General features: G+C 40.3%; 2 non-coding genes and 4 pseudogenes across 2 annotated transcripts; 1 reads left to right on the top strand and 5 right to left on the bottom strand.

The window, feature by feature from the left end:
• Positions 1-29209: 29209 nt before the first annotated feature.
• On the bottom strand, positions 29210-29384 carry LOC122148458 (annotated as a pseudogene).
• An 8174-nt stretch (positions 29385-37558) lies between these two features.
• Positions 37559-37747, bottom strand: LOC122148460. The gene has a single exon (XR_006162389.1). It is a non-coding gene; the product is annotated as a U2 spliceosomal RNA (small nuclear RNA).
• Positions 37748-49644: 11897 nt separating this feature from the next.
• Positions 49645-49794, bottom strand: LOC122148454 (annotated as a pseudogene).
• Positions 49795-50713: 919 nt separating this feature from the next.
• LOC122148455 lies at positions 50714-50850 on the bottom strand (annotated as a pseudogene).
• A 387-nt stretch (positions 50851-51237) lies between these two features.
• On the bottom strand, positions 51238-51416 carry LOC122148459 (annotated as a pseudogene).
• A 19180-nt stretch (positions 51417-70596) lies between these two features.
• On the top strand, positions 70597-70760 carry LOC122148453. The gene has a single exon (XR_006162387.1). It is a non-coding gene; the product is annotated as a U1 spliceosomal RNA (small nuclear RNA).
• Positions 70761-72089: the final 1329 nt, after the last annotated feature.

Raw genomic sequence — 72089 nt, 5'->3', positions numbered from 1 at the left:
GAGCGTCACAAACAGTTGTTAATCTTGTCGTGGTAATATGATGTTTTAGCAGTGAAGACGTTTGCAGAGAAGGAAGAGAGGAGAGAACTGATACACACTGAGGTCGTGTAGAGTAGATTTCTTGATTTAAGCCATTTCCTCTCTGCAGCCCCTGAGTTTAGAGCGATGTTCACGGAGTACATCGGACAGCCAGGGGGCAGATGGGGTTGGTGCGTGAGTGGGTCTTAGACGACCAGTGGGCAAAAGTTGTCCAAGCAAGAGGTCAGAGTGGAACAAAATTGTGTCAGTAGCACTGTCTCGTGTCCAGAGCTGAAAAATTGCGAGACTGAAGGAAGTGAGGATGCAACCACAGAGGATAGGCGAGATGGAGGAGTGAGCGTAGGTTCCGTCGAAAGGTGCCCCGCGTTGGAGCGTGTGCCGCTTCAGGAGTAAGTGCTAGATAGCAGTAATGAGGATACGTGGTCTGAGGTGTTCAGTGGAGTAACTAAAGTGTTGTCCACTGAGCAACAGCGTGCTGTGTAGATTATGCGGTCCAGTTGGTTGCCCGATTTGTGAGTCGCTGTTAGTAGAGACTCCGCTTGAGATCAAATGAGGAGCAGCAGAGTGTTGAAGTCAGTCAGCAGTCCTGGGGTTATCAAGGTGGATTGTGGAAGTCACCAAGCAGTACCAGAGGAGTCCATCTTCAGGATAGTAGTGATAGGCAGCACGTGCCAACTCCTCCAGGAAGTTTCCAATTGACCTGGGGGATACGATAAATGACTACAAAGTGGATTGTAAACAGGGTGGGTTACAGTAACACAGCCTGTGATTTCAAATGAAAACGTTTACCTGTAGGTGGTGGTGAAGATCAAAATTTCCAATCTTTCGATATAAGGAGACCAGTACCTCCACCCCTCCCCGGCGTACGAGGGTGTGTGGGAACAAGGTGAAATGAGTGGGGAGGGGGCTGCGGGAGTGGCAGTGTCCTCAGGTTTGATCCTAGGTCTCAGTCAGTGCCATGAGTGCTGAGACCAGAATGATAGCAATAGAAGAAATGAAGTCTGCTTTGTAACAGCGGAATGGCAGTTCCAGAGACCAACTGGAATAGAGAGCGATGTAGTAGAGGTCAGAGGGACAGGCTTTAGATTTGTCGAGTCAGAGCCTTCCTTTGACGTACATAGCGTGAGTGTTGGTAGTGATAGTAAGATCTGAAAGCACATAGTGACTACAAGTGACCAAAATAAGTATTTGCGGATGAGCTGTACAAAAATTGAAGGGGAGAAAAGCAAATACTCAAGTGCCCTGCCGTGTGTCCTTGCTCCGGTGGAGTCGCGCAGGTAGAGTCGATGGTCTTACACTCGTTGGTCATCACACGAGGGAGGCTCAACACGAGGGCTGCCACGAGGCTGCCGACCGCTGCTGCCCCGGGTGACAACTACCACTTATATATTTGCCTGATTTACCTGTGATTTAAGTCAGCTAGTCACGCCTCCCTATTTAGCAGACCGAAACTGTCCTCTACTAGACTTCACAACACGCAAAACCAAACGCCACTTCACACGTATTTACCCAGGGTAAGACACCCAGTAAAATTAAAGCAAAGTTTCCTAGCAACGATGATCACACAGTAGTCTAATGAGAGAAAAACGAAGGTCAAAAAACACAAGAACTTGCTGTCCTTATCTGTCGCTCGACTGTTTTCTTCCGCTGCTTTAAAGATATTCTCCTTAAAGCAGGGAGGGACTACATTACCTCCTGCCTCTGGTATTGCACACAGCAACATCATATAAACATACATAACCATTTTTGACACCTGTCCTGTATGACCTGAAAAATACTGAACAGTCGGAGTCAAAAGAATTAAAACACTGCAGACAGCTAAAAGATCCAAACAAAGAGGAGAAGAGCATCTTAGAACTCGATGCCTAGCAAGAGAACAGAGCACATATGTAATTATATGATGTTGTGACTTTTTCATGGAAAACCATTCATATTTTATCAAAAACTCTTTGTTTGGTGGAGGGTGATGTGCCATCTTTCATCACCAAACCTGAGCAAGTATTCCCTGCCTCTCACAATGAGCTCTACTCTCTCTGTTCCCCTAATTCGAAGCACCCAGAGGAGCTTTGGATCCCTTGGCACGTGGGATTGCGAGCTGTTCAGGATGTCAAACAACCTGTCAATCATCTAAAAAAAAGCATAAGGCTCTGTTAACTGATAGTCCCCCCAAAGACATGTGGTGATCGTATCATGGGAGATCAAATTATAATCTAATTTCAATATATAAAACAAGTAAGTATTTTAGTACACAGCTCTGCTTGGATTTCCCTCTGCAGGTAAGTATAAACAGAGTTAGATTTCATGCACAGAATATGCAGTTTTATATACAATGTTTGCCATGTTATATTACCTCAATGAATTCTGCTGTTGCTCACAGTTGTTTTTAAACTTGTGAATAACCAAGGTCCTCAGTGTGGCACAGTGCTACCCACTACAGAGTGACTCAGGGTTTGTGCAGCCAGGGACACAACCTTCATCTTCTGTGCCACGTGACATGCCAATTCCTCCAGAGCAATGGACAACCAGGAACCTTCTGTGTTTCTGGTGAAGCACAGGACTTTGTGAACGGTAGTAGGCAACTGGAGCTTTCCAATGACCCTGTATGCCTACCACCACAAAAAAACAAGCACCTCCGTGGCTACATCAGTTCATCCATGCCATTCCCCCATATCCACATATCCAGACATCTGTCTGGGTATAGGCGCGTTGTACTGGACAGTTTTTTTGATGGCCATGTCATCCAACCATGAAGGGCACAGAGCCTTATTTAGCAGGGTATTCTTCACGCCTTCTCTGCAACAAGAGTCCAACATCAGTGTGTTGAGTGTACCCGCCAGGCTTGGCATCCACTGAATTGCATCCCCCTTTACCAAAAAAGAAAATAAATAGCTCTATTGAGTGATTCAACCTTGGATCCCTACATTTTGGAGTCACTTTTTTATTTTTTTCTAAGATTGTTCTTTTTTCCAAGACTTTCAAAAAAATTGTGAAAATAGCACTAGATACACACTCAAAATACTTCTACATCAGTTCCCTGTTTGGTTGTACATTGTGTAGGGCTGAAGTGTTTTTTAAGTATTTTAACCAGTATGTTTAAAAAGAGTGTAATTAACAAAAACATGTACTACACCATTGCAATGTTATGTGGATGTGGCAGGGGAAGATGCAGAGAATCCCTTCAGGTAACTGTATGCTTTCGGACCATGGGAGGTGCAGTGTGAGGGCAAACTCTCCTCTGGTCCTTGGTGTATTCACTGGGACGGAATAGCTTGCAATATGAAAAGAGGTCTATGTACATGAATGATCTGAAATTCAGTTCTCATACAAATTAGTAAATTCGTAAGTTCCCTATGAAATAATATACCTTTATAAAAGTCTGACAAAAGAGTTTAAACAACATAAAATTCTAGGTTTGGTATTATCAACGTTCGTTTATTTTTAACCAGAGTGGTGGAGCCAAAGCCTTTCCATTCAACTCCTCATTTATCAAGGTTTTTTTTTCCTCAGACTCTTCAAGAAGACTCTTTATGGTTTTCTTTGCTCTCCGTTCTCGGGTCCCTTTCTAGCATTTTGCATTCTCCCCCGCTCTAGAGGAAGCTTCGTGACACCACTCTAGCCAAAGCTCACTGAGTCCAGGTCCTTTAGCCTGAGTAGGAGAAGATGGGCAATGCATAGGAGTGGGTCTAATACCACTCACAGTTGTTTGGTGCATAGCACTGCTTATATCATACCACTCACAGTTGTTTGGTGCATAGCACTGCATATGTGCAGCCAACATTCTTAATTTCTTACCCGTAATATCACTGCCAGCACCATGAGTATGGGAAAGAGAGAAAAGGGTAATGGAGAGATTTTGATATACCACAGCCATATGCTCACAGCTGTATGGTGTCATATTCACATAGCCTACAAATAACTCACAATCAGTTGGGCTGAGGTTTCAGCTTTCAGCGGAAATGCTGAGAAAGTCCACTGGTAGGCTCTCTGCAGCTTTCCCTTGAAGTTTTTGTGTTTTCCTTGTCCACTACAGGCTAAAATATAAGAAACATAATATTTAAAAAACAACTTCATTAAAAACCACTTGAAAAAGGTTTAAGTAATCCCCACACTGTATTTTAATACACAATACATCACTGATTCCTAAACATGCAAGAAAGAAACTAAACGGTAAAAAAAAAATGTTTAGCAAAGTGTGATATTAACTTTTGTTTTACATATGAATCGATAGACAATCTCTGTTAGCCATGTAGAAGTAAAATACACCTACTCTTTGGAGCATGTACATGGGAAGTTGAAGACAGAATGGGGTCGCACCAATCTACTAAGCCTGGACAATTGAACGTCCTGGTCAAAATCATCAGGCTGGAAGTTCTCACTACAGGGCTTTGTCAACTCAGTCACAACAAACCTTCCCGTCTTATGAGCAAACTTCCCATTGACTCCTCAAGCCCCCCCCCCCCCCCCTTTGTTTATCACTTGGAAACCTTCAAAATGTGAAGAAGAAAAAAAACAGCAAGAGACAATGAAGAGAGAGTACCAGGTTCCTGCTGAACGTTACACGTAAGTAACGTTAGTTTACAATGACATAATATTATCAATGGTAAAATAACCTAAAATTGTTCAATCTTACTTGTGAACAGGTAATCCCATGCGATCTGGTTTATAATAGTGCGCCGTTATTGGCAACCGTAAGCTGCCACAAACATACGGACATAGTTGCTCGCTTCTCCGTTGACTCTCCGATGATTGACTCTGGTGGCTAAGCGTAGAGTGAGGAGGACCTAACCAATATGGCGGCGACACTGGGTTAAAGCTCCAGCACGGCATGAGGCGTCTATTATATTAATGTCTTTTTCAAACGAGTTTATGAATCTAAACTGTCCGAAAGAACCGGTTTGCGGGAAAAGAGACTGAACTTCCCCTCACTTATTAGACTGAGCTCATGCGTCATCTTCATGCCAGGTATTCAGCCAATAATGTGAGGCCCTATAGGTGCGTTCCATTCGACAGGGTCCCGTACACAGTGTTTCACTGCTCCCTACTCCCTGAGCAGCGGTATATCAGTTAAGTGTGACTTCACTGACAATCACCGCAATCATAGCTTGGAACGCCCTGCAAACGTCTTTCAAAGAAAGTCAACGATGGGGTCGTCGCACGATTATGATATAACATAAATATATAGGACCTACATTTCATATGTTAATTTTTATTTACAATCAACATTAAAAATCATGTTTTACACTATACAATAAAAAAACATTGAGTACTATATTATGCAAAAAACGTATGTTGTATTTATACACTTTTATTGGACTATTGCTGACTATTAAACAGAATTTGAAGCCCTGCTGAACCTGTCAGCACAGATTGAAAATAAATTTTATTTGGTTAAACGTGTATATATGTTGTTTTTTAATAAATAGGTCATATAATTGCATAGCGGTCTTGTGCGCCTTCTTCCCGCGCACAGCCGTTCCGTATATAAACACTGAGGTAAATAAAAGTAAAAATAAAGAAAAATGGCAGAGCTTCATCTGCGTTTCTAGTCCACTTTTACATCATCACACTTTTTTCACAATCCGTACTGAATATGAACGAAGACAGCGAAGACGGCGACTTCTAAAGAGACTGCTTGCTAGGCCATTATCTTTTGATGAGTCAATGGAGTTTAAGCCGGGCTGAGCATCCACCACCTGGGGTGCGTTTCCTAAAATCATAGTTGCTAACCTGTTAGCAACTTAGATTTGGTGCGTTGGTCAATGGGAAATTGCATTGCAACCACAAAGTTGCTAACTTAGTTAGCAACTATGGTTTTGGGAAACGCACCCCTGGACAGATTTGTAACTTGCTAGTTTAGCACAGTGAAAAACTAATTGTTTAAATTGCCAGAAACCATAATAAGAACGTGGGGTTTATGTTAACTTAATTATTATTTAATTATTATAATGATAAATAATTTAACAAATTCCCACTTTAATTTATAATATTCACACAAAATCCAACTTTTAATTATGGTTTCTTGCACTATTATCTTACTTGGTTTTTTTTACCACAATATAGCCACACACTAACAAACTAATTGTTCTTCAGCGGTCTCATCACATCAGCGATTCTTTGCGTGGATATGGTGCTATATGGCACGACTGCCATGCAAATAATCTGTTAAGAGCCCCTACTTCTTAGTGATATTAGTTCTCTAATATCCTAACTGTTTTATCTTATTGGAGATTAGGATTAGAACAAATGACATTAATACTGTTATTTTTCCTGAACACAACGGCGCATATCCAAGCCTGTCCTGTTTCTACTTACAAAATGTGAATATGGTCAAGAATTTTTAAGTTCCATAAAAGAAATATAAAAAAATTATATATATATATATATATATATATATTATATATATATATATATTATATATATATAATATTATACCATAGACTATATATATATATATATATATATATAAAACCACAGTTCAGGTGCACGTGAGCGAGGGCGAGCGCCGCATTCCTCAAAGAACACTCTAGAAAAACTGGACCGTTGAACTTGGACTCGACGTCAATCAAAACCAGGACGACGACGAACGTGACGAACACATTTCTAAAAAGAGACAGAAGATATCTTTTGAGGTGAGTGTCATAGCGCACACTGCGACTGAAATATACAATTAATGTTAAGTTACTTGTCAGGGAAACTTTTCATTGTATTTTGCAAAAGTTTTACCGTGTTTTGTGACATTAATGCTAAGTTTAGTATCAATCTAATGTTAGCTGACTGAGGAGCCTGACCAACCGTGTTGGCTAATAAATATATTGTTGCACAAACACTGAACTGTATGTTAAGTTAAGTAACTTAAGTGTAAGTTAACTGGGGTCATTCTTTTTTTTTAGTTTCTCCAGATATAATGTTATAACAGTACCGTTTAATATCTTTTCAAATCACTAATAGCGATGGTCTAATTCCCCCAGTGGCGGGCTTTATAGCTAGCTGCAACGTTACCATGGATACTGTGTAGTCTTACCCTATTCACATGTAACGTTAGTGTCAAGAAATTGAAAGGAGAAGGGAGAGAAAAAAAACAGGCACGCACATCTACCGGGACGTCACACTGGTAACAGTGCAACAGTTTAATGAACATCTACAACAGTTCCCCTTTGGACAAAACAATATAACTCACAGGCCTGTTTTGCTGAAGCCATCTGCTCTGCAGCAAGGTGCCATCCCAGGAAAAGCCTGTTGAAAAACTGACCCTTTTCCGACTCTTACCTTTTTTAATTGGGAGCTCCATCCCTCATGCAACACTTACTGGACCTTTTTATTTATGCTATTTAGATATATGTGACATATTTCTGGTACCTGTGAGTCAAAACAATAAGTTGGTTGATCCATTGTCTGCTCTCATCACAGAATTTCTGAAGAGTTTTCCAGAAGGCTTTTTCCCTGACAAATTCCTCCAAAGATCCACTTTCTGGTTCACTATCCTCGATTCCAATCAAACAGCCACGGTCCACTGAGAGGCACATTGGTGTCTCAGGTGTGAAGTCCAAACACCTGTACTTTGAAACACCTTTCATCAATATGTAAACAATTACGCAGAATATTGCAAGAAGACTCTGGCAAAAGGCGCTATCAAATGCGCCAGTGTTGGGAAGCACAATCAACTGGGGCGCATGTCTCGGAAGATGTCCCGTTACTCTTTAATAGATATACGTTTGAATGCAACTACAACCGCTCAGCTTAGAGAGATTCATTGCAGAGACTCTGCTGAACTGAATGAGGACACTCTGGAAAACTTAAACAAGTGATATATTGACAGGAGTCCCAAATACACCACTGGAGACTTCTTGAACCTTGACCACTAATGCATGGCTGAGTAAATCCCATTTTTTTTTTTTGAAAGTTATACATATTGTTAGAGTACCACAGTCCTTGGAAAATTGTGCGGAAGACTCTACCAAACTTTGTGCTTCTCTGAGGCATCTGCATGCTTATGGTGTCCCGACTAACAGACTCAGTGTGGCCCATTACCCGGGAGGAAACTGACTTCCATGCCCTTGACGCATACACCGATAAGAGGACACCTGTTCATCACAGCCTGCTTCACGCCCTGTGAATATACTAATGTATTTGGTAATTTCAATTGATTAAATTTTAAGCTAAATGATTTTGTTGGATTTCAGTGATGAACATGAACTCTTTGGAATCTTATTGTTAGCGATAGCAAGTTGCCAGTCAAAGCTTTAATTTTAGATTACCAATACCACGCAACCTTACATGATAAGTTTGTCAATGCTCTCCTAAAAGGAAGTTGCAAGGTTATAAATTTGAAAAGCTACAACATGTTTAAGTTTTAGGTCTGATTGCAGCAATTGATCAACAAATACAAAATTTTCACAAGATTTTGTCACTTCCTTGAATTTAGGCAAGTGCCAGGGTCTAATTGTTAAATGCATAACAATGCTTGCTATTTATTGAAACTCTCCTTCTTAAATTAAATGACTTTTCTTTTTTGATTCTAGACAGAGGATCAGATTGTGGCCGAAACGTGCTTCGCTTGTACTCCTCAGCGGGGATGGCGTGCTGGAGAGGCATGTCATTTCTGGTCATATTGGTAGCAAACAGAGTCGTTATCCTGCAGTCACAGTTTCCTGGAGAAACTTATAAAGCCACTACAATTAGCAGGTAATCCAGAACGGGTATCCCCATACTCCAGGTAAACACAATCACTGTGCCCACTTCTTTTACATTGAGTGTGTCACCAGTGTTTTCTCTATCTGCTAATTTTATGTTTTAGGAAAAAAGTCTTATTTGATTGGGTGGTGAGAGATAGCATGACTGACTTCTGTTGCTGAAAGAAAGTCGGCTTGTACGGTTTATGAGAGAGAGAGACGATTACGCGCGCAAATCTTCTCTGAAAAGCGTTCCGCACATTCAGCTGACATAAAACCACACTTTCAATAAACAAAACAAACGATCCAGTGATATGAAATGTTTTCTGTGTTGACACAAATGTTATCGCGATGTCCCTAAACTGCTGGGATATAAAGCTTACATCGTCCGCTAATGACACGTCCAATTTGCAGAACTAATGACTCATTTGAACCGATTCACTTTAATGAATGATTAAAATGATCTGTCCAACATTGGACTCACGAGTTGTCTGAAACAAATCGGTAACACTTTACAGTAAAGTTAATTTATTAAACTCTAGTTAACTACATTATTTACACTAACCTTTGATAACTGCATCATCTACAGCAATTATTAATAAATCTTTTGTTACTGTGTAATTTCACTATTTACATAGCCTTATTATCAAAGTTTGTATTTGTTAATATTAGTTTAGCCTAATTTTAAATATCATTTACAAAAAATGAACAGTGTTCTTTAATTAACTAAGATTAATAAATACAGTACAAAATGTATGCTCATGTTCATGTTATTTAGCCTAAGACATTTAACAATGTTAACAATGGAAACACATTTACTCGACCACCTTTGGGGGGGGGGGGGGTCATTGGTGGTGCGCCGTATATTGTCCTGCTTTTTGTCCTTTAACCATCACACCTATTCAATTTTGATGGCTAAGGCTTTATTGAATTTCCCCTTTCTTGCTCAAAATTTATTTTCTCTATAGAGAGAACCCTCCAAAGAAACGATGATAACTCCAGCCCAATGCACAGTCCGGTCCCGATACCTCTTAGAGTTTTTCCAACAGTGCTGAGGATGGGCCATAAACAGAAGAGAATTCTTGATCTGAAGAGTGCAAGTAAAACAAACACTGACGGAGTCCCGACTGATCCAGTCTCTTTTTGAACCACCTCAGTAAGACAACAATGTAAATTTGCTACTACTTGTGCCTTTCTAGCTTTGATAAATGCTTGATTAATTGCACTTTTGCCCCAACAAATACAACAATATTAATACATGATTCTTGCCAGACGTACATAAGGGTCATATGTCCCACATAGTAGAAATCTCCTGTTGTTTTTGTTGTTGTTGTTTGTCCGTGGTGGTTGGCCTGTTGGCTGGTCTACACAAACTATGCTATCAAAAGTTAAGAGAGAAATTACATGAATTTTCAGTTAATGTCCAAAAGTATTTGAGCAGGTTGTAGACAGAGGAGTTAAAATTAATTAATAAAACTGATAGTTCCGGTCCTTGATTCTGATTGGTTAAGCCATTGTAAATTAACTCACCACAACATATACCTGGCTATGAACCACCTTCACCCAATTAGTTCTCTTTGATCACTACAACACGCCCTAGCAACCACTCTTAGCAACCTAAACACATAGTTTGATCTCACTGAAGCTATAGTTGCAGTTAAAAAAAAATTGTGAGAGATCGAGAAAGCGAGTGTAACTTGCATTTACCAGTAAAAAAAAAGCAATAAGTTCCTTGAAGCCATGTTTTACCAGTGGATTTATGAAACAAGCAAGGGGGGTTGTAGGCACTCCGCTCCCTTAGCATTCACTGTAACAACAGCTTCATATGGGCTTATTGTTGTTATTCAACTATTTAAGGTTTGCCTTACTCAAATAAATGGAGAAAGATGGTTAAATGCTATTATCCCTTCTCCCCCAGGGCCATGCTCAGAGACCTGCCCTCCTGACACAGGCCAACAACCTAAAATGGTGCTCAAAGGCTGCAGGGAAAGGGTCATTCCCCATGCAATAACGACCACATTGTCCGTCATGTTTGAGGTGCCAGTCCATTATGATGAGAGTGATGACATTTCAATGGCACTGGTGTCCTCATCCTTTGTATATATTTTCTGTTTGGGATCCAATTATCCTATCCTAAGGACTGAAAAAGACACTTTGACCTTCCTGGAGTGCGTTGTCTTAAAAATGAAGGATGCAGCCAGGACTTCCTGTCACAATTAAAAGAGTGTACAACTCAATCTGTGGCATAGAGTCTCTCTCTCTCTCTCTTCTCCTCTCTCCCCTCTCGCTCCTCACCTCTGCTCTCTCGTCATCTCGGCCTATTCCAATTTCTGTTGTGTGTTTTTTTTTCCTTTAGTTAGCCGGTGTTGTTAATGTTAAAAAGCACTGATTATATTTGCAGACTAAAAGAAAGGAATTTAAACTATTTTAAGTGTAATGTAATTTTTGTTTATCAGTAACCTTTTAGTACAGGATTTGGAATCTTTTCAATCCATTGTTTTGTAGAAAAAAAACAAAAATAAAAGCGTCATTAGAAAGCATATTGACGCAAACATTTGTAGTATAATGGCATGATAATGGCCTACTACCCTACAAAAAAAAAAGGTTCTATAAAGCCACCCGATTTGACAAATTGGGCTATAAAAGCTAAAGTGGGCCATTAATGCCAAAATAGGTTCCCCTATATACGAGCTAAAGAACCACTTTTCGTTGAGCACACATCTTTTGTTTGAAGAAATTGTTAAACAATCAGGTGCTTTAATGTCCAGCACCTCCGGCTATAACAGAAAGTGGCTGTCATATGATTACGAGCCAAAGAACCACCTTTAGTGCTATTTAGCAATTTTTTTTTTAGAGTGCAGTTAATAAACATATGCATATACCATGTTACATTAATATCAGTAACTGCTGAATAGAATGGAATGACGTCACAAGTTTTATTAAAGTTTGATTAATGTGTGGCCCTGCATCTAATTTTTGTAGGATGTAAATCCCACATCCTAACATTCAAATGAACCCTACTGGTGCAGTGCGGTTTGTCTGTTTTTTTCGATGAATAACAATGACACCAGACCTGATTATTCGCCTTAGTCGTGAATCCCTGAATGCACTCTCCTGAAGCATTGCTTCATGAGGATCGACACCATGGTGGGGGCAAACCCATCAAGGTGCTGGTATTCATATTCTGGTGTTGGCTTGCGGTAACCATCCTACAGAGTTGTCCTGCTGTGGTCATTCTCTATTAACTACCGAAGGACCCACAGTCTTCCGCTCAGTAAGATAGGTTACTTGGGTCCCCCTGCACCACAGAGGCAATATCTCAAAACTCCCATCCCAGAAGATGCAAGGAAGGCAATAAGTGAAGGGTTTTGCCAGGTTGGCAAATCACAATGCTTTCCTGGGGGCTTTTGGGTGCTATAGATGGTTGCCACATACAAATAAAAGCCCCAGTGAGAGATGCCCAACTGTTACTTTCAATGAAAAACTTTTTCATTCTGTGTGTATTGCAAGCAATCTGTTTGACCACACTGGCAGGTTTTTATTGATTCGTGTTTCTGTGGATACCCTGGATCAACACATGATGCCCGAGTCCTGTGTGTGCATGCCCATTTTTTACCAGCTTGTTGCTGCATACGCCACCCCCGTGGACACTTTTTGTTTAGGTGATGTTTGTGAGTATATCCCTGCATTGCCAACAATCCCATCAGAATTTAACACCTTACAGGAAACCACTCCAGGGACCGAGTGCAAGGCCCAGTTCAAAGACAACCATTCCAGGGCAAGGTGCATTATTGAGACCAATCTTTTGTGCAGGATGAAGTGTCGGTGGAGAGCCATCTTTCTTTAGGCTCTCTTCCTCTGGATCAGTTGGTTGTCCCGCACAAGTGTAGAGTTGCCTGTACAATTCTTTCTGCATAACATTCTGCCTTGGAAATTTGAGATATTTGGATGAGCTGAGGAGCCTACCCGACCATCACAGGCATTTGGCTGAAAGTAGAGGATCAGCCACAAAGATGAAGCTTGCAAGCCTTGGTTTCAGCTCCTGTGCAAAGAACACATTGTCATTGCAAACACCATTAAACTTATGACTAAAGGGATGAGAATTAGATTTATCATAAATTTATTTAATAGACTAAAAAATGTGGGTTAATTTCTAATTCTGGATAAATTCTGATATTTAGTTCTCATAAACACCTTTTTAGATAATATTGAGATTTTTGTTATATTTTAATATAGAAGATTGGATAAATGGAATCTCAAGTTTCAAGTTTTCAAGTTGAACCTCCAATAAATATTACTCTTACAACGTCAAACAAAATGTAAAAACAGATATAGGAAAGAAGAATGCCTTAGAAGACAGGATCTTATTTTTTTCAAAAAAGACTCAAATGGCCCCATTTTACAACTGCATGGTCTCAAGTGAACCCAATTCCCGATTTTTTTCCTCTCATGTGGCACAGATCGGATAGGACCGGCTGAACTGTGTAAGCAGGGAAAAAAACCGCATAGGATTCCGATTTGTCTCAGATCGGATTCAGGCCTCATTCCTGTGTGGTAATAACTATCGGATATGAATTCGGATACGTGCATTTTGCGTGTGCCATGTAAGCAGACAAATCGGATATTCCCCAGTAAATGGCGAAGTCGTACGTCTTAAAAAAGAGTGACGTCCAACTCAGGTGGACACCACACCACCGTAGATCACACATTACTTATTAGTAGGCGCGATGGAAGGACGAAGGATACACACAGTGGAGCAATGCGGAGGTTTCATTGTCTTTTAAGTCGTTTTTGGGGCGAAGAGGACAGTACAGGCAAAAATGCAGGGTTGTTACAGAAATAAATCCGTGTTTTGAAGACATTTCACGAGATATGGGAGGCACGGTTTAAGCTCTTTTTTCTCCGCCGCACGAGACCAATGTTTTGCTGGTTTTTTTTTTTTTGACTTTTCAATATATTATGGGAAAGCAAAAACACTGTTACTTTTATTTGCATGCTGCATCCATTGTAATTTCCGTGCCTGTTTTACTTCCTTTTTCCGAGTCAGAACGTCTAACGTTTGGTAGTTTCAGCAGTGTATAGTGTAAATGCAGCAAAAATCGGATACTGGTCACGTTTTAAAAGATGATGTACGCGGTGTCCCGTCCAAAAAATCGGATATAGTCAGAAAATTGTATTTGGGCATCAAGCCCTGCAGTGTAAATGCAGCCAAAGAGATTTAAAACCTCTCGTTCAAGTCAGTAAATCGTTTCTCTCTCTCGGTTCCTCCTCCTTGGCAATTCCCTCCCGGAGGAAATCTACAATTTTCAGTTTGCCACCACGTTTTTTTTCGCCTGGTAAGGAGGAATGCTAGATCTGATGGAAGGGCCAGTGGACTGAGGGCCATAGGAGAAGTGGCCAGTGACTGAGGGCATAGGAGAAGGGCTGTTGAAGAAGTGGTTGAAATGATGGACAGGTGCTCATTTGAAAGTAGTGACGACATTATTATGGTGGTGTTTATTGATGCCTTCTGACCAATCGCCTCATCCATTGGCATTATACCATGGCCACGAGGTTGCCGTTTCCCCCTCTTCCGTTCTCCTAATTCCTGGACCCAGTTGGTGTGTACTGTCAATTCGCTTAGAATGAATGCATGAATGTGTGGTATAGGTTATTTTTAATTACTGTATATTATATATTAAAACACAGATTACAAGGACTATTATACCTTGTACTCCCACATAGTGGGGACGCACAAGCTGATATTACTAATGTCTGACCTTGTACTTTTTTTCATATTCTCCCACTTCCTAGATTGCCTGCTGGACAGATACCTTGCCCTCTACCCCCATCTTTTTGAATCACTGTTCTGTAACCATAGGTAATGGTAAATCAGTTACTACTACATTTATATGGGTAAACAAGTCATAGTAGAAATGAAAGAAATGCACAAATAAGTAGTTTATATTCTATAATTACTCAATAACACTTATTATTAACCTACTCACTATCCACATTTTGCCTGACATTCCTCTTCCCTGTAAAGAGACGCTCGTGTTTGGCTCCCTAGCTGGTATAAACTCTACAGTTTGTTCTTTTGACCCTAATCACACAAACACACAACACACACACACACAAACACACAATGACACATGTATCTAAGCACTATTTTTACAACTACCTAAAATAAATCACTTTACTTCAAAACTAGCTAAGTCTGGCTGCATTCACTGAAGGTAAATTAAATCATCAAAAATACTATATGCAAATATTCACAACAATAACCGTTAAAAATACTGTCATTGTCTAACTGAGGACGAATGTTATGAATAACTTACACACATACGTAAACTCCCTCTCCATCGTTAGTTGAACCCGTTTCTGACATGGTGATGACCGTTCTTGGCGCGCACTGCCAGTTGGGGGATAATCGCTCTCCACTTCCCTGTGAAGTGATTGGATCGATGTTTCCCTTATAGGGGATGGGGGCGTGACCGTCACTGAGCCTAGCGCCAGCGGTTGCTGATGGGACAACAATCCGCCATTTTTTGTGAGGCCACTTGTTGTTATGCGCCATGAAGGGTCTTAGCTATGGGAAAGTTGTGTCGTTGGATGTACGGTCCGTTCACACCATGAAGGGGCACAAAATTATACAAACGGAACTTTCTTTTAATTGTTTTTTCGCGCCTTGAAACAGCATGAAGGGATCGTGTGTCCAATGTAACCAGCGGAGACGGAGTGGCTGATATCCGCCATAAAGCACGGACATACACTTCGCAGACATCCCACGATCATTGAATGTGTGTTCCAGGCATTTTCATTCAGGTAAGTGTATAAACTTCACTAAGCAAATTATTATCGTTCGATTATTTTGTTTCGGTTCCCGAGTGGAGTAGTCCTAGGTTCCTTTGCATTTTGTAACATAGCACTATTCCCTGTCGACATTGTGGCACAGTGACAAGCTAAGTTAGGCGAGTTCAAATAAAGTGAGCTAAATGACATGTGATCAAAAAAATAGCACCCAGACGTGGTCTAAGGGGTATCCAGCCAAATCTATAGAGGGCTATTTCCGATCACTATGACTTCCAGCACTATACATTCTCTTCAACATTTGTTATGTGTACCAAGGCCTGTTAGTAACTGTTTGCCACATGAGTTTAAGTGTGAACTGAAGTATATAGTATTCCCAGACTGTTGATAACTGCACTTATTTTGGTTTCAATTCGGATAATTTTGTCCTCTGGCCCAAGGTAAACCAGAGCATATGAGATGGATGAGTCTCTCATCCAGACTGGGCTCCAAGCCCTGCACCTGGGTCACTCTGAAGTCACAGCCACAAGTGTCAGATCGGCAATGCCCGCAGACAACATTGACATCATTTGAGAGAATCTGAGGGAGAGGCCACAATGAACAAAACATCAGTGACGAGAAGAAGAGAGAGATAGATTCCAAGAAGCATGCAGAAGAATAGGTGATATAGGGATCAAGCAAGAGCCGCAGTGGAAGACTGCAAAAGATAGGAGAAGGGACATCAAGCAGAAGGCAGCTGTGGCAGAGGGAGGAATGAAAGGGAAAAGACAAGAAAAGCAAGACGAAGTAACCCTCCTTTTGCAGGAAAAAATAGGGATCTTATGTCCTGGATTACAAACAAAATTGAAGATGAATGAAGAGTTTTTTCAAAATAATACAGAGAAATGTACGATATTATACGGGACTTCCATGTTTTTTGCAATTTTGTTTTCAATATTTACATAACTGTTAAGAGGTTTCCCTTCTCCTGCCAGTTGCAAAGAAGCTGTCACAATTTCAAATGGTTTTACTGACACTCATTCGTCTAAGGCTTGATTTTTCAATCCAGCATCTGGATTGGGGCAAGCATCTGACAAGCACATAACCGAGAATTGTGGGCTTCTTAACAAACTGTTGCCTGGCGATGTAGTGTTAGTAGAACAGAGCTCCCTTGATATTAAAGACAGTGTGGAAGCCATGTGCGCAGGAAGTTAAAATTCCTGCATCCACTAAACGGGAGATTTCATCTCGATGCTAAGGAAGTTGAAGACACACGTGCTATAGCACACCTTATGAATACATATAAGAAAAGCCGTAAAAGTATTAATGGCGTACTGCAAGAACATTTAGCTCTTCCTACTAACCCATAACGTGCACACACCGGCATGAGAATGACTCGGGCAATACAGCCCCTGAGGCTAATGGTCATCTATAGTCCCACACACCGCAGGGGCTAGCATCTGACAGCACAGCCCCGAGCAGATTGGGCCCTTCTATCACTGGTATTGCAGGTGAACTGAGGGTTTAGGATGCCTTGCTCTCAATCCCTCCTTCCAAGCATGTGGTCTATGATGTGTGGAAGAAGTTAAAATTTCTGCATCTCCTGCTCCCTTTATGTCCACCGCGATGTGAAGGATACTTCGAAGACACTCGTGCTCCTGCGCCCCTTTTTACATGTGAATCAGGGTACAATACGCAGAGCGCGCATTTAACTGCACAGCTGCGCATAACATGATGCCAAATATGAACGTTTGTTTATTGCGCATCTTGTCAGTGAACAACGATACTGTGTATTAATGCTGATCCATGTTCCAGAGCTCGCAGTTGATGGAAAATTTACCAGCTGATTACCGAACTGTTGTTTACTGACCAGATATACGCATATAAAGTATTGCATGCGATTTGGTATCGACCCCCTGGAGAAATTTGGTGCCTAATGTGTGGTACCACTCCTGATATTGTGAAATATTCGTTTTGTAGTTTGGTCATGTATGTGTACCTTCTTTAGAATGAACATGTTTATGCGATTTGTACATTAATATCCCGTCAGATGAAAATGGATGACAAGTTTGAACATTACAAATTTTTTAAATACAAAACTAATCCTCCTTTCAAAGTGCAAATGTTTAGTTTCTTGTGCTTCTTGAGTTGAACTACTTTTGAAACACTGAAATATCAAGTACAAGTTTTCAAGTAACAGGCTAATACTCTGAAATCAGTAAAACACATGGAAAAAACCCAACCCCGTTAACTGATGTAGGGCCTAAGTGGTCAATTCTTAATGCATGCACACAGACAACTCTTCCTGTTACTACTGCTCTCTTTCACTTGGAACATGAGGCCCTGCAAGTGTCCTTTGAGTGATATTTGCAACAATTCTGTGGAGGCACACTTTCTTTGAAGAAATCGTTTGTGCTTTCTGTAGACGGTGTAGAAGTGACATGCACCACGGTGAAATCGTTTTCAGTCCAAACAAGAGGATCACAGTGATTTGATAGGGTGACAAAAATGTGTCTAGATCTGTGTGTAGAAGTGCTACGATCTGGTGTTGGGGGTTTGGGGGGGGGGGGTGTAGAAGTTGATGTGTCTTTTCAAACTGAAGGTTGTCTGATGACAACTGGAGACAAAAGTCCGTCTTACATGTCCATGCCAATGCTGGATGTTGCAGGACCTGATACTTGAAACGGACATTTCAGCTCTCCACCAGCCCTAGAATCGACAGAAAAGCATTCATACACGATAGTCCAGGCCATCCGTGCCACTGGACGCCAACGATCCCGATTCGGGAAGCTACTGTTAATTAATGAAGCCACCACGGTTCTGATTTTGAAGTTTGTGTGAGATGCACTTCTGGATTCAGTTGTAGGCCTTTCTAGCTCCCATCCCCCCTCATGACTGGATAAACCTCCATCTGGTTTGGACAGTTTGGTACTGTGGTGCTGTGTGTGGGTGGGTAACACACCTGCATTAAAAACTGGTGTGTGGATGGCCTCGTCCAGGGAGGTGGCATATACAGCACATGCATTTTTTGACAAGCTTGTAAATCTTCTGTTGGCCGCTTCTGTAATCATACCATGCAGACAGACAGAATGTTTTTGCCTCTGGTGTTCTCTTCTACAGCTGGTTAGCTTGCTGCCTGCTTTTCAGTCACACTTACAAAATTCCATGTGCTCTCTCACCGGTCAGACAGGACAAGCAGAGAGGTCACTGGAAAACACAAAAAAACTGGCGATCAACTATGCTTTCATCATACAGGGATTTTTGCCAGATAGGGAGTTAAAGCGAAGATGGGTTGCAGCAGCTGGTGTGTTGTGTATATTGTTGCATAGTAATTTCTCCCTCCCTGACAAACCAACAGTGCCTTGCCATTGTCATATGACCAAGTAGCATGATAAATCTCAAGATTACCTGACGGAGTTTTTTCAGTTTCTGTGCCCGACTCCTTATGGCTACGGTGCTGTGGACTGCATATTTGATACGGCTGGTCCTAATGTCTTCCTTTGTGCAACTCATGGCGGAGGTATAGTTGATCCTATATCAACCTTTTTGGTGAATCTTGCCTTAGAAGTTACTGGGCAAAGCCAAGTATGCTTTTGAAAGCACGTCAGTGACGAGTCTTTGTGCCTGGTTGAGACTGTTGCCTCCAACTTAAACAAGAGAGCACCCTACATGAGTACAGGTCTCAGCTATAACTGCCAAAGCAGGTACAATGAGCACCTCTCCACCTTCCAAGCGCTGCTCACAATGACCCAGGAGACTTTGGGGGAGGCTCGATTTCGAAATCTCTGTGAGTGCATAAGTCTATTTTTGCACCTCTGATTGTTAGATATCTCCTTGATTTAGAAGTTTTATTTATTGTCATCACCAAATCATATCAAGTGGCTGTTTTTTTCTTGACTTTTCGTTTAAAAAAATTGTGTTTGCTTTTTAGGGTCCGTCCTGTCTACCGGGCTTCCAGTTGAATGACTGCATCAAGATCTTGCCAGTCTTGCATTCTATTAAGGCACTGCATATAATGTTTTTAACAAACTGATGAGGATTAACAAACTTTAGTCTCCAACCTTGTGTACAGGTTTACCAGCATTTGTTTGATGCTTATTTTGTGCCATGCAGGTAAAAGAACTGTGGGAGGTGCTTGGTTTGGATTTGGATTGGACCACTGCCAGAAACAGCGCGTAACAACAAGTATGTCCGGTTACCATTGACTGGACCTTTACACCAAGTGGGTGTATTGCGGAACCTATGCAATCTAAGACGGCAGCTGAAGTGTTGTTAATAATAACCGCAAAGCTGTACTTGTTTGGCATGGTTAGGAAAATCATTACAGACCAAGGGAAGGAGTTTGTCTGCAAGGTGAAGTGTTTTTTCTGTATTTTTCTCTTTTCTCCCTCTACTCTTGTTCCAACATGTCCACCTTATTTTTCCTGTAAGAGCTGGCACCAGCCAGATGATTTTGAAGTTGCTGACTCAGAAAATGACATCGATGCCAGAGTCAATAAGATAAAACTTCTCAATGAAACGTTATGTATTTGAATAATAAAGGTAAATGGAGTAGTGAATTACTATCAGAATTAGACCTAGGCATAGGCTGATCTATGGAATTTTTTTTTTTTTTTTCTGTGATTCTGCTTTATCTCTAGTTCTAGTTATAAAAGCAATTGAATCTTCATGTGAAGCCGCCACTCTCCCTCACTCCGTTACATTGTAATGATTAAACCTTGTTTCTTATTCTATTTTGGCCTTACTGAGTCTCCATTGATCAAGAAACCAGAGAATTCTAGATTTTTCAATGAGTTTTAATTTTGGTTACTGTTCTTTTTTTGTAGGTTCTTCACAACATAGAGAGAGCACAGAGCATGCAACAGAAGTCATTCCATAATCGCAAGCGCAAGTTTGTGCGAGTATGTTCAGTTCAGGCCAGTGATGATGTTCTGCTCTCACGGGACCCCAAGAAATGACGGACGGGAGACACATTTACAAGTCAGCACCAAGGACCATATACTGTGTCCAGCATCTCTTCCAAAGGGGTGGCCACTATCCACAAAGGGTCAGCTTGTCAGAGGGTCAGTGTGTCAAGACTGAGGACATACTACAGATTGAAAAGTAAGACTGTTTGATAAACTCTATATAAAACAGTTTGAAATCAAATGCTAGACTGAGAAATATTGGATATTTGTTTGTAATTCCTGTTGTTACTAATGGACTATATGTACGGTTACTTCCTGGTTTTACATAAGCCAGCGAAGTCATTTCCAGTGAACTGTCAAACTCATCTTTTCTATAAGGGGAGTGCCATTTGCCTGGTTTCTCTACATAATTAATTAACAATCTGAAGAACATTTTTGTTTGTATAGGACCTAACGCTCACATATACAGGCACTGGTCATATAATTAGAATATCATCAAAAAGTTGATTTATTTCACTAATTCCATTCAAAAAGTGAAACTTGTATATTATATTCATTCATTACACACAGACTGATATATTTCAAATGTTTATTTCTTTAGTTTTGATGATTATGACTGACAACTAAGGAAAATCCCAAATTCAGTATCTCAGATAATTAGAATATTACTTAAGACCAATACAAAGAAAGGATTTGTAGAAATCTTGGCCAACTGAAAAGTATGAACATGAAAAGTATGAGCATGTACAGCACTCAATACTTAGTTGGGGCTCCTTTTGCCTGAATTACTGCAGCAATGCGGCGTGGCATGGAGTCGATCAGTCTGTGGCACTGCTCAGGTGTTATGAGAGCCCAGGTTGCTCTGATAGTGGCGTTCAGCTCTTCTGCATTCTTGGGTCTGGCATATCGCATCTTCCTCTTCACAATACCCCATAGATTTTCTATGGGGTTAAGGTCAGGCGAGTTTGCTGGCCAATTAAGAACAGGGATACCATGGTCCTTAAACCAGGTACTGGAAGCTTTGGCACAGTGTGCAGGTGCCAAGTCCTGTTGAAAAAATTAAATCTGCATCTCCATAAAGTTGGTCAGCAGCAGGAAGCATGAAGTGCTCTAAAACTTCCTGGTATATGGCTGCGTTGACCTTGGACCTCAGAAAACACAGTGGACCAACACCAGCAGATGACATGGCACCCCAAACCATCACTGACTGTGGAAACTTTACACTGGACCTCAAGCAACGTGGATTGTGTGCCTCTCCTCTCTTCCTCCAGACTCTGGGACCCTGATTTCCAAAGGAAATGCAAAATTTACTTCCATCAGAGCACATAACTTTGGACCACTCAGCAGCAGTCCAGTCCTTTTTGTCTTTAGCCCAGGCGAGACGCTTCTGACACGGTCTGTTGTTCAAGAGTGGCTTGTGACAAGGAATGCGACAGCTGAAACCCATGTCTTGTATACGTCTGTGTGTAGTGGTTCTTGAAGCACTGACTCCAGCTGCAGTCCACTCTTTGTGAATCTCCCCCACATTTTTGAATAGGTTTTGTTTCACAAACCTCTCCAGGGTGCGGTTATCCCTATTGCTTGTACACTTTTTTCTACGTCATCTTTTCCTTCCCTTCGCCTCTCTATTAATGTGCTTGGACACAGAGCTTTGTGAACAGCCAGCCTCTTTTGCAATGACCTTTTGTGTCTTGCCCTCCTTGTGCAATGTGTCAATGGTCGTCTTTTGGACAACTGTCAAGTCAGCAGTCTTCCCCATGATTGTGTAGCCTACAGAACTAGACTGAGAGACCATTAAAAGGCCTTGGCAGGCGTTTTGAGTTAATTAGCTGATTAGAGTGTGGCACCAGGTGTCTTCAATATTGAACCTTTTCACAATATTCTAATTTTCTGAGATATTGAATTTGGGATTTTCCTTAGTTGTCAGTTAAAATCACCAAAATTAAAAGAAATAAACATTTGAAATATATCAGTCTGTGAGTGATGAATGAATATAATATACAAGTTTCACTTTTTGAATGGAATTAGTGAAATAAATCAACTTTTTGATGATATTCTAATTATATGACCAGCGCCTGTACTGTTTCAAGAATGACAAAAGCAAGTGTATATAATAACACAAGGTAGTCCGCTAGATTGTTCCGCGAGTTATTCATTACTATGATTGACAGTGATAACTGTAGTGATGGATGGAACAAAACATCTGCGAAGCCGATGTCAAAACAGTGATTCAGAGTAAATTCAAAGTAACAAAACTACAGCTTGCAACAAGTCTGTGTTTGCTGAATATATTGAGCAGCTTCTAAAGATAAAACTTTAAAAATGTAGTTTTGTAGTATTATTTGTTATACCATTAATAATGAACTGAATTAATTTGTCCTAAACTAGTTAAGTATTTAAATAAATAATCATTCTAGGTTATTGTTATTTTTAAATAACATGAGACTTTGTGACTTCTTGCACTTGCTATCAGTACAGTAAAAGTACTAAGAAGTGTTTATAATAGTATTTTTTTATTATTATTAATCCAAAAACAAGAAGTGAAAAGAAAAAAAAAAAACTAGGAAGTTGAAATGTCAACTGAGCTAATGGGTGAGCCTCTATTGGATATAATGCTGATTTCATGTAATTTTTAGCACATGTTTTCATGTCATCATCATGATTAAAAAGTGAATCTTTCAAGTGAATTTCTCTGCACAGCTGAAGAGTTGAGAAATAATAAAGGCTTTAAAATATAAGTGTTTAAAACATGTATAAATGCCTATGAAGGTAAGTTATCAAGTATCAAGAATACCATTACAATGTTGTTTATGAGATAACATCACTTGCTAGCCAACGTTAGCCTAAAAAGTTATGATAGTGTGTACTTGTTAGCATTTAAATGTATAATTACATGTCTAGGTACTCTTCTGTGATTACCAGGATCAGCATATAAAATTATATGTTGTTAAGTGTTATTAATTAAAATGAAGCTGTAAGATAATGCTGCTGTCATTATTTACAGTGATTGCAGTTATTTTATTTCTCAGTTTCTGATAAGAATGAGGCAGGAGAGGTTTCTGTGAGGGTCTCAAGAGTGTCTACATATATACCACAACATTTCATTGGAAGTTTTCGAGCTGGCTTATCTATATACAGGAGTTCTAAAGAATGCTTCATGCATATAGTCCATTGTCACATATTTGTATATCTTCAGATGGACCGGCTGAAAGGATGTTTTTCCAGGACCACTGCTACTCAACATTCAAATGGGAGGTAGAGCATCCATATGCTTGTTGCAAGGTGGGAGAAGGACTTGGACCCTAATCAAGATGAACTGGTTAGTATTGTGTTTATTTAGTGAAACTTTGCATATTTAAATGATAACCATTACTTAATCTGTTAAACGGTCTTTATTTTCAGTTAAAGTATGTGTTGGACAAAAGTCAGCCATCAGAAGAACTGATCATAAAGCAATGCCAAATTTGCCTCACATGAGAAGACTTCTGATTTCTACCACAGGGGCACGAGTCAATATGTTGTTCAGGAGGTCCAGAAACCATAGTGGCGCCCCTGGCTGTGATATTAAATATTTTGCAAACTTTTACAAGACAATTACCACATGCTTCTCTCTAAACTACTCCCTTAAAAACACAAGTCCATTTAGCTTCAAATATTTGAACAAGCACAGCTCACAGTCACTTGTAGGGACATTTTATGTATAGTATTCAAAATGACAATCACTTACATCACCAAATTGAATGGAAAACAGACTATTGATATCAGATGATGCGGCAAATCTTGAAGATCAACATCTGAATGTGAAGAAATGTGTTTTGTGTGTGCTTACTTGTTTGTTTAGTAACTTACACTGTAGAAACTCGTCCCTTGTCTTGAGTTCAGGGGTGGGAATGATCTCAATATATTTTGCTATGGAAATCAACAGACATTTTCTGTATTAATACATACATTTTAAAGGGGTCCTATTATGCTTTTTCACTTTTTGAATTTTAGTCAGTGTGTAGTGTGTATGTTTGGGCATAAAAAAGATCTACAAAGTTACAAATCTCACAGATGATTTTTGGCATAAAAGAAAAATCAATGATTTTGACCCATACAATGTATTGCTGAGGATTTGTAACTTTTTTTTTATTTGATTTTCTTTATTGCAACCACAGAAACTCTGCGTATCCACTCAATCCAACTCTGAGCGTGTTTCCAATTCAAGTCTGACAAAAGTCATAAAGTCTCAAACAATAATGATCAATGCTTGGTTTTAAAAAATAAACTAAAATAATTTTTGGGTCAAAATGATCCTAAATGGATTAGGATATGTATGTATACATGTTTAAACAAGCCAGCAGTTGTTTTTAAAACTAACTGTGGATGCACATTTCCTTTTCCAGTGTTTTCCTCAACAGTGTTCAGGGAATTCCTGTGGCATCTACATGCTGATGGTAAGAATGTTTAATTTGTCAAAGATGTTTAATAATAAAATCAAAGTCTTACAATGTTATTTGTATTTCACAGTATGCTCTCAGCACCTGTACATCATGCCCACTAACATTCACAGAGGTAAGCTATATTTCCACAAAAATATACCAAACTACTTGTATGTGGCTTTTTTTGTTTGTTTTTATTTTTGTTTATTTTTGCCAGTGATTCGCCAGTGGTGGTGCATTCAGTTGATGGAGAGCTTTTGCCTTGAAGGGTATGATAGACTCTACAGATAAAATTTCAGTAACTCGGCTGTATTAAGTCACTGTTGGCATAGTGATAGTAGTTATACAAATAGAGTTCATATACATTTACATATTTTACAAAGGCATGGACAGAGGTTTGCACACTGGACTGAAGAAGCATCCCAACTCCTTCAGGGAACCCTTGAGCCTGTCTTTAGGGTGTCAAAATCCACCACCACCAAACAGTCACCCAGCAGAAGAGTTGTGGTTGAAGAGGACACTGATAAGGTAAATGATTTTAGTGGTAATATATCACGGAGTTGCATGCAAGTTGGATAAAATAATTTGTTTGTGCCATTATATATTTGTATATTCAGGTGCAACAGCCTACCATTGTGAGAGACCTTCATACAGCTTGGTACTGGGTACACAATCACACAGACTTATTCCGTGGAGAGCTGACAGAGCCTGCTTTCCTGCAGATGAACAATGAAAGTCAACAAAATGCACTCAGAAAGGCCCTGGGGAGTGAATTCCCTGAAGCAAAGGATGACTTTATTTCTATATCAATATCACAAGAAAACTTTAAATCATACTGTGTTGATAAAGGCCTGAAGGTCAATGCCATGTTCCAATCAGCAATTATTGTAGTAGACGGGGGAGGAAGGGAATGAATTAATGAATTTATTTATTAGATTTTATTAATAACTTCGCACCCTACCATATGCCAGAATCACTTGCGTGCATATGACAAAGGTGTTTATATTCAGAGGCAGGTTTGAGTTCTGTGGAGGACTTCACATTGAAATGTAAGTATTGTGTTTTCATTTACTCAAATACCTAGCGAAAGTGTTGAAAGCCAGGTTTTGTTTTTGTTTTTTAACATAAAGCCCACAAACAATAAGACAACCACTATATAAGGCAATGGTCTTTCCCTTTGTTGTGTTTCTGTAGTGCTGTCATGCAAGAGATGTCTACAAATGTTTTAACTAAACTTAAGCACTTCAGTATTTTGTATGCATGTCCTGCTGAGTCATATTTTCTAATGTTAAGATTGAAAACCTGTCTTTTTTCATAAGTGTTATCATTTTCTTTAATACTATTCTGGAGAAAGTGAGCATGTGTTTTTGTTGTTAACAGGCATGGTTTATTTGTGAAGTGTCCTGAGACAGGTGAGGGAGCGAGTGGACAGGGAGGACAATAAACTCAAACAAATACATTCTTCATTAGCCAAGAGAAAACCGTGGGAAAAAATGAGTACATTACAGTTTTTCCAACATATTTTTTAAATGTCATATTGTCAATGAAACAACATAGTTTCTGTGGTTTATTTTGTGATGCAAGTTAAAAATGAAATGCATAAATTGTATACATTATTCATTTTTTGTGTGTAATTTATTCGTAAATACTTTCTATACTAAATACAAATATTCGAGTACTTTCTGTACATTTTGTATTTTTGTTTTGCATATTCACATGTGTAAATAAAAGAAAAGTGCTTATGTACATTGTTAATTTTTTTAATGTAGCTTATAATTTTTTTCACAAAACATTCTTTTATATGTTTATTTGTTTGTCCTGTAAACACTTTTTTACACATTAAAACAAATTGTTCTATACATAATAGAAAGTACTTTTTACAAGCATTTACAACATAGCTTAGGTTTAACATCAGAAAAACAGCATCAGTTTGAGCGCAGCCCTGCCTCCGTGTGTTCTGGGATCTTCAGGAGGTGAATCTCTTGGTGAATGGACAGCACCTCCTCAGAGACTCGGAGGACAATGTGGTGACAGTGGAACGAGGGACATGTCTAACACTCTGGAGACCATCTGTATGATGTACCGCTGGCAGACAGAAGAGAAACATCAGAGTCTGGATCGTGGCACACCATCACTGTTGGCGTTCACTTCCCAGAAGATCCAGCAGCACAGTCAGGGTCTCCCTGCTCAGAACAAAACCATTAAACACCTGTCCAACGCTGCCACATTCAGCTCTATCCTGCAGTACAGGGGTCTGCTCTGATTTAGAGAAAGAAGGAAAAGAGGAATTGTTTAGAGCTATGAGAACATAATTAGTAGAAGAAATATTGACATACTTTAGTAAACTACTTTTAGTAACTACCATTACCATATTGGGGAAAAAAACTACTACTCATATTTAAAACCTTTTAAACCCAGAAAATATAATTACAAACCTGGAGCAAACTGAAGGGTGAGTAAATGATTACAGGATTTTGATTTTTAGTATTATCTTGAATACTCTAATATACTTTAAGGTATTGAGAGTAAAAGTAAAGTGCAGTATTGTCCTGAAAAAAAGAATTTGTCAGGATGGTTTTTACATTTTATAATACTGCTGTATTCTGTGTATGTTGCAGTTTTACTTCTAAATATGTTCAAGGTCACAATAAACTACAAAAGTTGCTGGACATTAAGCTGTACTATGCTCTATTTTTTTAATACAGTTTTATTTTTATGGTTAACTGTCTAAAAAAATATGGGTTTCAAACCTGTCTACATATGGTCAAGACAATAAACTACAAAAAATTGCACCTTTGTAAGATATCAGTCAGCATTTGAACTGCATTTTGTAGTTTTTCATATGTATCATTACATTATTCAAGTAAGATCAAGCCAGTACCTGCATTTAAAGTTGTAATCCGACAAAGGACGCAGCAAACCAGTGTAGTTTACCTGGCCTCGGTCTTGGCTAAACCTGAGGTTCATCACCATCTCCTCCATTATGAGTAAATCATAAAAACAAAAACGAGCAGTTCTGGCTCCACCTGTCCTGGCAGGACTGTCCTCTCGTCAGCTCTCCTCTCACACCGTTGCTATGCGACAGAACGCTAATCAGAAACACCTGGTGACGGAATTAGGAAATCCTGTGAAGGCGGAGCATCTCACGCACTTCGGAGGACCCTTCGTGCATTTCGGAGGCCTGGTCTTCGAAGTCCGTGGCCTTCGAAGTGTGCACACTCAACTTTGGGACACAGCTATTGAAATACTTTAGTAAACTACTTTTAGTAACTACCAATACCATATTGGGGAAAAACTACTACTCATATTTAAAACTTTAGCTGAAGGGATAGTTCACCCAAAAATATAAATTACAAACCTGGAGCAACTGAAGGGTGAGTAAATGATTACACAATTTTTATTTTTGGCTGAACTATCCTTTAGACAAAAGTATTATCTTGCATACTCTAATATACTTAAGGTATTGAGAGTAAAAAGTGAAGGTATGTGCAGTATTGTCTTGAAAAAAAGAATTTGTCAGGATGGTTTTACATTAATAATACTGCTGCACTTCTGTGTATGTTTTCAGTTTTACTTCTAAATATGTTCAAGGTTATTAAATTTAAAGCTGCTGGACATTAAGCTGTACTATGCTCTATTTTTTTAAATACAGTTTTATTTTTATGGTTAACTGCCTAAAAAGGGTTGCAAACCTGTCTACATATGGTCAAAACAATAAACTACATAAAATTGCACCTTTGTAAGATATCAGTCAGCATTTCATGAACTGCTATGTGTGTATTTTGTAGTTTTTCGTATAGTAAGCTCAAGCCAGTACCTGCATTAAAAGTTGTAATCCGACAAAGATCGCAGCAAACCACTGTAACTTACCTGGCCTCGGTCTTGGCTAAGCCTGAGGTTCATCACCGTCTCCTCCATTATGAGTAAATCATAAAAACAAAAATGAGCAGTTCTGGCTCCACCTGTCCTGGCAGGACTGTCCTCTTGTCAGCGCTCTTCTCGCACCGTTGCTATGCGACAGAGCGCTAATCGGAAAAAAAAAAATCGGGTGGCGGAATTAGGAAATCCTGCGAAGGCGGAGCATCTCACGCACTTCGGAGGACCCTTCATGCACTTCGGAGGTCTGGTCTTCGAAGTCCGTGGCCTTCGAAGTGTGCACACTCAACTTTGGGACACAGCTACAGTGTCTCATCTGTTTTAGATGGCTCCCTTTAACCAAACACACCTGATTCGATGCATCAGCTCATTAGTGAAAGACTCCAAGACATCAGGTGGGTGCATCAGAGGAGAATTCTCAATAAAACAGCAACCATGGCACCTTCAAGGGCAGACTTCAGTGGGAGCCTGGACAAGGCCCTCACTCCTTGCTCTGTTATTTGTCACAATAAGCGGCAATCTCTGAAAAGGGAAGCACACCATTCCTGGAGATACTGCAATACTAGGCCGATGCGTGGAGTGGACAGATCAAGCCCCGGGTCCAGCTCCATGATCCAAAAATCAATTTAATATGTAGTCCCCGGATAGGGGACGTATCAGATTTTAAACTGATAACAGATTTTTTTTTCTTTCGGAAAAATTTTATTGTCACCATTTTAATTTTTTTCATTTGCATTTATACTTTCGCACACACATTTTTCTTTTCAATTACATGTTAAAACAACCGGGAGGATCTCATGAGCCACCATCCACGATCCCGGAACTGGACTCACCGGTTCCCGGTCCTGCACAGGAGAAATTAGAGACTTGTGATTAGTTAAAATGGTGACATCTTGCTGTTCTAAAAGATATTTCTTTAAAAACTTTTTGATAAAACTATACTCTATAGGTAGGTTAAAAGACACTGAGCTTTTCACATCCACGGGTAAAATCTTTAGAGTCCTTAAGGAAGACCCCATCCAAAATCATGTCATGGCTGCGATCTTGATATCTTCAGAAGGGGTCACGGCATAGTATTTTATGTGGAGGGCGGTGAAGCGGCTGTCTAAAAACAGGTGGGGGTCTGGGAGGCCTTTTCCACCATTTTTTGGTCACTTTTTGACCACCTCCCTCTTCAGTCTTTCCCACTTGGACCACCAAAGGAAATAAAATTCCGCCCTCTCTAGGTCCATCAGGAGCTTCCTGGGTGGGGAAAAACAGAACAAACAAGTGACATTAGAGGTAAAATAACAGATTTAAAAATTAAAACCTTGCCCTCAAACGTCATCTGTCTTTGTCTAACTTTCCCTAACATGTCAGTCCAGTTTCCCCGTCCATCTCCCTCTTTGTCAAATTTTACTCCTTAAACTTTAAAATAATTGTCTTTAAAATCCAAGTCAAGTCCACCTGTGTCGACGTCTCCCCACGGCCCAAAGAGCTGGACCTCGGACTTGTTCCTATTGAGCTTGGCGCCAGAGGCCCAACCGTCCCAGTCAGTCAAGTCCATTGCTCTTCGTATAGATAAGACGTCAGTAGCTAAAAGAGTTACATCGTCCATGTATAAAATACAAGTAGCTGTCAGTCCGCCCGTCCCGGGAATGTCTAGTCCTTTGATCCATTTGTCCCTTCTCAAGATCTGTGCCAGTGGCTCGATGCAAGCCACGTACAGCAGAGGAGATAAAGGACCCCCCTGATGAACACCACTGCAGATATTTACTGCCTTGGTCAAATGCCCATTTACTAGAATTTTGCTGACTAGTCCCTTGTACAGCAGTCCCACCCAGGCTATAAACCTCTCTGGAAACCTCATTTTTTGCAGTACCCGAAAGAGATACTGGTGCGAGACTCGATCAAATGCTTTTTCAAAATCTAAATTTAGGACTACTAGCCGAATATTTCTGTCTCTCGCGTAACAGATGGCATCTCTAATCAGCACTAGGCTGTCTGTTATTTTTTTTCTGTGCACAGCACAAGCTTGATCCAGGTAGATCACGTCCTCTAAAACAGTCAACATGCGTGTCGCTAAAATCTTACAAAAAAGTTTACCGTTGAAATTTAAAAGCGTGATTGGTCGCCAGTTCTTCAAGTCAGTCTTGTCTCCTTTTTTGTGTAATAATGAAACTATCCTTACTCTAAAGCTGTCAGGGAGTCTGTCAAGAGTCTCAAATTCTTTAAAAACTGTCAGCAATTTGTGTGCTAAAACGTCCCATAAAGTCAGATAAAATTCAAGGGAAAGTCAGTCCATGCCAGGGGACTTCCCCTTTTAAAAACCTTTTAAAGCTTTTTGAATTTCGAAAACTGTAAAATCATGGGATAAAAGCACATCTGGACTTTTAACCTTTTTATTTTAAAAGGTTAAAACTTCCTCTAAAACCCCATTGTGAACCTCTTTTGAACTATATAAGTTATTATAAAAGTTTTCAGTCTCATTTAAGATATCTTCTGTACTGCTTGCTTCCCTCCCACTAAATGTCTTTAAAGCAGAGATTGACCCACCCTGTGTTATATATAAATATTTTTTTTTTAAGTATCTAGTACATTTCTCCCCTTCTTCTATTTCTTTTTCCTTACATCTTAAAATTTACACCTCTACTCTGAACTTTGGATAAAAAACTGACATTTCTTTCCTTGAAAATCCAATCCACTGTTTAAAAGGTTAAAATATCTCTGCAGTCTTTTCTGCAGCCCCATCATGCGTCTTTTTTCCTTGGTCTTTTTCCTTTTTCCTATTTTTTTTTTTAAAAACCGTCCCATCCTTTGGTTAACCATTTCCCACCATTGTGCTCGTGAGTCATAAAAGTCCTGGAAGGTGTGCCATTGGCTGAACTGTTCCCTATAATCTCTAACCACTTATTCATCCTCTAATAGGGAGCAGTTCAGCTTCCACAGCCCTCCTCCTACAGTCACACCCATGGAAAGTGAAAGGGTGCAAGACAGCATCATGTGATCAGAAAAAAGAGGGGGGTCAATGCTGCATCGGTTGGCGGGCAGTCCCTTGTAAAAACAGTGAATTTGAGAGGCTCTGGCGCCATCACCACTGAACCAGGTGAAGCCCTCCTCTCTTTGATGCAGTTGTTTAAAACTAACCTAAAATCCTTGACTAAATTTTGCAATAAAACCAATGTTTTATCAACATTAAAATCATCTATTGCCCTCTTTCTATCTTTTTTGGTTAAAACACAATTAAAATCCCCTGCTACCACTAGGGGCACCCTACCTAACATGTGGGGCTGCAAATCCTTTAAAAGCTCATGTCTTGTCATTTTTTCTGTAAAACCATATACATTTAGAATATTTAGATCTTTACCTAAAAAAGTCAGATTCACTAAAATTGCACGTCCGCCCCTCACCACAGGGCTACCCTTCACCATGATGTTAGAATTGTTGATTAAAATAGCGACACCATCGTTTTTGTTGAAGTTGGAGCCACTCCATATTAAGGGCCCCACGGTCCACATCTCCTCCCACTTCCTGCAACAACTTAAAAAGGGCAGAGCACACTCTTGCAATAAAAAGATGTCTGACTTAAAAAAGTTTAAATATGATAAAACATTCTGTGCTCTCAGGGTGGACCTCACACTTCTCACATTAATTGTAGAGATAGTGAGGGCCATGAGCACTATCGTTAAAGTGCAAGCATTTAAAAGAGGGGAAAAAAAAAGATAAAAAGACTGCAGAGTTATATTAAAATCACATCACCTCATGTTGCATTTCCCTCTCCCTTTCCCTAGAAATGCTGGGATCAGGGGAGCAAGTGCTCATCGCCTCAGGGTCCACAGAGAAAAACTCTTGCGGTTCCTTCGGCGACGATGTTCTCAGCATAATGTGCAGAAAAGAGACTTCATTTGGAGATTCGCTGGGCCACATACAGTCTAGAGGTTCCAAAGAGGAACTATCTAGCCAATGTGACGCCCTCAGCTTTTTCTCCTTTATGGGAACTAGAGGAGATCTCGCAGACCTTTTTTGCACTTGACCATACAGACTTTATTAAAGAGTTTGCTGATTTTACATCCGAGTTAGTGCTGGCTGCAGATAAAGTTTTAATTGTTGGTGATTTTAATATCCATGTTGATAATATAAAAGATGCATTGGGATCAGCATTTATAGACATTCTGAACTCTATTGGGGTTAGACAACACGTCTCAGGACCTACCCATTGTCGAAATCATACTCTAGACTTAATACTGTCACATGGAATTGATGTTGATGGTGTTGAAATTATGCAGTCAAGCGATGATATCTCAGATCATTATTTAGTTTTGTGCAAACTTCATATAGCTAAAACTGTAAATTCCACTTCTTGTTACAAGTATGGTAGAACCATCACTTCTACCACAAAAGACTGCTTTGTAAGTAATCTTCCTGATGTATCCCAATTCCTTAGCATATCCAAAACCTCAGAACAACTTGATGATGTAACAGGAACTATGGACTCTCTCTTTTCTAGCATTTTAAATACAGTTGCTCCTTTACGCTTAAGGAAGGTTAAGGAAAACAGTCTGACACCGTGGTGTAATGAGCACACTCGCACCCTAAAGAGAGCAGCCCGGAAAATGGAGCGCAGCTTGGAGGAAAACAAAACTAGAAGTATTTCATATTGCCTGGAGGGAAAGTAACCTATCTTACAGAAAAGCATTAAAAACTGCTAAATCTGATTACTTTTCGTCTCTTTTAGAAGAAAAAAACATAACCCCAGGTATTTATTTAATACAGTGGCTAAATTAACAAAAAATAAAGCATCACCAAGTGTTGACATTTCCCAACAGCACAGCAGTAATGACGTTATGAACTACATTAATTCTAAAGTCGATACTATTAGAGATAAAATTGTAACCATGCAGCCGTCAGCTACAGTATCACATCAGACAGTGCACTATGGATCCCCTGAGGAACAGTTCCACTCATTCTCTACTATAGGAGAGGAAGAAATGTATAAACTTGTTAAACTCATCTAAACCAACAACATGTATGTTAGACCCTATTCCATCTAAGCTCTAAAAGAGGTGCTTCCAGAAGTCATAGATCCTCTTCTGACTATTATTAATTCCTCATTGTTATTAGGGTATGTCCCAAAATCCTTCAAACTGGCTGTTATTAAGCCTCTCATCAAAAAACCACAAATTGTACTCAAATCATAAATAAATTATAGTCTCAGAGAGAATCTCCCTTTTCTTTCAAAGATACTAGAAAAGGTAGTATCCTCACAATTATATTCCCTTCTTAGAGAAAAAATGGTATCTGTGAGGATTTCCAGTCAGGATTTAGACCGTATCATAGTACTGAGACTGCTCTCCTTAGAGTTACAAATGACCTGCTCTTATCATCTGATCGTGGTTGTATCTCTCTATTAGTGCTATTAGATCTTAGTGCTGCGTTTGACACTATTGACCACACTATTCTTTTGCATAGACTAGAACACTTTGTTGGCATTAATGGAAAGTGCATTAGCATGGTTTAAATCGTACTTATATGACCGCCATCAATTCGTAGCAGTGAATGAAGAGGTATCATATCGTTCACAAGTGCAGTATGGAGTACCACAAGGCTCAGTACTAGGGCCGTTACTCTTCACGCTTTACATGTTACCCTTGGGAGATATCATCAGGAAACACGGTGTTAGCTGTCACTGTTATGCTGATGATACTCAGCTCTATATTTCATCGCAGCCTGGCGAAACATACCAATTTGAAAAACTAACGGAATGCATAGTCGATATAAAAAAACTGGATGACGAGTAATTTCTTACTGCTAAATTCTGAAAAAACAGAGGTGTTAATTATAGGACCTAAAAGCTCTGCATGAAATGACCTAGAACGCTGTCTAAGCCTTGATGGCTGCTCTGTCAATTCTTCGTCATCAGTTAGGAACCTAGGTGTGCTATTTGATAGCAACCTTTCCTTAGAAAGCCACGTTTCTAGCATTTGTAAAAACTGCCTTTTTCCATCTCAAAAATATATCTAAATTACGGCCGATGCTCTCAATGTCAAATGCAGAAATGTTAATCCATGCGTTTATGACCTCAAGGTTAGACTATTGTAATGCTCTATTGGGTGGTTGTTCTGCACGCTCAGTAAACAACACTCCAGTTAGTCCAAAAATGCAGCAGCTAGAGTTCTTACTAGAACCAGGAAGTATGATCATATTAGCCCGGTCCTGTCAACACTGCACTGGCTCCCTATCAAACATCGTATAGATTTTAAAATGTTGCTTATTACTTATAAAGCCCTGAATGGTTTAGCACCTCAGTATTTGAACGAGCTCTTGTTTACATTATAGTCCTCCACGTCCGCTCCGTTCTCAAAACTCTGGCAATTTGATAATTACCTAGAATATCAAAGTCAACTGCGGGTGACAGATCCTTCTCCTATTTAGCGCCCAAACTCTGGAATAACCCTACCTAACATTGTTCGGGAGGCAGACACACTCTTGCAGTTTAAATCTAGATTAAAGACCCATCTCTTTAACCTGGCTTACACATAACATACTAATACACTTCTAATATCCAAATCCGTTAAAGGATTTTTAGGCTGCATTAATTAGGTAAACCGGAACCGGGAACACTTCCCATAACACCCGATGTACTTGCTATATCGTTAGAAGAATGGCATTTACGCTCATATTAGTCTGTTTCTCTCTTATTCCGAGGTCACCGTGGCCACCAGATCCAGTCTGGTATCCAAGTCAGATGGTCACTGCAGTCACCCGGATCCAGTATGTATCCAGCCCAGATGGTGGATTAGCACCTAGAAAGGACCTCTACAGCCTGAAAGACAGCGGAGACCAGGACTAGAGCCCCAGAGACAGATCCCCTGTAAAGACCTTGTCTCAGACGACCACCGGGACAAGACCACAGGAAACAGATGATTCTTCTGCACAACCTGACTTTGCTGCAGCCTGGAATTGAACTGCTAGTCTTTCGTCTGGTCAGAGGAGAACTGGCCTCCCAACTGAGCCTGGTTTCTCCCAAGGTTTTTTTTCTCATTCTGTCACTGATGGAGTTTTGGTTCCTTGCCGCTGTCGCCTCTGGCTTGCTTAGTTTGGGACACTTCATCTACAGCGATATCGTTGACTTAATTGCAAATTATTGCACAGATACCATTTAAACTGAACTGAGCTGCATGATGACATCACTGAATTCAATGATGAACCTGCCTTTAACTGTCATTTTGTATTATTGACACACTGTTTTCCTAATTAATGTTGTTCAGTTGCTTTGAATCAATCTCTTTAATTTAAAGCGCTATAAAAATTAAAGAAAAAATGACTTGACTTGACCATTGGGGAGGGAACAAAGAGTTTCACTCCCACTGTCCACCACACTAATCTCTGACACAGTTTCTAGGGAGGAAGCCGTCTCATCCTCTTCATCCTCCATTTTGTTTCCATCTTGTTGGGGAGTGGCTTCCTCCCTCTGTGCACACACCAAACTTGACTCCGCCCCTGTGGCCGCCCCACTTTCTCTTCCTTGTCCAATGCTTGAGACACTTTTTTCACTTTTTCACTTTAGAATGGCAGGATATTTGAATTTCCCGCCAAAACCTCAGGCTCCGCCTCCTCCCTTTCTTCCTCAGTTTGCTCCTTTAGTGGGGTGGACATTTTGTTACTTTACAATTTGTTGGCAAAGCTTTTTGGGCAATCTCTGTAGAGATGGTCGGTTTCACCACATAAATTACACCGTCTGCCATTGGTACATTCCTCAAAACTGTGACCACTTTCTTTACACTTGCCACACACGATTTCCTGGCATGCTTCTGCAAGATGCCCTATTCTCCCACACTTCCTGCACAATTTGGGCATTCCTTGATAATGAATGTAGCCGCAGTTCTCTCCCAACACAATCATTGAAGGTATCTGACTTAGGCCCTGGAATCTTCCCATTGTTTGATGGGAACTCTCCAAGCGCAATTCCAGATGCCATCTTCGTCTACTACCTTGACTGGTTGACTACGAACTGTGCAAAATCTCCGCAGCCATACAACAAAATCATCTCCACTCACTGTTTCATTAAACATTCTAACAATCACAGTTTTCAGTGAATTGTCAGAAAGCTTTTCAACAGAAAACATGGAGAAATGGGTCTTACAAGCATCAAACCTTTGCCAGAAATCTTGCAACAAGGAAGCAGATCAAAAACTTAGATCAAAGCCTTTGTTCAGGGGCAGAGTCATTAAGCAGTTCAATTCTGTAGGTTTAAAATTAAGGGTTCCCTGGATTAGCTTCCTGGAGAAGTCAAGATGTGACATCCCCAGGAACTTACCATTCACCTCTTTAAAACGAAAACGCATGCTGTGGTGCCTCCGCATGGGCAGCCAACATGGTGGAGGCACCAACAGCCTAAAAACCTTAAAACAACAATAAATACAACAATAAATAATCAAATAAATAATTAAAAGACCTCACCTTAAAACTTGTTGGAGCCTGAAACAGCAGATTTCAATGTACCTCTTAAAAGTTGTGTGACTCGAGATATAAAAGGATCTTGAGACAGGAAAACTCCAAGAGGCGATCGCAGTCTCAACTGTCCGACCAGACACGTGATCTTAGCCAAAAGGCGAGAAGAAGCGATCTCGAAGACTCAAAGATCTGAATTGGGTGTCTAAGACAAAGGAGACAAAGTGTCTCATCTGTTTTAGATGACTCCCTTCAACCAAACCACCACACCTGATTTGATGCATGAAAGTTAGTGAAAGACTCCAAGACCTCAGGTGGGTGCATCAGAGGAGAATTTTCAATAAAACAGCAACCAGGGCATCTGCAAGGGCAGACCTCAGTGGGAGCCAGGACAAGGCCCTCATTCCTTGCTCTGTTATTCGTCACAATAAGCGGCAATCCCTGAAAAGGGAAGCACACCATTCCTGAAGACATTGCAATACCAGGCCGATTCGTGGAGTGGACCGAGCAAGCCCCGGCTCCAGCTCCAGCTCCAGCTCCGTGATCCAAAAATCAATGTATATGTAGTCCCCCCGGATAGGGGAAGTATCAAATGTTAAACTGATAAGAACACGATATTTATTAACACCAAAACCATTCTTTTACACAACAAATTCACAGTACAAAGATACAAAGAATAAATCCTCTTTCGGCATTCCATCATACTATTCAAAAGTCAAATGTACATCAAGTTTTAAAATCAAACACCTACATTATACAGAAGCAAAGTCCAAAAAAACAGTCATTCCCTCTACCCCACCCGAACCTTCTGCAGCCCTCTCCATACCCTTCTAGTCACCTCATCCCCAAAACACGTTCTGAACGCTTTAACCTCTGCCGACATTTTCCCAGCAGTTTGGAATCTTTCAGGTTCCAAACGAGGAATCTGTTTTCTCAAACACATTGTTCTCCATTCCCCACAGAACAGCTTCCCCTCTGAGATCGTACACCATATGACTCTCCTTCATTGTGCTTCGACAAACATCCAAACCCAGCCCGTACAACACTAAGTCCCTTGTAATAATTGTGCCCCCTCCACCTCTCCCACCACAACATGACTGTCCTCCAGAGCTCTGCAGCTCCCCGGACACAACCAAAAGGCATGCTCTATTGTCTCCTCTTTGCCGCAACCTGTCGGGCACATTGGAGACCTGCCAGAGCCATGTCTATACAACCTCTCTCTCACTGGTAACCGACCCATGGCAGCTAACCAGTTGAGATCTTTGCAAAAGTCTGTTAAATTTGATGGCTGCAACATTATCCAACTCACTTCATATGGCGATACCAGTTTTTCTACCACTTCCACTAATTCCTCACTCAGTCTGTGGTACAGTTTTCTTTGCTCTAAAATCAGGGACTGCTCTAAACACCAAGGCTTCTGAGCAATAAAGTCTGCCACCCTGCGATAATGCTCTGGTCTAACTGCTCTGCACAAATACTATACCCTCCTCTTGCCTCTACTCTTTCAGCCCACTGACCAAAGAACATGACTGATGACTTACCCACATTAACTCATGCCCCAGACACCTGGCAAAACTCCTCCAGAATTTTACCAACCACCCCAAAGTGATGCTCTGAAGTCAAAAACACGGTTGTGTCATCTGCATAAGCAGCCACTTTGACACATATGCCTCCACCTCCAGGCAAGTGAACCCCCCCTAAGAGAAGGTGATGCCCCCAAACAAACCAACAAAAGACAAAACATAGAGAAGTGAGGACAAAGGACACCCCTGCCGTACTCCCCTTAACTGTTCCACCTTTTCTGTAAAATGTCCATTTATCCCTATCCTACTAAATACCTCTCTGTAAAGCAATCTAACCGCAATCTAACCCCACGGCCTGAAACACTGGACCAAAACCCCATATGCCTCAAGGTTGCCTCCAGATAGGAATGACTGAACCTGTCAAAGGCCTTCTCCTGAACCAAGCTCAAGATGGCTAAAGGAAGCAGCCTTTGCTCTGCCCCAGTTGATTTACATCTCTAACTAGAGACAAGTTCATAGACACTGACCTACCCGGCGCGCCACATGTCTGGTCTGACTAGACAACTGCTCCAATGACCTTCTTAAGTCTCTCTGTCAAGACTTTTGCCAACACCTGGTAATCTGTGGTCAGCAAAGTAATTGGCCTCTAATTCCCTAACTTCCTTCGCCCCTTTCTTATGCAGCAATGTTACCAACCCTGTTCTCATTGTCTCTACCAACTCCCCCCTTATAAAGCACTCCTTGTATACTCCCACCTGTTCCCTTCCTACGCACAGCAAAACCACCACATAAAAGGCAGATGGAAGACCATCACATCCTGGAGCCGTGCCTTTTTTCCAAGGAAGCCACTGCAGAACCAACCTCTTGCAAGGTCAAGGGCCCTTCTAGTGCTCTCCTTTCCTCCTCCTCTAACCCCCCTTCCAGATTCTCCAAAAACTTCCCATATGCTGTAACTGAAGGAGTTCTTTCATTGAATAACTCTCTATAAAACCCTTCAGCCACCTTCAGCATCCACTTCCCCGATGTCTGAACCCACCCTTCACCCCTCAACCCCTCTATATAACTTTTCCTTTGCCTACCCCGCACTGTTGCAAAGAAAAAGCTGGTTGGCTTTTCATCATAGAGCCGCTTTTGGACGCTTGAACCTTGCAAAAAAGACTTAGCTTCCTCCCAATAATAATCCTTCACTGCGTCCTGCTGATATCTAGCCCCTAGACCATCCCTCAGCAGTCCCCAAGGCACCACCTGCCCATAGAGCCTGCAGCTCCTCTGACCACTTACCAACTTTTTCCTGCTTACTTCTTGTCTTCTTCCTGCCTCAATTACGGCAGAAAACCGCAACCCTCTCCTGAATCCCTCCACCGTTCCCTTTGTGACTGAAACAAACCTCACAGATTTTTCCAACCGGCTACCAAATTAAAGAGCGCTATACAAAATGCACTGCACTGGCTCCCTATCAAACATCGTATAGATTTTAAAATCTTGCTTATTACTTATAAAGCCCTGAATGGTTTAGCACTCAGTATTTTGAACGAGCTTCTTGTTACATTATAGTCCTCCACGTCCGCTGCGTATCTCAAAACTCTGGCAAATTTGATAATACCTAATAGAATATCTAAGTCAAACCCAACATTCATAACCATCCACAAACAAGCGCCCAAACTCTGGAATAACCTACCTAACATTGTTCAGGAGGCAGACACACTCTTGCAGTTTAAAATCTAGATTAAAGACCCATCTCTTTAACCTGGCTTACACATATCATACTAATACACTTCTAATATCCAAATCCGTTAAAGGATTTTTAGGCTGCATTAATTAGGAAAAACCGGAACCCGGGAACACTTCCCATAACACCCGATGTACTTGTTACATCGTTAGAAGAATGGCATCTACGCTCATATTTAGTCTGTTTCTCTCTTATTCCGAGGTCACCGTAGCTACCAGATCCAGTCTGTATCCAAGTCAGAGGGCCAGTGCAGTCACCCGGATCCAGTATATATCCAGCCCAGATGGTGGATTAGCACCTAGAAAGCACTCAGACCTCTACAGCCCTGAAAGACAGCGGAGACCAGGACAACTAGAGCCCCAGATACAGATCCCCTGGTAAAGACCTTGTCTCAAACGACCACCGGGACAAGACCATAGGACTTTGCTGCAGCTGGAATTGAAACTGCTGGTTTCGTCTGGTCAGAGGAGATCTGGCCCCCCGACTGAGCCTGGTTTCTCGGTTTTTTCTCCATTCTGTCACCGATGGAGGTTTTGGTTCCTTGCCCCTGTCGCCTCTGGCTTGCTTATTTGGGAACACTTCATTTACAGCGATATCGTTGACTTGATTGATTGCAAATTATTGCACAGATACTATTTAAAACTGAACTGAGCTGCATGATGACATCACTGAATTCAGTGATGAAAAAACTGCCTTTAACTGTCCTTTTGCATTATTGACAACACTGTTTTCCTAATTAATGTTGTTCAGTTGTTTTGACACAATCTTTTTTGTTTAAAGCGCTATATAAAATAAAGGTGACTTGACTTGACAAAATACCTTGTCCCTTCAGAAAAGAAGTATTGAACCTCCACACCCCTCTACCCGGTCTCTCACCTCCCACTTCCACCCATACCTCCACCAGACAGTGGTCTGAACAGCACATAGGAACCTGAGTATAATTAACCACCTTCACATGTGACGGCAAAAAAAAGATAGTCCAAACGCGCTGCCTCCTGCCTACAGTTTTGCCAAGTGAAAGTGGGCACCCTCCCTCCGCCCCCCGAAAAGGAATCACAGAGCAAGAACCCTGTCACTAATTGAGCTAACGCACTACCAGAAGCATTGTCCAAAGACACATTAAAATCCCCTCCCAGCACTAGCAGTCTATTTGTGTATAAAACTGCATTCAAACGTTCCAAAAACCCCTCCCTATCACCCAATTTACTCTGAGCATAAACATTTACAAAGCGAAAACCTATCCTCCTCCACCTCACATCCACAACCACTAGTCTCCCTGGGATAATAACAATAGCAGACTCAATAACAAAGTCCCATGAATAAAATAAGCATTAACATTCCTCAGGCCCCATTTCCCACCCCGCAGAAAAAACAGAGACATAATTTTTATCCTTCAAATGGCATTCTTGTAAAAATCAAACATCAAAAAGGCGACATATTTAAAGAAAGATAAATTGAAGCCCTCCTCTGTAACATTTTAAGTCCCCTTGCATTTAATGTTCCCACACTTAAACAACCCATAAAAAATTAGCAAAAGGAAGAAACCTTGATTCACCCTTCCAAAATTCACATACTCCCCTTACCCAAGCTCTTCTTCCCTCTACCTTTCCCAACTGATACTGCAATCCATTCCTCCCCTTCCGCCCCTCCCCCTTCCTCTTCATCCCCTTTGCCCCCTTCCCCCATACTCTTACTCAAAATAGTTTTAACCTTTCTCAAGACACCTTTGTTTTCCTTTTTCCCCTTTGCTCCTTCATCCTCTAAACACTTCATCTCCATCTCACACCTCCCTCTTCTCAGTCTTGTCTGGATCCACGTTCTTTAGTCTGGAATTTGCTGCATTTCCGCTCTCTTTCCCCAGTCCCATCCTCAAAAGGCCTCCGTCACCTTATACCTTGACCCATGTCAACCTTCAGCACCTCTTCTTGCTGCTGGACCCCGCTGCTTGACGGCTCTGCTATCTCCTGCTCTGTCTCCTCATAGATACCACAAAGTACCTCTGCCACGTCTATTACAGACCACACTTGTGATGGTGCCATCTGATGCGCCTCTTCCTCACCTCCTCTTTGTTCTGACCCATCTCCTGTTCCTTAGCTTGCTCCCTCGAGTCTTTTCTGGGGTTTAAACCTGAGGGCCCCACCTTCTGGCCATCTCCTTCCTCTGATACATTCATCAGCAGACTTTCAAAATCCATTTGCAAATCCTGCCCTTCTTTAAAGAGGCTGGCATAAGATCTCTGCCTACTAGGGCACACTCGGTACAAATGATCTTTTCCCCCACATAGGCTGCAGGTCTTTGGCTCTGGACAGTTTGTGGCCACGTTGTCCATCGATCCACAAAAACGGCACCGCTGGCCTGCACAATCTGCCTTTACATGCCTCCGAGCACCACACCTTCTGCAATACACTGGCTGACCCGGATAGTGAAGAAATCCTCTGTTTGAACCTATGAAAAAGGATCCTGGAGGGTGCACAAGTCCCCCTGGCAATGCTGGATCTGCCCGAAGTTTCACCAGATATCTCTGTTTACCTGTCCGGATGCAAAACCGATCTTTCAGGCACTCTCCCCCTTTCACTGTCTCGCAGTATGTGGCCAGAAAGGTTAAAATATCTCCGTACTCCACAAAAGGGTTATAAAGGTGAATTATCAAGGGCAAAAAGTCTTGTGCAAAGGCTGGATTCAGCTGGAGGCCCTTTAAACGCTTATGAGCTTTCTTCTTTTCCCAAGTCTCAAAAAACGCAACACAATCTCTCAGTTGAAAAAAGGTTAAATCCATAAATCCAGAAGACGATAAATCTTGCAGACAAAAAGCTAAAGAAGCTGGAACTCCAAAGATTTCCCTTAACAGTTCAGTCACCACAAAGTCACGTCCAAATCTCCTTTTCACCTCCTCATTCGAATCTGCTTTGACTTGTAGCCTGACAGTGATCTTCAGCCGCACCATCATGGTTGGCCACATTGTCTCTTTTCTCAGAGCATCCATCTGAATAGAATGTACACTTGATCTTAGCCAAAAGGCCGAGAAGCGATGCTGTTATCTTCTTCTTCTTCTTCTGCTTAATGGCGGGTCATATCTTTACGATATATACCCCCACCTACTGGACTACTACACAGGAGTGTGTAAAAGGACGTTGGTAGCTGACACATTAAATCATAAAATCATTAAAAAAAAAACAGAAAAACCCCCCACCCCCCTCAAAAAAAAAAAAAAAAATTAATGGTTTATACTACATATATAATTAAACCCAGCTAAATTATTCGACTTAAACCAGTATCATTAAGATACGTAATAAAAATACTTGCTTCTTTGTCCCTGCATACCTTGGTCATGTAAAATATTAGGAATGTCATTTTCTGCATCTGAGTCTTTCCCACTTCTGTCTTAGTTGATCAAATTTCTTACATCTAAATAAAACATGGGTGACATCCTCCAAGACTTTACATTCAGAGCATATTCCATTACTTTTACCTATTAATGATAAAATGGAATTCAGGCCTGTGTGGCCCAACCTCAATCTGGTTATAATACCTTCTTCATGCCTATTAAGACCCAATTAGGTGATTCTTTTCCCTCCAACACAGTTATGGTTCCTATAATAGTGTCTGGCATTACTCTCTGAATCCCATTCATCTTGCCATCTTAATATAATCAATTAAATAATTAAAACCTCATCAACCCAATTAAACAATAAAATCTAAATTTCCAAATTACATAACTCCATATATCTAACATATAACCAATCACAAATCCAACAATCCATCGATTCCATAATGGCCTGGAATCCAACAGAACTGCACCGCTAGTCCAAGGCTTATAATATTTAAAAGAAGATGCTTTACCTCTAATACCAAATCTTCACGTATAGCATTATCTGTTGTAAAACTTTGTAATACTGCCATAGAGTCAGTACATATAACTGATCTAAGAGGTTTAGTCTCTTCAACCCACCTAAGGTCAGTTATTATTGCAGTCATCTCTACTGAATATACTGATAAATGGTCACTCACTCTATACCCATATCTTTTTTCAAATTCTGGTATATATATACCAATACCACAATGACCTTTGGGTTCTTTAGAGCCATCTGTAAATATTTTCAAATATCCATAATATGAAGTAATCAAATAACTTAAGCAGGCTTCAGTAAAACTTTGCTTAGTGTGATGTTCACCCTTTTCCGCTAATAAATCAATATTTACCTCTGGAACTGGAAGCAGCCATGGAGTAACACTACTTAAAGCTAATGCTGGGCCATACTTCAACTCTTTTAATCCATAATGATTCACTATATTGTCAATATTCCAACCAAATCCACTGGACTTTTTAGAATATTCCCAACAATCACTACTGACAGAGCTGGGTTGTTGAAACTTCCTTTTAACCTTACCCAATAAGTTAGTGACAATTTCTCATACCTTAAATTAATAGGTGTTTCCTTAGATTCAACTAATAAAGCACTTGTATGAGTTGTTTTAAAAGCGCCCAGGGCAATCCTCAAAGCCTTAAACTGCATTCTTTCAATTTTCTTAAGGGATGTCTTACATGCTGAGCTATACATTATACAGCCATAATCAATAGTTGATCTTATCAATGCTTTATATATGTTAATCAGAGACAACCTGTCAGCTCCAAAACTATGCCCAGTGACCATTCTCATAAGGTTAATTACCTTTTTGCACTTTGTTTCAATATATTCAATGTGATATTTCCATGTAAGTTTGGTATCTAACCATATTCCTAGGTACTTAAATTTTTCACTTCTTTCAAGTTGCTGATTATAAAGCATAATTTTATAAGTTTCAGGCACTTTTTTCCTAGTAAAATACACCACCTGTGACTTTGAAATAGAAAATTTAAAATCCCCAAACAATTCCCCACTGTTCCAGTACATGAATGTCCTTTTGAATTTTATCATTAACATATGAGATATTACGTCCTCTTCTCCAAATGACAGCATCATCTGCATATAATAGACCTTCGTTACTATCTCCCAGTTTTTCATATATATCATTAATCATTATGTTGAACAAGATAGGACTGATAACACTCCCCTGAGGAATCCCATTTTCAACAATAAACTCATCATACACTGCATCTCCCACTTTGACCCTGATGGAACGTTGAGAGAGAGAAAGTCAAGTATGTAATTATACATTTTCCCATTAATTCCCAATTTTCCTAATTTAATCAATAAACCTTCTCTCCACATTGTGTCATAGGCTTTCTCAATATCCAGGAAAACTGCCACCATTACTTCTTTCATTATTAACGACTTTTCAATTTCATTGCATACTTTGACCAGAACATCTGTTGTTGACTTGCATCTCCGAAATCCAGTTTGATACCCTTTAAGTGGATTTATGTATTCTAGACAATAATTCAAACACACCCAACTATAATTTTTTCCATTAATTTTCCAAAATGTGAAGTGAGTGCAATAGGCCTATAATTTCCTGGGTCACTTGAGTCTTTACCTGGTTTAGTAAATGGAAGGATTCTTGCCCATTTCCACATGCTTGGTAATTTACCTTCATTCCATACTTTGTTAAACAGCTTAAGAACTTTCTCCAATATATTATCAGTCAATTTTCTAAACATAGCATAACACAGGTTGTCCGTCCCTGGTGCAGAGTATGCAGTATTGCTCAATGCCCTTTTAAGTTCTGACATATTAATTTCAGAATCCATAATAGACATATTAGACACTTTGGTATTTAAGATATTCCTATTTATTTTCATTACCTCTTCTTTCCTTTTCTTATACCTCTCCTCCAGGTGGCTACCCTTGTGTATGTCTGCAAAAGCTCTAGCAAGCATATTGGCTTTTTCCATATCTGAGATTGCATGCGTGCCATCTTTAATTAAGACAGACACCTGTGGAGGCTTAAATTTGCCTATCATCTTCTTAATCATCATCCATACTTTATTTAAAGTGATCTCTCTTCCTATTGTTGAGCAAAACTGTCTCCATGAATCTTTCTTAGCTTCTTTAATAACCTTCCTGGCTAATGCCTTCTTCCTTTGGTAATTAACAAGATTGTCCATTGTTAATGTTCTACGCAGATTCTTAAAAGCTCTATTCCTGTCCTTGATAGCCTCAGAACACTTATCATTTCACCATGGAACATTGGTTTGCTTCTTTTGGTTTTGACTAACAGGAATGCTTTGGCCGGCAGCATCCAATATAAAAGAACTGACACTGCTATTTATTTCATCAACTGTTTGATCATTATTAATTGATATACTTTCCCCATTCCCACATCTTTCTACAAATTTCTCCCAGTCTGCTTTTTTAAAATTCCATCTTTGGGGCACATAACTATGTTCAATCTTAAATTCAATATCAACTGCACATGTAATTGGGAAGTGATCACTACCCATGCTTGTGCTTTGATCTATTTCCCATTCACATCTACTGGCAATTTTCCTATCTACTAGAGTTAAGTCTATACAAGAAGTTTCATTTTTATAAACATTAATTCTAGTACCATAACCATTATTTAAACACACTAACATTCTATCATTCATCATTTCTTCCACTGCCTCACCATTCAAATCTGTCTGTTTACTACCCCATAAACTGTTGTGAGCATTGAAGTCCCCACACCAAATCTCTCTGTGGCTTCTCTTAACTATACTTTTTAATAACTCACTATTTAATACTTTACATGGATTATAATAGTTAATGATAGTACAATTACCACTATCTTTATTAAATATTTCAATTACCACACATTCATGGTCCTTGGTATTAATAAACCTATACGGTATTCCTAATTTAATAAATGTCATACACCCTCCTCCTCTGCCTTTTCCTCTATCACATCTAATGTCATTATATCCTTTCAATACAAAATCAAGATGTGGTTTTAACCATGTTTCTTGAATGCATATGACCTCAGGTTTTTCTTTCAGATTATGTATATATATCTCTTAAATTCTTGACCATTTGCAATTACACTTCTGGCATTCCATTGAAGAATGAAAAGTACCATAAGGCTTTTAATCACTATTTTGACCCTCATATTTACTATTCAGTATCTCTTGAATCTTACTAGCTTGTGACCTAAATCCTAAGAAGTCATTTGCAATATCCACAATTGCTTTTACCTTATTACTTCCCTGAGGAAGTTCTGTTGCTTTACTGATCACTACACAAATGAAGGCAAGGAAGTCATTTTTCTTGACCAACAATGTTTCTTCTGACATTTTCTTTTTTAATTCACAGCACTCTGATGGTTGAGAATTAAGTCTGGGCCTACTGACCTGTTGGACTCTCTCGTTTGGATGGATCCTGTAGTTTACTCTACTTATTGGGTTGCTAGTATTTGTTTCCCGAGATTGCTCTAGTGTATAGGGGGGGACAATTAGGCTACTACCTTTCTTTTCCATTTCAATTTTCTTAACCGCCTCAGCATAGGAAACTTTATAAATAATTTTGCATTTCTGGACATCTTTTGCCTCTTTGTGCTTCTCACAACCTCCATAAGCTGCACTATGATTGCCACCACAATTACAACATTTGAATACAGCATCTTGTTCACATGTACCATATACATGTTCTCCTCCACATTTCGCACATCTAGTTTTTCCTCGAAATTGGCTAGCAGCGTGACCATACCGTTGGCAATTAAAACATCCTAACGGCAGTGGGATATATTCTCTCACGGAGTATGACATGTATCCCATTTGAACCCTGTTGGGTAGTTCTTTTCTGAAGCCTAATAGAATAGACAGGCTTTCTATTTTATCTTTACCTTTTGTCAATCGCTTAGCTTCAACTAAATCATAATCTTTCCATGATCTCCTCTATTGTAACTGAAGTTTGTATTCCAGATATTACTCCTCTGACCTAAGATGCTGCGCCTGGAATATGTGACGTCATCTTGAGGTTGTTGAGTGTCTTTTTTTTGAGAATGTTACTTTGTTGTTCTTTGGAATTTGCAAAGATCAGCATCCTCCCATTCCCCATGAAACGGGCGTGATTAATCTTGCCTATTTCCTTCTCTATTGCTTTCGTGATATGTATTGGATGCAAATCTGGCCCTCCCTTTTGATCAAACACCAAAATAACTTTCCAAACATCAACCTGAGGCCCCAAAGCCCTGTTACCACCTGTTTTGGTCTTTTTCGCCACAACTACTGATTCTATGGAATCCCCTTCACTTTCTGATCTTTACCGTACATTCTGCTTGTTGCCATTAACAACCTCATCCCAAAACATTTTACCTTCATCAAGCATATTATCTAGGCTTAACGATGTAAAAGATCCACCAGATGTCTCAGCCATTGTCCAATTTACATTCACTGTGAGAAGTTTATTTGATTTTACCGTCGACTTTCAGACTTTCAAACTTTCCCGCATTCAGAGTTTCCCATGATGAATGGCTGCTCACAACGCCTGTTCCAGTGAACTCCACCGCGATGCTGTTATGACGCAGCGGGGAGGAAACCGGAAACGGCGACGTCCATCTCGGCTTTGGTAAGTCAGGGAGACCTGAAACGCTGAGGGATTGTAGTACCTGCCCCCGGCTGCAACCTCATCGAGCCTCACCCTGATCGGCCAAATGGTGGCACTGCGGCAACAGAAGGTACCCCAACGCTCGTAACTCCCAAACAGGTCTCGAATTGGCTCGTGGTGTGACGAAATTTTCGGCTATTTTGGATTTTGTCGAAAACCTTCTTTTGCAAACTAGCACCAGGTATTTGGCCCAGTCAGAACCAAATCAGCACAGAAAGATTCTCTGGAGTCTGACTGTCAATAATCATCCAAAAAAGTCGAAATTTCCATTCACCTTGGTGAGGGGCCCTCAAAACATTTGAAGGTTGTGTGCCCAGGTTGCTAAAATGGCTATAACTCCAGAAAGAAATGCGATCACTTCACCCAAACCGGCATGCCTATGCATGGGCTCAGTCTGTGGTCAGGAGAAAAAGGGCGCTGCGACTGGCCACTTGGTGGCGCTCTAAGGTGAAAAAAAGGAAATGAAAAAAAAAAACATCCAAACAATCATGAAAACAGCTACAGCTAGGCAACAGTCAGTCCGATCGACTTGAAAAGTGAGGTCTATGAGAAATTTGAACTAAACCGCCCACCAGGGGCCAATTTTTCAAGAGCGCAAGTGACTTTTTTTCCACACACACACAACACATACCAAGCATATGACAGAACTCCTCATTCTGAACAGCTCTCTGGCTCATTGAGAACCCAAAAAGAAAAACAGAACAAATGTTTTGTATAAAAGAATAGGAGAGAAAACCCATCTGCTTTGTTTAACCACTTTCAGGGGAGAGCGCAAACGCAGTCCCCCACTACCATAAATTATGCAATCGAGATTCCCACACATTTGGGGAATTCGCAGAGGTCAGCACTAGGGCTGCACGATATTGGGAAAAAATTACATTGCGATATTTTATTTTTCTGCAATATATATTGAGATATGAAATCTAATCTAATTTTTTCTTACAAACAAAAATGGGGTGAGCACACTTACATTCTCATTTTAAATGATTTAAACATCAGAGTATTATTTAAATTAGAGTAAATTATTTGTTTGTAACTTTAGTATATGGTTTGAATTAACATATTAACTAACATGAACTTCCCACAAGCAATACTTTTGTTACTATATTTATTAATCTTTGTTTATCTTAGTTTATAAAAACACAGCTGTTCATTGTTTGATAATGTTACTTCACAGTGCATTAACTATGTTAACAAATACTCTACAACTTTTGAATTCAACAATGAAGGCTATAGCCTAAATGTTGAAATTAACAATGTTGTAGAAGTGCAGTTTAGTAATAGTAAATGTTAAATAATGTAGTTAAATAGTTTAATAAATAGAACATTATTGTAAAGTGTTACAGATTTGTTTTATACACCAATTCAGACGTCTCGTGAGTTCAGTGTTGGACAGGTCAGTTGTTTAAACCATGCATTAAATTGAATCGGTTCAAAGGAATCATTAGTTCGCGAATCAGACGTGTACGGCACACGTTGTGTAATTATCTCGGCAGTTTAGGATATCGCACAAGATTTGACAACACAGAAAACATTTCATCACTGGATAGTTTTTTTTTTTTGTTCGACACCATCGTGTCAATTGATTTTGATTAATATGCGCGAGGGAGAGAGAGCAAGACAGCGCTCGTGTTGTCTGAAGATGGTGAAGGTGAAGGTGAGTGCTGCTCATTCTTATATGCGCCCTGTTAAACTGACAGAACTTAAAAACACATGCAAATGATAAACTTTCACTCTATGATGGTTAAGCTGTGCAATTAATCCACAAATCACATTCGTCAAGGGCCGGGGAGCAGCTGGCCCATACGGTTAATGAATAACGGACCAACTACGACAGCCTGCAATGTGACTATCGTGGATTCGTACATCGTGCAGCCCTAGTCAGTACGGCCGGACTGCAATGGACGAGCCTCACCCTGGGTGAACCGCCTTCTTGATCATGGTATCTCCCCTGCCAAGTAAATATGAAGGCTTAGTTGGCCAGTCAGAGATACCATTTCTGTCTCTACCGTCCTCATCAACGGTGAACACCCGCCCCTAGCAAAGGAAGGACGGGTGCCTTCCTTTACTGGCCTGCAAACTGCCAAGCATTGGCATGAGCCGGCACTTCCCAACCCTGGTTTTAGATGACTCCCTTTAACCAAACACACCTGATTCGATGCATCAGCTTGTTAGACCTCAGGTGGGTGCATCTTTAGTGGAAGACTCCAAGCTCTCAGGTGGGTGCATCAGAGGAGAATTCTCAATAAAACAGCAACCACAGCATCTGCAAGGGCAGACCTCAGTGGGAGCCAGGACAAGGCCCTCATTTCTTGCTCTGCTATTCATCACAATAAGTGGCAATCCCTGAAAAGGGAAGCACACTGTTCCTGGAGACACTGCAATACCAGGCCGATGCATGGAGTGGCAAAGCAAGGCCCGGCTCCAGCTCCGTGATCCAAAAATCAATTTAATATGTAGGACATATTAGGATAGGGGACGTATCAGATATTAAACTGATAAGAACAGATTTTTTGAAATTAATTAATTTATTTTATTAAATCCATATACTCATACAAATTTACACATTATTCACATGTAACAAAAGCATACAAATTTCCAGTTTGAACATAAAAGTCACAAGCCTACAGATGTTCTATCCAAACACAAAAATAATTTCATATAAAGTGAAAATGCACCACATTACAATCAGCACATCATAACCAAAAGTAGACCTTTAACCCCCAAGACTTTATCCCACCCCTACCCGAGGGAGTCCCCCCCATACAGCCCTCATCCCCTCCTCCCCATAAACAACCTTATACCCATTTACCTCTTTCACTAGACTTGCCAAAAGTGCTGAAAATAACTTTTAAGGCTCTAAACCAAGCAACTGCTTCCTCAGACACCTTAGTTGCCAATCCCATAAGGTACGCTTCCCTTCTGAGATGGTAACCCATACCACTCTTCTCTGCTCCTTCTCAATATTTCCCAAACCCACTCCATACAACAATAAGTCCCGGGTAATCAGTGGACCTCCCCACTCCCTCCACCACCCAGTGACTGCTTCCCATAAGGCCACTGCTCCTGGGGTCTCATTTATAAAACTCTCTGTAGATTTCATCCTAAAAGTGTACGTACACAGCAAAATCCCCAGTGTTAATTTAACACTCTGAGTGTGGACTCATATAAACACCGAAGTAGTGTTAAAAGTAACACTGAAGCAGTTTTGAAGTTAATGAGATAATTAGGTGTTTGATTGAGTGATGATTGACTTTTATTGAAGACACCTGATTTTAACAAGCAGAATCACCAAAGAATACAATCACAATTTGTGTGTCACCATTATAGTGGTCAGTATTAGCTTTAGTTGGGATCTTGACCCTTAACCCTCTAGGTGCCACGGTTGAGTTTACTCGACAAGATGCGGCACTGAATAAAACGGCTGATTTTGTCAAATAGGATGTCAAATTTCGTTCGACCTCCCCTCCACTAGATAGCAGACATGTCATACTTCATCTCTGACTCAAAAAAACGTCGTGCTTCTATACAAAATCTTTGAGCTAGAGCGCATTGAATTAGTGCGAACAAAAGCGGAGCTAGTGTGAGAGTGAGCCCTTTTATCAGAGCAATATTGTCAACGTCAGCGAGTATTTGCATTAGATTAGTATTATTATTATTATTATTATTATTATTATTATTAGCTAATGGCATCAATAAAGCTTACCCGCAATGAAATGTTCGGATTATTCTATTCGTGGACCCTGATTCTGAAGGGGAATATCTGCCTTCAGAAGGTGACGGTGATTATGAAAGTGAAAGTAAAGCCCTAACGTTACACCAAGCACAAACGGTGAATCCTTTTCCCTAATGTAGATGGTCCTTTGCCCAATGTCAGTGCTGGGAACAATGTTTCCCGGGGTCGGAGTGTTCATCGCGAAGTTAGCAGGCGTGTTAGAGTTGTGGGAGGAACGAGGCGGGAGATTTTTTACCGCGCTAGCTTTGTCTTCTGACCGTGTGCCTCACCGAAATCGCGGCGACAGTCTCCGACAGACTAATGCCACTGGGTATGTTAAACGAGGTATTCATAGGATAGTTAGGGGACAACGTGGAGGTAGGGGGGAGTCGCAATGACAATGACAGTAGTCCGAGCTGTCTTGTCTCGTCATCTCACTCATGATCTGTGCCTTGTGGTGGCGAGTGAGCTTTTGAACTAAACAGGTCTTGTCTACTTGTGTTTGCGTGTCATATGAATAATATATATGTGCCCCATACATGGAATCAGAGTGCCTACTGTATGTAGAAAATGGAAAATCTCTACAGCAAAAGGCTAACCGCTACATGCATTCGGTTTGTTTCTACCATTTATTAGTAATGATTTACACAGTTTATTTACTACTTACTATTTACCTGAGCATTCAGTATCGTGCAATATAGCATAGAGAAGGTTAGGGACATTTTGGGGGGGAATAAGTGTTGCATTTTATCATTTAAACATGAGACTTTTCATGAAAAATCTATAATCCAAGATGTCCACCACCATGTGACGTCATAATATGCAAATTAGATGGGAAAATGTAATCCCTAAATAAACTTTGGGTCATCCTTAATATTTCTATAATTTACAGAAAGTCTCTATCTTTTATCTCTTTTAAGATATAGCCTTTTGAAATTAAGATGTCAAAATCGAACGTTTTAGGAAAAAACCTCTGGCGCCTAAAGGGTTAAGTGGTTAACTTCAGGTTTTGTGTGGCTGTGGTAACTGAGTTATAACAGACAAACAAACCAGAGGAAATGTGGTCATGTGTTGTTGGTTGTGTTTTGGGTCTGAATACTTGAGTTGGATTGTCTTTATTTATTACATAAGTTAAATGAAAAATACATGACCTTGCATTTTGGCCTAATCAGACAAATGTTTTTAAAAGTTACAGCTACATAATAAATAAGTTTTTATTTAGACACACAGACATCAAGAATCAGCTTGAGCATCACAACAATGGTGACCATCAAAAAAGCATGTTATAGCCAATAAAAACTCATCATTTTTGCCGTTTTTATGTGACTTTTTAGTATTTAAGTCAAGATCCCAACTAAAGCAAACACTGACCACTATAATGGTGACACACAAATTGTGATTTTCTCATTTAGTGATTCTGCTTGTTAACATCAGGTGTCTTCAATAATGGTCAATCATCACTCAATTAATCACCTAATTATCTCATTAACTTCAACACTGCTTCAGTGTTACTTTTAAAACTACTTCGGTGTTTATACGAGTCCACACTCAGAGTGTTAAATTAACACTGGGGATTTTGCTGTGTAGTGGCATGAATAAATTATGAACTGAATTGTCTTTGTAACTTCTTTTATTCTTACTATATTCTTTTATTTTTGCTTTTTTTATGTGACACTTTAATAGCTTGTTTTGTGATGTTCAAAGTTGATGTGTTTTATCTGAATATGCTGTTTGTCACCGTTATTGAGATTCATACGCTGATTCTTGATGTGTGTGTGCCTAACATAGAAACCCTAAAAATAATAAAATTGAGAACAGTTTGCATGAGACCTATACCAAATGTATAGAAACTACACTTTCACTGTGGAATCAAAGGTGTTGTAATCAATAAAAAATAACATGACTCAAAGAAAAGACTCTAAATTAGTTCAATGATTCAGGTCAAATAATGATTACATTAAAACAATCTTCATCTCTCAATGTCTTTTGTTCTTGGCTTGTCTGTCTGTTATAACTCCATTACATAAGCCAAACAAAATTTAATATTATGAAGTCAAGTGTCAAGTTCGCAACTAAAGCAAACACTGACCACTATAATGGTGACAAACAAATTGTGATTTTCTTCTTTGGTGATTGTGCTTGTTAACATCAGGTTTCTTCAATAACGGTCAATCATCACTCAATTAATCACCTAATTATCTCATTAACTTCAACACTGCTTCAGTGTTACTTTTAACACTACTTCAGAGTTTATATGAGTCCACACTCAGAGTGTTAAATTAACACTGGGGATTTTGCTGTGTATGCATGATGGGTTTTCATTGGCTACAACATGCTCTTTTGATGGTCACCATTGTTGTGATGCTCACGCTGATTCTTGATGTCTGTGTGTCTAAGTTGAAGAGCGCTTTATTGAGTCGGTCAGATGTCTGACTATCCAAAAATTCCAGATATTGTATTTTTTCACCTAGTTTATGTAATCAATAAAGCAAACCCAAATTAGGTGTTCAGGTCACTACATGACAATTAGTTCAAAACATAATCAACACCACATGTCATATCACAGCCACACAAAGTATAAAGTTATCAACTTAAGGGTCAGGATCACAACTAAAGCAAACACTGACCACTATAATGGTGACACACAAATTGTGATTTTCTCGTTTGGTGATTGTGCTTGTTATTATCAGGTGTCTTCAATAACGGTCAATCATCACTCAATTAATCACCTAATTATCTCATTAACTTCAACACTGCTTCAGTGTTACTTTTAACACTGCTTCGATGTTTATACGAGTCCACACTCAGAGTGTTAAATTAACACTGGGGATTTTGCTGTGTAGTGGCATGAATAAATTATGAACTGAATTTTCTTTGTAACTTCTTTTATTCTTACTATATTCTTTTATTTTATGCTTTTTTATGTGACACTTTAATAGCTTGTTTTGTGATGTTCAGAGTTGATCTGTTTATCTGAATATGCTGTTTGTCACCGTTATTGAGATTCATACGCTGATTCTTGATGTGTGTGTGCCTAATATAGAAACCCTAAAAATAATAAAATTCAGAACAGCTTGCATGAGACCTGTACCAAATGCATAGAAATTACACTTTCACTGTGGAATCAAAAGTGTTGTAATCAATAAAAAATAACATGACTCAAAGAAAAGACTCTAAATGAGTTCAGTGATTCAGGTCAAATAATGATTACATTAAAACAATCTTCATCTCTCAATGTCTTTTGTCCTTGGCTTGTCTGTCTGTTATAACTCCATTAAATAAGCCAAACAAAATTTAATATTATGAAGTCAAGTGTCAAGATCCCAACTAAAGCAAACACTGACCACTATAATGGTGACAAACAAATTGTGATTTTCTTCTTTGGTGATTGTGCTTGTTAACATCAGGTTTCTTCAATAACGTTCAATCATCACTCAATTAATCACTTAATTATCTCATTAACTTCAACACTGCTTCAGTGTTACTTTTAACACTACATCAGAGTTTATATGAGTCCACACTCAGAGTGTTAAATTAACACTGGGGATTTTGCTGTGTATGCATGATGGGTTTTTATTGGCTACAACATGCTCTTTTGATGGTCACCATTGTTGTGATGCTCACGCTGATTCTTGATGTCTGTGTGTCTAAGTTGAAGAGCGCTTTATTGATTTTTTGTGTCTGTCAGATGTCTGACTATCCAAAAATTCCAGATATTGTATTTTTTCACCTAGTTTATGTAATCAATAATGCAAACCCAAATTAGGTGTTCAGATCACTACATGACAATTAGTTCAAAACATAATCAATACAACATGTCATATCATAGCCACACAAAGTATAAAGTTATCAACTTAAGGGTCAGGATCACAACTAAAGCAAACACTGACCACTATAATGGTAACACACAAATTGTGATTTTCTCGTTTGGTGATTGTGCTTGTTATTATCAGGTGTCTTCAATAACGGTCAATCATCACTCAATTAATCACCTAATTATCTCATTAACTTCAACACTGCTTCAGTGTTACTTTTAACACTGCTTCAGAGTTTATATGAGTCCACACTCAGAGTGTTAAATTAACACTGGGGATTTTGCTGTGTAGCCTGTGAATTCAATTCAATTCAATTCAAGTTTATTTGTATAGCGCTTTTTACGATACAGATCATTGCAAAGCAACTTTACAGAAAATAAAGTTTCTACAATATTTAGTAGTAGCTTATCAGTGGTGACTGTCAGTTTATGTGTATACGGCAGAAATGTTCAGAAAAATCAATAAAAGACGTAAACAAACAGACGATTAACACTATTAACAGCAATTATGCAATCAAACTTAGAGCAAAATGTGGTAGTTCTGTATGTTGTCTCTGGGTTAGCATCATCTGAGGTCCTCTGAGGGGTTGGCATCATCTCTTCTCAGGTGTTCTGGATCCAGACTGGAGCTTGTGTAAATCCTAGTTACCAAGGGATGTAAATCATTACATTACATTTACATTTTACATTTACATTTAATCATTTAGCAGACGCTTTTATCCAAAGCGACTTACAAATGAGAACAGTAGAAACAATCAGATCAACGAGATAACAACAACGGTATACAAGTGCTATGACAAGTCTCAGTTAGTCTAGTACAGAACACGTAGCCAGGGTTTTTTTTTTTTTTTTTTTTTTTTTCTTTCCCGTGGCAAAACAGAGAAACAAATAGAGACATAATTAGCGTAGCTGCTGTTCCAGCCAAGTAAAATTAATTAGTTTAACCCAAGTTAAAGAATAATAATGCGCATTTGATCAGATATAACTGCAGTCCAAAATTATGAGATGCATTATTTGAATGCTTGGCCAAAGAGGTGTGTTTTTAATCTAGATTTAAACAGAGAAAATGTGTCTGAACCCCCGAACATTATCAGGAAGGCTATTCCAGAGTTTGGGAGCCAAATGTGAAAAAGCTCTACCTCCTTTAGTGGACTTTGCTATCCTAGGTACTATCAAAAGTCCAGCGTTTTGTGACCTTAGGGAGCGTGATGGGTTGTAGCGTGGTAGAAGACTAGTTAGGTACGCAGGCGCTAAACCATTAAGGGCCTTATAAGTAAGTAATAATATTTTGTAACTGAATAAATTGTAACTGAATAAATAAATAAAATGCATACTTTTCAGTGAAAGAACACTGAGAGTGTAGGTTGCGTCTGGTGTTTGGATTTGTACTTCAATATAATGAGCTCCAAGTTTAAGAATAGCCTACTCTAGGTTTTTTTTTTTTTTTTTTTTTTTTACTCTCTATTTAACAGCATTAACATTAACTTACAATGAAATACGTTTTTCTTCAGGCATCATCAGCTGATTTGGCGTGGACGTGCGCATGGTCTGGACTGGTGCAGGTAACAGCTGAGTGGGAGGAGCAGGGGGCAGAGATAAGAGATGTGGCAGTCTCGGTTTAAGCTTTCTGGTCTGTGCCAAAGATGCAGTGGCCTGATACTCCACTGTAGGTCGGCTGGTGTGTGGTCTTTCATCAGGAAGCTCAATCACTGGGGGCTGGCTGGTGCTAAAAACACTCTGATGATGACGGAGGACACCCAAACCTTGATCCGTCACATTTGTGGCTGACAAGGCCTCCTGCCTCCTGATGAACTCGCTAACACACTTTGAATTAATTTTTAGGATTGGAATGCCAAGTTTGCTGAGTTCAGCATCATCCACAGTCACTCTCTGCTGCACACGCTGGTACATTTTTGTGATGTGATGCTTCAGTGGCGACCCTTGAGCCTTTCCTCCAGAACCAGGATGAAGCCACAGCTGTTTAATAAGGCAGTAATCGTTCTTTCTGGAGTCAACCAAGTGGGCGGCTGAGTAATGCTTGCTGAACTTCAGCTTTTGCATCAAAGACGCCTCTCCACTTGTTCTGCCGAACAGAGCATTGCCCCAGCATGCTGGGTAAAGGCTGTCGAACTGCTGGATGCTGCAATCGTGGAGTTCAAGGTTGTTCCAGGCACTGATGACCCTCTGTCTGATCGAGTCACTCATTGCAAGCTTTCCCTCCTCTAAATCAACCTCAACAAGGATTTTGCACAGATCCTCTACGTGTTGGTACCCAAGGAGATGATTCGGACCACACACATTCTCCACACAGGGATCAAACTCTGCAGCCACTACCTGGTCAGTGAGGCACAGACTGTTTCTCAGAGGAGTCAAACGTTCACCCTCACTGTCGGAGTTGTATCCCACATCCTCCTCCTCTTCCTCCTCTGCCACGGCAGCAGAAACCTCATCATCTTCATCCTTACCTACTCAAAGTGTCTCTCTGGTCATACTCAAAATTCCAGCACCACAAATAAACTGACATTAAGTGAAGTGAAGTGAAGTGAAGTGACGTGACATTCAGCCAAGTATGGTGACCCATACTCAGAATTCGTGCTCTGCATTTAACCCATCCGAAGTGCACACACACAGAGCAGTGAACACACACACACACTGTGAACACACACCCGGAGCAGTGGGCAGCCATTTTATGCTGCGGCGCCCGGGGAGCAGTTTGGGGGTTCGATGCCTTGCTCAAGGGCACCTAAGTCATGGTATTGAAGGTGGAGAGAGAACTGTACATGCACTCCCCCCACCCACAATTCCTGCCGGCCCGAGACTCGAACTCACAACCCTTCGATTGGGAGTCCACTTCTTTCTTTGTGTGAACATTTGGGCAGTGTTATCAGGAACAGGAGGCCTGATGACTGAGTGAACAGATACTCCAAACCTATCCACTCATCCCCAGCAGGAACAGGAGGCCTGTAGTTTGCCACCTCCACCTCCTCAAACAGTTCCTGACACCTTTGATTCAGCCGATGTACCAGAGGGGAGACGTACACCATGTGCTTTCTCCCTTTTTGGCCTTTGTTACTCGCTGACTCCCTGTCAGAGTTCCAGCATGCAATGCCAGCCAGGAGATACACCTGGAAGGAGGCAGCAGCACAGTGAGGCCCAGGGATCATGTTGGGCAGAAAAGAATGAAAGCCTTCCAGGCTGTTGCTCCCTCTCACCGTGCTGTATCGTGGAAGACGCACACTGTTACGGGTCACGTACTTTGTGATGGTGTACTTGTTTCGGCAGCCCGGCAGATCCTGGATGCATTCAAGGTGCTTCTGTTGGTTCTCCCTGACGTGGTCGATGGCCGCAGCGTCCTTGAACAGATGCACCTGGTTCTTATCCATCCCAGCTGCTCCCTTCAAGATGCCAATGTCACTCTGGACATGTGCACAGGTTTCCTGGGCACCAACTGTGATCCTCCTGACATGATGGATGAGGTATGACTTGCTGAAATGCAGTTCAATGATCTGGCTGTCAGTCAGGGAAGCATATCTTGGGTGACCGGCACGTAACGCCTGTACCAGGAGAGCCACATCGTCCTTGTTGTAGGCAAAGACCGCAGCGGATAGGGCGGACTTAAACAGGGGATACTTTGGATGGTGATCCGTCCGTAGGGCCACATCAAATCGTCAATGAAAGATGATGAGCCGTACCAGCATACCCCTGTCTGTCCACTCGCTGAAGAGGTGCTCCACAGAAGACACACCGTGGATGTGACAGCAGCCACAATCCATGTACATGAGCTCGGGAGGTGCCTCGTCAACTCTCCTGTACCTCTCCATGAGGCCTTCAGCCATCGGCCGCATTTTGTCCAGGGACTACTCACAGGTCAGGACTGACGTGAGGATCTGGCCCAGCTCGTTGGCCACGTTGGTGCACCATTCCGCCGTGCCTTTTCCATCCCCAGAAAATTTCTTGCAGATCTGATAACGAATACAAAACAAAGAGATTCAAACATTTATATTAGCATTTTTCGTTCATTCATTATTTTTTCACAGTGTTGGCTTATTAGTTTCATCAGGGGCCAGTTGTTCAAAAGTAATCTGATCGGATTTTGGCCATCGGATTGGAACAAATCTTGAAAATGGGTTGCTGAAAAGAAAAAAGAGATTCTGAATTCGGATTAGATCACAAAATCCAATCTTGGTTTTGATCTGGATTAAATCCTCAGTTTGATTTGTTCAAAAAGTTTTCGTAAGATTTGGATACTTTTGATCCAAAAAAATGGATTATTCTGATCCCAGCACAGAAGGGTAGATTTCAGGACCAAAAGTGTGATAAAACTTTAAAACTGTTCTAAAAAATTCATCCTATGTATAATGTAATATATCCCCAATCAGCTGTCAATATCAAACAAAAATATTATATTTAATTTTAATGTTTTTTTGTTCTTGTTTTTTTTTTATATCCCCATCTAATTAGTCTTTTTTTCCATCACAGACTCTCTAAGGGCTCTGTAGACCACAAGTAATCCAGATTTGGAATTCTGAAAAAGTGTGTATCTGGATCAGGGTCATCCAATTTTGCTTTGAAAAACCTGCACAAATGTAAGATGGGTTACCTGATCCTGGATAGCAAAACATGGGATTTCCAAATCCAGATCATTTTTATCCAGATTAAACTTTTTGAATGACTGGCCCCAGGTGTTGTTTCTGTTATTACCATAATAGTTATTACTACTATTTATTAATGAATGAAAATCCCCATGATGCAAATCTGAACAATACTCCTGTATGTTTACAATCAGACTTTTGTTTGTTTGTTTGTTTGTTTGTTTGTCTGCTTGCATTTGTAAGACTGTTTAATTTACCTTTTTGGTGGAGTCGTACTTGAGGACTTTAACAAAAGTGGACATAATCTGTGTGCGGTGGTCCTCAATGTTATCTGCTTCTGCAATGAGAAAGGCCTTTCCCAACAGCTTTGGACATGGCTGCTCTCTCATCGCTCGTGGTCGCTGGAATTGTTGGCAAAAATTCCCTAAAAGCAGAGAAAACAGACACACAGACACAGACTTCATTATTGGTGGTGAAAAACAAGAAAAAACCTTTGAGAGTGGATGGAGGGGAGATTTGTTCCTATTACAGTGAGGTCTCCTGCTGTGCTTAAGTCAGATGGAAATCTGCAGTCATATGCGACTTAAGAAAACAATTAACTCTGACTTACGTGTGATCTTCCCAGGTTTTTTGTACTGGCTCAGGAGGGTGTTGTACAAGTCCTTTCTTTGCAAGTACTCCTCGCAGTGGCTCTCCAGGACCTGCCTCCACACCTTGGCCATGGTGTTGCCCTCGGTGCGATCCCTCATCAGGCGGATAACCTGCTTGTCCACACCATGCCTGAAATTAAAGCACAATCATTGGATGGCTGTAAATCTTAGATTTCTTTTTTTTTTTTTCAGAATCTATCAGAAACCAAATCATTGTGAAATTATGCAGAGAACTCACTGTAATATCAGGACAGCAGGGAACACAGCTCTGTTAGCTGGACTGAGCTGGTTAAGGATGCACACAGCAAAATCCCCAGTGTTAATTTAACACTGAGTGTGGACTCATATAAACACCGAAGTAGTGTTAAAAGTAACACTGAAGCAGTGTTGAAGTTAATGAGATAATTAGGTGTTTGATTGAGTGATGATTGACTATTATTGAAGACACCTGATTTTAACAAGCAGAATCACCAAAGAATAAAATCACAATTTGTGTCACCATTATAGTGGTCAGTATTAGCTTTAGTTGTGATCTTGACCCTTAAGTGGTTAACTTTAGGTTTTGTGTGGCTGTGGTAATTGAGTTATAACAGACAAACAAACCAGAGAAAATGTGGTCATGTGTTGTTGGTTGTGTTTTGGGTCTGAATACTTGAGTTGGATTGTCTTTATTTATTACATAAGTTAAATGAAAAATACAAGACCTTGCATTTTGGCCTAATCAGACGAGATGTTTTTAAAAGTTACAGCTACATAATAAATAAGTTTTTATTTAGACACACAGACATCAAGAATCAGCGTGAGCATCACAACAATGGTGACCATCAAAAAAGCATGTTATAGCCAATAAAAACTCATCATTTTTGCCGTTTTTATGTGAGTTTTTAGTATTTAGTTTTGTGATGTTCAGAGTTGATCTGTTTATCTGAATATGCTGTTTTGTCACCGTTGTTGAGATTCATACACTGATTCTTGATGTCTGTGTGTGCCTAAAATAATAAATCTCGAAAAAGAAATCAGAACAGTTTGCAAGGGACCCTTACAAAATGTATAGCAGATACAGATTTTTTCACTGTGGCATCAAAAGTTGTTATATTCAATCAAGGAAATATAACTCAGAGAAAAGACTCTGAATGAGTTCAATGATTCAAGGCACATAATGATTACATTAAAACATAATCATCACAACCTGATGACTTTTACTCTCGGCTTATCTGTCTGTTATAACTCAGTTATATTAGCCAAACAAAATTTAATGTTAAAAAGTCAAGGGTCAAGATCCCAACTAAAGCAAACACTGACCACTATAATGGTGACACACAAAATTGTGTTTTTCTCGTTTAGTGATTCTGCTTGTTAACATCAGGTGACTTCAATAATGGTCAATCATCACTCAATTAATCACCTAATTATCTCATTAACTTTAACACTGCTTCAGTGTTACTTTTAACACTACTTCGGTGTTTATATGAGTCCACACTCAGAGTGTTAAATTAACACTGGGGATTTTGCTGTGCATGCATCCCATGAGAGGACCCGACCGATGGTGTGTTCCTCTGACTCCTTTGCAGCCTTTCTGCAAGTGTTGCGGCAGTGGGTCAGTGGTTCATGTAGGTTGTCTACAAACCAGAAGGTTGGTGGTTCAATCCCCGGCTCCACCTGACCAAGTGTCGAGGTGTCCTTGAGCAAGACACCTAACCCCAGCTGCTCCCGACGAGCTGGATGGCGCCTTGCATGGCTGACACCACTGCCGTCGGTGTATGAATGAGTGAGTGAATGGGTGAATGTGACACAACTTGTAAAGCGCTTTGGATGGCCATGGGTCTGTTGAAAGCGCTATATAAATGCAGTCCATTTACCATTTACCATGTTGCATGCCAGGACTTCTGTCAGCATGGAGTACCAGCCAGACATGTGGCAGATCTGCCTGACAGTTTTCAAATACCCACAATGGTATAGGAAGGCCTTCTGACTGTAACGTGCTGGGCAGTCAGACCTTGGGCACCGAAGACTGTAATGCTACACTCCGACTGGTCTCTAGAAAAAAACAGAGCTATGAAAAAAGGAGTCTGTTGAGTGGACTTTCCCTTCCACCACTTCAGGAAATTCAGGAGGGTGAAACCACATTCTGTTGTCCTTCAGGACTTTCCTCCACCTCGTGCTGCCGTGCTTGTCTTTATAAGACATTGCCCTCTGAAAAAGTCCCCTTTCAGCATCCTCCTTTAGCCACGTTATGTCTGCGCTGGTGAGCCCATTAGGACCAGACTCCCACATTTTGTGCCAACCCTCAAGTGTCACCTGGTAGTATAACAGAGACAAAATCTTATGTAACAAACACCTAAACAGTTTCCCTGTCTAACAGCCACTGACTACTTAGACAGTTACCTCAGTATGTGCTGTGTCTGCTGCTGACGTCGCAGTTCCCAGGCATGGCTGAGGTGCTGCAGCAGTCACATCAGATGTCCTCCCAGGTTCGACATCAGGAGCTGATGCAGGAGCCTTAAACATGATAAGTGTATTAGTGAAAACCTTTTTCATTTACCTAAGCATACTTTTGCATGCCCTACCCATTTATGGTGCCCCACCTGGAATCGGACTTGTAACAGGTAATTGTGATGTACAAACTAGGGACGGTGAAACATAGTCTGTGGCTGGCTTCTGTGGAGGATCTGGATGGGTCTCTTTTTCTGGAGACTTTTTTCTACCCCCAGCTTCCCCAGCTGCTAAATGAGGACAGATGTCATCATCAGCAGACACAGAGTTTTTTGTTGGCTTATTTGAGACAGACTATGCATTAATACAAGGTTCATGCCATGATAACATGAATAATTCAAGACATTAATAAAGTGAAATAAACCTTGTCTTTCAAAGGAGGTGAGAGCTTCCACCAGCAGAGTGTCATCCACCCAGCCACCATCACTTTTGGACCCTGATGAGTCAATCTACGTCGACATTTGTCACAATTATGCGCCGGCGAGTTAGCCCTAGACACAAGAGACACAGACAGCAACATTAAAAACTTGACTAGATATGGAGAACAGCGATGGAGCGAGTCAATGGAGGGAGAGTGAGGTGTTAGACCTAATTAGTATATGGGGAGATACTTCAATTCAAGCTAAACTAGAAGGATCCTACCGTAACCGCTCTGTTTTTGAAAAAATAGCACACGAAATGGAAGAACGGGGACACAGAAGAACGTGGCTTCAGTGCCAAAGGAAGGTGAAGAGTCTTAAAGGTAAATTTAAAGAAGCAAATGATTCTAACAACTGAAGTGGTTGTGGTAGCATCACCTGCCCATTTTATAACGAGATTAGCCGTGTTATGGGCGATAAACCCAGCTGTCAACAGTTGGAGCTGCTGGATAGCTATGAAGCAGGTGAAGAGGAGCCTGAAACTCAGAGGAGTTCGGCAGACACCCTGGATATAGATGGCGCGACAGGTACGTTTTCAGTCTTGACATACATAGCCTACGCATATACTGTAGAAAGAGACTAGAAAGTTGGCGTGTTTGTTATAGGAAAATTATGTTCATGGAATAAACAATCCAGTCAGCTGCTCCCAGTATTCTTTGCACAACTCGGAAACCCACCAGAGAAGCAGAGATTAGTACCCTTTACGTGACTGTCGGTCCAAACACTCATGAAAGTGCGTATCTATTAGGGATGTGCGTGATGACTAATTTTACTGTCGTTTAAACGAAAGTTTTGTATCTGACTAGTCGACTTGTCTAAAAGCATGAAACCCCCAAAAGATGGTAAGAAAAAAAAAAACGTTGTGTGTGCGTGTATATAATAGCCTACATTTGAAATACTTAATCAATCAATCTCACTGACAAATCCCTCAATGAATTACTCTAATTCCTGGTATAGATACACACTTTCATGAGATTGGTACATGAACCAGCTCATAATATTTGCATTGAATACATCACATTATAACATTACATGATATGTTTGCTTGCACCAGATAACACAAGCACAGAGTCACTCCCATCTGCATCTTCTGTGTCTTCTGCACCATCTACCTCTGGAGAAAGCTCATCAGCTGCAGGCATTACAGAGACCACTGGAAGAAGCATACAGCCACCAAGTCCTCTGGAAGTAAGAATCATCATGTTTTTATCAGGCTGTTGCTAAATCATTAGTAAAGTATTCGCTTAGCTAACCCATCCATTACTATTTTTGTATTCTGTTATTACTGTACTGTACTGTACTGTATTACTGCTAAGTTTGTACTTATATTCATGTCTACCCTCCAAGCCTAACTGTTTTTTTTTTTTTTTTATTGTGATACAATGGCCAAACACTTTCTCCTCTTTCTTACAGCTACATCTGCCAAGAGCAGGAAAAGGAAGACCAAGATGGAAGCAACACTGGAAATCTTCGCTGAAAAGATCAGCAGTGCCCTCAACAACACAGACGACACTGAGATTCAATTGAAAATGCAAGCAGCACAGCATGAGCTCAAAATGCTCTCAATGTTCACACAGTTTCTTGCAAGATCAAATTCCCCATTTCCACCGATCTACCAAGCACCAGTCCATAGATGTTATAATATGTTTCTCTAAATATTTTAAACTCATTTATACTAAGATGGTACTGTTTCCAAATAGGATTTGTGTGTGTGTACATGTGTGCATGACTGTAATAGAACAACTTACTGGTGGAAAAAGCTCCCCTCTCTCTACCATTGCAAAGACACAGGAATTCCTAAGAACCCTGGCATCATGGACACTTCCAGGCCATCCCGTGTAGATGTTGGTGAAACTGTTATGGGGACATGTGATGTTATTTTATAATTTTGTCCATGTAAACAATTATGAAAAGAAACACAAATCAGTTATTACTGCACTGTGAAACATTTAAATATAGGCTAATTTTGAAATGATCGGTAGGGGATTGCAAAACAAAACAAACAGATGGTTACTGTAAACACAGAGGGGCTGTCATATTTTAATATCAGTAGGGCTACTGACAAGCTATACTATGGCAAACCGTTTTAGCATTTAATCATTTAAACCTACAAGTCTAAATTTTCATGCTACTAGTACTTATTTTTTTAGATACTAGTATATATTCCGTTAAGTACTAGTACATATCTATTGCGCTAATGAATAAGTACTAGTACTTAATGGAATAGATACTAGTTTCTAAAAAATAAGTGCAAGCATGAAAATAGAGATTAGTAGGTTTAAAAGATTAAATATTAAAGTGGCTTGCCATAGCCATACCACATAATTGTATCACAAAGCAGCATTATTTAACTATTTTATAAACCTAAATCAGACTTTTCACTCAATGACGGTAAGCACTAAGTAAAGTTAAAAAAAAAATTCCAGGAGAGATTATTTCATTATTGTAGCAGGCTTACCAGAACTGATGATCTACAACTCCCTGCAAAAGGACAGAATGCCGTCCTTTGCGATTGAAGTAGTCAGCGTGATTTTCTTCTGGGGCAATGATGGGGTTTTGACTCCCGTCAATTGCTCCAGCGCACTGTGGAAAACCACACCTCATTTGGAAGCCTTGTAGGACCTCCCGGAGGGCATCTCCTTCGGGCAGTTTTATGAACTCAAGCATGAGGACTTGGCGACTTGTGTAACGGCTTCCGTTACACAAACATTTTGAAATAAAAGCGAAAATGCTTACTTCCTCCATAACCTCCCGAACTTTAGTGCAACAGCGTGCTGCGTCTGATGTCATTGTTACTGTTCTTTTGCACATGCAGGTTAGTTTGAAACCTCAAACAGTTCACACTGGAATCAGATATAGGCCACATTTTAAAAGGTAATGTGAACAGCCAAACAAAAAATCGAATCTGATCAAAAAATCAGAATTGAGCATTAAGACTTGTGGTGTGAACGGGGCCTTGTATTAATGCTGACTGCGCCACCCCTTTAAATTGAGGGGAACTAACCACTTAACAGATTTTAGACACGCAGGTTTGTTACCAGGAAAGGCAGAGACAAAAAGCATAGGTATTAATGTACACAAATATTTATTAGGTTTACAATAATCAGAACACTTAAGACCAAAAATATAGTTCAATTGAGCTAAACAACCATGATTCAATACAACACACACAAAACAAAATACACATAAATAGCAAGCAAAACAATGCAACAAAACAGCAGCGCCGTCTTAATCCCGTTCCATGTAGGAAAGGATCGTCCCAACCCCCACAAGACGGAGCACTCCCAACAAAAAATGTTTGTCCTGCTAAAAACAAACTATTAAATTTACTTAATCGAATCACTTATTTGTAAAAGAAATGAATCATACATACCAACAATTGGTCAACAAGACAAGTTGTATGGTTGATCACAGAATTAATTTTAGCAGTTTACTCAATGACTTGACAATTATATTCAGATGAATAAACCAGGTGGAGGATAATGAAAGCCTAGACACCATCGCGAAGTCGCGAACAAGATCCGATTCCAAGTACAATAAGTAAATAACATCAATTGATATGCACAAGTTCACAGTCACATTAGCCAAACAGCTAAAAACATATCTTTTAGACGGAAGCCCACACGCCCCAAGGGGCGGAGCTAGCAATGACGCATCCTTGGTGGCCTACTCGAAGCCTTTATATTGCATATCTGGTTCTGATTGGCTGTCATTTTAAATGCAATGGAGGGAACTTACATACATATATGTGGCAGATTGGGTATGTATAAATATATATGTATGTACACTGTAAAACCTGACAAGTCACAGTAACTCAAACCGTTTGAGTAAACAGATTGCCTTTACTTAAACCATGTAAGTTTTAAAACTTTGCAATAATGTCATCAAGTGATTAATTAAGTGCTGATTGAGCTTTAGTGATGAACAGCTGCTGTTAACAAACAGCATCACCAGCTCCACTTATTAGTAACCAGACTGACTTTATTTCTGTCAGACGTCTACAGAAGATCTTATTGAGAATTAACTAAGGTTTAGATGTTGATTTATTGTTTCATTTGAAGTAACCATGTTAGAGATCAGTGTTTGCTTTAGTTGGGCTCTTGACCCTTGATATCTGTCTTAGATTATTATTTTTTTTTTTGGGGCGTTGTCACCATGTGTTTTTGAAACATGTTTGTTATAACTCAAAAAACCCAGAGAAAACATGATCAGGTATTGGTTGTTATACAGCTTATTGGTGATGATAATCATCAATTATGGAGCTGTTCAGAGTTCAAAATCTTATTAAATAGGTGTTCTATAGTTAGTTCAGTTGATTGCAATGAAAGCCATTCAAAAAGTCAGTGGTTCATTCATAATCAGTTAATATAAAAACTTTCCAAACAGTTTGGTTTTCTATGGTGTCAATTAGTCACACACAGACATCAATAATCAGAATATGAACCTCAACAATGGTTACGAAAGAAAAAAAAAAACATGCTGCAATGCATGCTGGGTACTATTGTAGTACAAAACTCATCCATGGCTCCCAGCATGCTCTGCTGCATTGTTTTTTTTTATGGTCACCATTGTTGAGGTTCATATGCTGATTATTCATGTCTGTGTGTAACTACGTGACACCATAGAAAACCAAACTGTTTGGAAAGTTCTTTATATCAACTGATTATCACAGAACCACTGGCTCTTAGAATCTCTTTTACTGTAATCAATCCAACTAATTACACAACACCTATTTCATCAGAGATTAGACTCCAAACAGTTCAATAATCAATGATTATAATCACCAATATACAGTATTACAACCAACATCAAGGTACAGGTTAGATAAAAAAAAATGCTATCCTGAATGCATTGTAAGTTGCTTTGGACAAAAGCAGCTTCTAAGAGTGTGTGTGTGTGTGTGTGTGTGTATAACACCTAATGATATTTTCTCTGGGCTTTTGAGTTACAACAAATGGTTACAACAGCCAGAAAAAACACTAGAACAGAAATCAAGGGTCAAGAGCCTAACTAAAGCAAACACTGATCTCTAACATGGTTACTTTAAATGGAAACATAAATCAACATCTAAACCTTAGTTAATTCTCAATCAGATCTTCTGTAGATGTCTGACAGAAATAAACTCAGTCTGGTTATTAATAAGTGGAGCTGGTGATGCTGTTTGTGGGGTTGTTTAATCAGATCTTGAGAGATTTAATGTATCTTTATTTCAGTTTATTTTATCTAAGGCTGTGTCTGAAGTCAGTTTGTAGTTCTTGTTTCTCTTTTCTTCAGTAATTCTGTTTGTGAACAGCAGCTGTTCATCACTTATTCACAATTATCACTCAATTAATCACTTAATTATTTAATTGCAATGTATATCTTCTTTCAGTGAACTCAACTGAATTAAGTTCAGAGTACTCACAGCTATTAGTTTTAAAACTTAAATGGTTTAAGGCAATCGGTTTCTAACTTGTCAGGTTTTTAAGGATATCTGTTTACTCAAACGGTTTGAGTTAAGTTACTTGTCGGGTTTTACAGTGTTATTGTGACGAATAACAGAAAAAGGAATGAGGGCTTTGTCCTAGCTCCCCCTGAGGTCTGCCCTTGCAGATGCCGTGGTTGCTGTTTTATTGAGAATTCTACTCTGATGCACTCACCTGAGGTCTTGGAGTCTTTCACTAACGAGCTGATGCATCGAATCAGGTGTGTTTGGTTAAAGGTAGTCATCTAAAACAGATGAGACCCTTTGTCTGAGACACCCGATTCAGATCTTCGAGTCTCTACTAATGAGCTGATGAACTGAATCAGGTGTGTTTGATTAAGGTGACGTAGAGCACATTCATGCAGTGTTGGGGGGCCTCCAGGAACGCGGTTGGGAAACACTGATCAAAAGCCAGGGTTGGGAAGCGCCGGCTCGTGCCAACGCTTGGCAGTTTGCAGGCCAGTAACAGAAGGCAGCCGTCCTTCCTTTGCTAGGGGCGGGGGTTCACCGTTGATGAGGACGGTAGAGATGGAAATGGTACCTCTGACTGGCCGCTTGGGCCTTCATACTTACCTGGTAGGGGCGATACCATGATCAAGAAGGCGGTTCACCCAGGGCGAGGCTCGTCCATTGCACTCCGGCCGTGCTGATCCCTGCGAATTCCCCAAATGTGGGAATCTTGACTGCATAATTTATGGTAGTGGGGGACTGCGTTCACGCTCTCCCCTGAAAGTCCTGGTTGAAAAAAGCAGATGGGTTTTTTCTCCTGATCCTTCTTTATACAAAGCGTTTGTTTTGGCTTACTTTTCAGGTTCTCAATGATCCAGAGAGCTGTTCAGAATGAGGACTTCCGTCATATGCTTGGTATTGGTTGTGCTGGTGTGGAAAGAAAAAAAAAAAAAATCACTTGCGCTCTTGAAAAATCGGCCCCTGGTGGGCGGTTTAGTCGAAATTTCACACAGACCTCAGTTTTCAAGTCAATCGGACTGACTATTGCCTAGTTGTAGCTGTTTTCATGATTGTTTGGTTGTCCTTTTTCATTTCCTTTTCCCTTTTTTTTCACCTTACAGTGCCACCAAGTGGCCAGTCGCAGCGCCATTTCTCTCCTGACCACAGACTTAGCCCGTGCATAGGCGTGCCGATTTGGGTGAAGTGATCTCATTCCTCTCTGGAGTTATAGCCATTTTTGCAACCTGGGCCACACGACCTGTGAACGTTTTTGAGGGCCCCCTCGCCAAGGTGGATGGAAATTTTCCACTTTTTTTGGATGATTATTGACCGTCAGACTCCAGAGAATCTTTCTGTGCTGCTTTGGTTCGGACTGGGCCACATACCTGGTGCTGGTTTGCAAAAAAAGGTTTACGACAAAATCCAAAATAGCCGAAAATTTCGCCTGCCTCTCGTTCGGCTCGAGCCAAGGATTCCGATGACATGAGGCACGTGGCTCTGCGACAAAACGTTTGGGAGTTACGAGCGATGCCGTACTCTCCGCCGCAGCAGAGTCACCGTCGGGCCGATCGGGGCGAGGCTCAGTGATGTTGCAGACGGGGGAGGGTCTTACCACCCCCCAGCGTTTCAGGTCTCCCTGACTTACCAAAGCCGAGATGGGCGTGGCCATGTCCCGCTTCCTCCCCACTGCCCCATAGCAGCATCGCTTCTCGGCGTTTTGGCTAAGATCACGTGTCTGGTCGGACGGTTGAGACGGCGATCGCCTCTTGGAGGTTTCTTGTCTCAGGATCTTTTGATATCCTGAGTCACACAACTTTTAAGAGGTATATTGAACTCTGCTGCTTCGGGCTCCAACAAGTTTTAAGGTAAGGTGTTTTAGTTATTTATTGTTGTATTTATTGTTGTTTTAAAGTTTTTAGGCTGTTGGTGCCTCCATCATGTCGGCTGCCCGTGCCGGCGTGCGGAGGCACCACAGCGTGCGTTTTTTATTCAGGCAGGTTGAGGGGAAGCTCCTGGAAATGTCCCGCATGGACTTTTCCAGGAAGCTGATCCAAAAGACCTTAGCTTTTAGATCTGATGACCTGAATTGTTTGATGACTCTGCCCTTGA

Source organism: Cyprinus carpio, chromosome A17 (genome assembly GCF_018340385.1).
Source record: "Cyprinus carpio isolate SPL01 chromosome A17, ASM1834038v1, whole genome shotgun sequence".
Lineage (NCBI taxonomy): Eukaryota > Metazoa > Chordata > Actinopteri > Cypriniformes > Cyprinidae > Cyprinus > Cyprinus carpio.
The sequence above is the reverse complement of the archived record's forward strand: the minus strand, read 5'-3'. Positions and strand labels throughout refer to the sequence as shown.